The sequence below is a fragment of the Lepeophtheirus salmonis genome, chromosome 10 (assembly GCF_016086655.4).
Source record: "Lepeophtheirus salmonis chromosome 10, UVic_Lsal_1.4, whole genome shotgun sequence".
Taxonomy (NCBI): domain Eukaryota; kingdom Metazoa; phylum Arthropoda; class Copepoda; order Siphonostomatoida; family Caligidae; genus Lepeophtheirus; species Lepeophtheirus salmonis.
The window spans coordinates 3051834-3123922 of record NC_052140.2 but is presented as its reverse complement, the minus strand read 5'-3'; the positions used below and the strand labels follow the sequence as shown (position 1 = coordinate 3123922).

Sequence of the window (72089 nt, the reverse complement as noted above, 5' to 3'; positions counted from 1 at the left end):
TATTTATTTGAGTAGTGGCAAATGCCTATAAGTCTGTTTGACCTCTTATAGATATTTGAAACCAAAAGAGAAGTTTCCAGCCTTTATCTTAACCCTTGTTGTCCTTGGGAACAGGTGCAGGGACATTGGGCTGGCATATTTACTGCGAAAATGGTAAACGTCCAGGCGTTTTTCTTGACTGACCCCCTCCTACATATATTTGAAACCGAAGAGACAAGACTTATTTATCAATGTGTCTTTTTCAAGTACTTCAAAAAATATAGGTGAGAAAGATGGAACTTTAAAGAAGAAATATAAAAAAAAACACAACTTATTTTTCATCAATTGTTTTTTTAAGCCTCTCGGTTTTTATATTTTATTTTGGTAGAAGTGGTTTTTTTTAGTAGTTATTATTAATTATACATATATAATTAAAATATGGTGAATCAATATTCCATCTTAATCCTTTTAATTCTACCGCATAAAAGTATGCATATATGTGTATATGAAATTACATATAAACTTTATAAATAAATAAAAATAGCTGTTCTCGAAACCGAAAAGTTCTTAAGAAGGTGGGGGGGAGGGGGAGAAGTAAAGAAAGGAGATGGAGGAATAAGAGGAAAAGCACTTAATTAAAAAGCCCCTGAAATTATAATATTAGGTACATATTATTTTTTTCTTCTATCAAACGCTACTCCCTATATTTTCCATTCATATTGAGGCTTTAGAATAAATAAATAGACATGCGTGCACAAAAACGTGTTAAAGCCGTGTTTCCCGAGTTTATAATTACATACACTTATATCTACAATGTGTGCAAGCAAAATTGTTACACTTGACCAAAGAAATCTTGGAAAGCAGAGAATTTGAGAAAAATAAGTCTGACAATACTAATACCTTTTTTAAATTTGTTAACCAAACTATTATCTATATTTTCTATTCAAATGTGATCCTTCAGGAGCAGCCATAGCCTTTAGATGAGGGCTGAAAGCCTTGCAAACATTGACAACCATGATATTGAGGCATGGGGCAGCACTTTGTATAATTGGAATCAGTCGAGGGCTTCACTATGTTCCACATGCGTCCATGTACTCCTTAGTCTCGATCCTCAAACCCTTTGGGAACAAAACGGGAGGCATCATCTTCCCTTCTGATGCAACCACCCCAAGTAACATGGCGCCTGCTGAAAACTTGGTTCTTTGGGCTGGAGGCACATCCTTCAGCTGCAATGCCAATCATTCTGCCTGTTCCTGGCCTGATCTACATAGTGTTTGAGCAAGGTGATGATCTTCAAATCAATCTTGGTGAGGACTCATCGACGGCCAACCTGATGATAGAGTCTGACAGCCTTCTATCCCTTGCCAGCTTTCTCTTGGACTTTATCCGATTCCCCTATATCAACTTGTTCGACAGTTACTTCCTCATCAATATTGAACAAGATCATGTGCACTGTCTTCCTGCGCAACACCAAAATCTCTGCAATCATATTTTTGCGCACTTGGGTGTGGGAAAGATACGCTATCCTTTGCCTTTTGCCCTCCTCCATCCTGTCCACAGTCCGATTTTCAAAAAATGTGTATTGAGAAGTTACGCAACACAGCTTTTTGGTTAAAATAACAAATTTAGTTGAACAACTTATCTATCCACAATATTATAATAAATTTTTATGACAATTCTCTATTTACGTTTCCACACGATTTCCACGATTTGTCGCTTTCCGCCTAACGGTTAGTTCATTTGCGTATCAAAGACAAACAATTACACTGAAAACTATCAACATTTGCAAGTACTTATATTGTTTACTAATATAAACAAAAAAGTTCCAATTTTGATGACCTATACATGAGTTACCTTTTTATTACCTGTACTCTAAACAATTAAACATTACTGTCTATTCTTTGGATTTTTGTTGAACCTATAGCTGTAAAATTAATAAAATAGTTTGAGAAATATATGTTAAATATAAAATAAAAAAAGTTTACAAGTATTAATTTAGTAGGAGACACACTTATGTAAAAATGAATTCCAAGGTCATTTGAGGCCAAGAGACTTGACGGGTTAAATATTATAAAGGTATCATTTTACTCTCGACCAAAATCCAGCAGAGTTTATAAATAAAATAAATTCCTTAATTGTATTTTCTGAGTCCGAATAACTATTTCCAAGTACTCGTATATCGTATTGATAGAATAAAACAAGATAATAAAGTTCGTTCTTTGTAGTTGATATTAACTATGTATTAATTCGTACATTTTCATGCTGAAAACCATTAAGTATCAAAGCCTATTGTAGTAATTCTTTGGATTTTTGTTGTATAGTCTATTTTCATGTTGTAAAATTTCTACCCTGACAAATTTGGCGTGATCTGAAACTCAATTATATCTGTTTACTGACATATTCACTGAATTCACTTGTAACAAGTTGATTTCCTTGCGTTGTCCTTGCTTTTGAAGATCTCTTTGATATTGATGCTTTTACTAAAATGTCCGTATTTCTGGAAGACAAATATTTTTTACTAATTCAACGAGAGAAAATGAGATTTAAACTGTGGCTGGATTCGATCGAAAGAACAAAAAGATTTCTGCAAAATAAGGAAGGTGCAACAAAAAATCTAAAAGGATGATTGAAAGAAATGAGAAAATGATAGCCAAATTGCATGAACATAAGGAAAGTGCATCATTTAACACTCCGTTGATCTCTACTGAGTCTAAAAGTACTAAAGAGATTAATTATACTGAATACTGCCGAGCCTTCATCCGGATTGGGATGGTAAAATAATTCCTAGGTGAGACTCAAGCTAATTCTGTAACCGAAACAATTCAAGACTGGCCCATAGGTGACAGTATTAAAGACAAAATTTATCCGGAGCACATTGTCCATTGAGTTACGGCGCTACATTAATGCATATTAAATACATATGTTTAAAATATAACCGACATCGAATTTTGACTAAAGGTTTTGTACCATTTGAAAATAGTGGCCAATGTTATTATATCAATAGTGTTGTGTTGGTCCTTGTTTTTTTGTACAGGTAAGTCCAGGCTTAAAGACAGTCTTTTTAACTGTCAATAAAAAAACTAATTAAACCAAGAAGAAATGAGATAGAGTGACGTCATCAAGTTATAAGTTTTTTAGGACTGATATGCAATACTGAACTGGACCGGATCTCGACTAAACTGGCAGTTACTGCAGTCTTCAGTCCTAAATCAGGACAGACTCAACACTCGTCAGCAACAATTTTCAGTTTTTACTGAAAATTTGCCAGCAATGGCGTCATGTTGGGAACCAAATTCATGAGATAACCATAGAGATTAAGAGTTGTGTTATTTATGTTCAATTTCTGAATATAATGCAATATTGAATAAAAGATAACGAGGACACATTTTATTATTTTTGAGATGCAAAAAGGTAACTTTATTGTTAAATAAAATCCGCAGTAAAGTTGAATTTATAAAGCATTGTTTATTCTATTTTGTATTAATATTTTAAATTAATTATATTAGGCATTGTTCAAGTTCAAACTTTTACTAAATATATCAAATCTTAGGAGGCAGGGTTGCCCTACCCAATTTAGCCAAATAATCTACATGTAATATTAAATATGACTGAAAAATTAATTGTAATTTAAGAATAAAATGTAAAGTACTATTTAAGAGGAGAACCTCTTACTGAGGCTTAAAGAAATCAATTTCAAATAACTTCAATAATCCTTGAACCAACTTTATGTTATACGATTCATTGGTAAACTGTTTTTTGGTCCATGTATGAATAACTTTAAGACCTCCCATGACACTGAAATAAATCATTTAGAAGAAATAATCCCACTCCAAAACATTATTCAGCGACTATTAAAATATAAACTAGTTTATATTAAGGAATGAGTGAACCCCAAAGTGTACTTCATCTGTGAAGTAGTCCCTATTGACTCAAGACATGAAACTATTATGGAAAAAATATAAGTCATTTAAATATGTAAATTAGTTATCATTATTTTTAATGAGACAATATACAAAATATGCCAATTATGAGCTCTAAATCAAAAGCTCATTTTCCTTCAATTTAGAATTCGATCCCCAAAAATGATACTATAAACGTTTTAAATTAGCGGTTGGAATAAAAATTTATAAGATAATTGAGTATTTATAGAGGGATAATAAAAAGATAGAAGGCTTAATTAAAGGAATCAAATACAAGTATATTCATTTACCTCTGACTTCAAAGATCATATGATATCAAAGAAAGAAGATATTTTGCAAGAGAATTGTAGCAAGAAGTAACAACATCAAATTAGAAAAAATATGTAGTTATATTTATCTAATTATGTTTGGGAAAATACTCTAATATCACTTATCAATCCGAAAAGATAATTATGTATCATAATCAATTAAGTATTTAATATTAAGTTATTTATAAAGTGATATAATTATGAAGTTGGATATAATTAAATGTATGTAATGTTCAGCATGTTTGGTCCCTTTTTAACAACAATTTTTACGCTCTATGTATTAAATTTATCCTGACAAGGCTTCTGAATGACGTCACAAGAAAGAAAGAGAGTTACTTAATAAATCTGTTATTTTGTCTTGCAAAATTCTTGTTGTCCAATCTTGTTCTAATAGCACTGATCGTGACGAAACAAGTCAAATCTAAGGTAAAACATCCTTTGTTTTTGTTTTCGATTTGGGCACATTCAAAAGCGCAAAAGTGGGATTTATATAGTTGTTGTTTTTTGTCACAGTTCCAAAAAATTTCATCGACTATGTGCTATATCTACGAGGGTCGTTTGAACAGTCCGTGCAAAGTCGGAGGGATTACATTACTGGCGCGTATCGAGGTTATTTTTAGTTAGTAACATCTCTTGGAAGAGCAACCACCAATTTTCAGCTAAATCGGTCTATTTCTTTATGTTTGGCATTTGTTTAAATCGAGGAATCGGCCGGAAAGATTGTGGTGACTATTTTTGGATTCCCAAGGAATAATCCTCATCGACTATCTGAAAAAAGGTTAAACTATTACAAGTGTATATTATTCACAGTTATTGGACCATTTGAAAACAGAGCCCACAAAAAAAGTCCTTTTCCATCACGACAATGACCTCAGCAGTTGTGGTCCCAAAATTAATGGAAATGGGGTCCAACTCGAGATGCCTACAGCACTAGCAATCTCACGCAGCTTCACTCTTTTGTCATCCATACCATATCATGGATTTATCAATGATTTCTGAGGAATTAACCTCAACATTGCGTCCAGAACGTTCAGCGTCACTTCCAAAAATTTTGAAACCACTTATAAACTGTTCTAATCGAAGGTGCAGAGTCTCAATAATGTTTAACAAGCTGAGGCGTTTTGTCTTTCATAAAGTATCGTGACAGGACTTTCATTCACCGTCTTTTTATTCCGTATAATTTAATTCCCAGTAAATTTATTCCCTGTAAAGTTCATACCCGGACATTTTATTCCCACTTTGAAGAGAATATTTAGTGACGTTATACGGTTTATGTTTCTACAATAATTTGTAGTTTTTGTGTAGGGTTGTAGAGGGAGGCCTGGGCAATGGCAATTGCCACTAGTGATGAGTGATGACTAGTGATTGATAGGAGACGGATATGAACGAATAAGGTGTTTATAGTTTAGAAATGACGTCATGATAAATCTTGATAGTGACTTAGAATGGAATCCCGATCCGTGGATAATATTTATCCATTGGCAAATAGAAGTAAATCCCGGGAATACACTTACTGGTCTTCTATTTCCTAAAGTATACACACCATAACTTATTCATATCCGTCTCCCATCCATCACGTGTAATCGATGACTCATCACTCATCCCCAGTGTCGAATACCGACTCCCAGGCCTCTCTCTACAGCCCTACGGGAAAAACCCTAATTAGTTTAGAAATATAATCCGTATGACGTCACTAAATATCCCTCTTCAAAGTAGGAATGAATTTACTGGGAATGAAAGCACCCATTTTTGTAAAATCCCTCCACTTTCTCCATTCAAATGTACCAAACAGAAGGAAATAGACCGGTAGTGCCATTTCTCAGACTTTGCAAGGACTTTTCAAACGAGTCTGTTATGTATGAATCCCCCTAATGTACACATCAATGGATCTTGTAAAAATACATATATTATGTAAATATATAATCAATATCATTTGTATCCAACAGATAAACAAATAACGTAGAACAACAAAATATTCCTTTAAGTAGTCCATTAATACTTACTTTTTCCCCTTCTTCGTCTTAAAGAAAGACAGACATGTACGTTTTAAGATGTTCTATTATCATTTATTACAGAGATTTACAACTATCATACATATGTTTGTAAGTACATATTATATCCGTTTAAATCCGCTCTTGTATTTGCACTTTCGAAGAAAAAGCCCTTTTATGATAATGATGTGTGTATTCCTTTTTCACGAGGAGAGAGGGGTGTTTCAATATATCACACATTCCCATGTCCTATTGTCCTTTGTTTTTATTTAAATCTTTAAGTATGTAGATCTCTAGAATGAGGTTCATTCTAGAGATGTACAAGGGCCGTCCGCAGGAGATGGGCAGTAAGCCCCCTCCTCCCAAATTAAGGAAGTCGTACTGTTTAGTACAAACTTTTTTGGTGAGGATAAAAAAAAAATATGGAATTTTTTTTTCAAATATTTAATATTTGAAATTTAATAGTTGTTTTTTTTTTAAATCATTTTTTGGTGAGTAACTATGGACTTTTGAAAAAAAAATTCAAAAAATTTTTCAAAAAAATTAATTTTTTTGTGAATTGCTATGAATTTTATTAAATTTAAAAAAAATATAATATTTAAAATTGAATTGGAAAGTTTTTTTTTCTATTTTGTTTTTTGTTTGTTTTGTGAATTGCTATGGATATTATTAATTTTTTATAATTTTTAAACTTTTTTTGGAAACAGCACTGATTTTTTTTTTTTTTTTTTTTTTCCAAAAATGTAACATTTGAAATTTTTTTCTAAAAAATACAATTTTTTGTGAACAGCTGTGGATTTTTGAACTTTTTTTTCTAAAATTTAATTTTTGAAATTGTTTTGGGAATAGCTATGGATTTTTTACATTTTTTCAAAAAAAAATTCCAAAAGGCTAAAAAGCGGACGACCCTGGTAATTGATATCAAAAGGTATTCAATTATTTACTTTTTAAATGTTTGACTTTTATTACTAGACAAAGAAAGCCACAAATACTTTAATATACAATCTAAAGAGGGATCCGATGTTCCTGTCCAACTTGGAGAAGGACATCAAATAGGACTCCTACGAATCCGCTCAAAGTTAGTTTACAAAGACCCTCAGGAGGGATGTAAAGGACAACATGAGATTGTTGGCAAGGGGATTCATCATTTGGCGGGGTCTTCCTTGACCTTCTTCTCCAAGCAGGAGAGGAACTCCGGATATCTCTTTAAATTGTTCCCTCCACTTCCTACTTTCCTGGAGATGTCTTCTCCATCATTCTCCATCTTTGCAACCTTCAAGAACAGGCTCCTGTAGTACTTCTTAATGTCCATAATCCCCGCCACATCAACTTCAGCATCTGGAAGATGTGAAAGGCACTGCCTTGGCTCTTTGCTCACTCATAATAACAAGATAACGAAATGTTTATTATAATATGTTTATGCATAAAGAATGGCTCAACCCGAATATCTAAAAATAATCACTAAACCATCCTATATAAATAAGAAAATAAACATTCATTAACAGTTCATGTTATGCAGGCCAACCCAATATGCTCAGAATGATCTTCACAATTCTCCCATCCCATCAATAATACCTTCAAATGTGTAGGTATGTATAAGCATTTCTCCATGAGGATTTCCATTACTCAACTCCTCTCTAGGAAGTATACTCGTACATATAGGAAAATGTTATTTTAACTGATTTAATCAGTGTACTTGAGTTGATTATTCAATGTTTATTTTATTTCTCTTTTTTTTTTTTTTTATATATATCTCACTTCCCCTGGATTTGCAAAATGACACGAACACAAACAATCCTAGTGGGTTCGATAGTCATGCTCCTATTTGGTTTATACAGCCAAGAACCATTCAAAAAAAAAATGTGGATTTAATGATTGTATGGGGATAGGTTGAGAGGGTTTTTTATTATTGTTGTTTGAGGGTCTCATTTGAATATGAATATGTCTGGGAAAAAATAATACTGGGATGCAAATCTTGTTCCTTTTTTTTTTCGAGATAAAATAACACTTATCTCGAGAAACAAAAAAAAAATCCTTGGATTGAAAAACAATCTATGTATTCAAATTCTTACACTCCTCAAAGTAATTTATCATTGATCAAATACTAGTTAATCTAGTGATTTTTAGGGCCATTTACATAACGTGAATTATTGGATTGCAACTAAAAATCCTTGATCACGTGTGAAAATGGAAAAATCAGGGATTTGTACATGAGTAAGTAGTGTTGTAAATCCTAAACATTTACAAGCATATAACTTTTTTTTTTTGTTCTTGACAATCTAAACAGGGTTTTTTGTTAATCTTATTAATTTAGAGGTTTTCAACCTTTTGCAACTGTAGACTTGTGATTCTCAAAGCATTTCTCAGGCACACCGTCCTAAATCAATGAGGAAATAACTAAAGATCGAGAAATGATCTAGGAGGAAGTTTACTAACTACCCTTGAGTAGAGTTTGACCTAAAATTGATAAAAAGATTGTTATTACCATATCGACAAGATCAGAATCAGGGCTTCCACTAAAATCCTTTACATTTCCCTACCCTCATAATCATCATACATTATCTCATAAATGTGTTTCTTATCATTGAGATAAATAAAAAAACCTAGGCCTACATTTAATTTTAGTTGGAATTTTCATTGAGAAGGTCGAGTAAGGATATTGAAAGTTATGGGATTTATTCTTCAATAAAATGTTTTGTTCCTAATTTTCATCCACATGCTTAGTATTTGAGAGTTTGCTTACTCCACTTTCAGCAATTCGACTTCCTCTATGAAATGTCAGATTCCCTGCGATACTATTCTACTTTGAAGAAGATCGTCCGGCAGTATGTTTAATCTTTTTTTTTCTTTTCTTTTTATAAAGTCATAAATGGAAGAGTTTTACTCCAGTATTACGCTAAATTATCATTGTTCACCTTTAATTAGTTAATTATTTTTGATACTTTTATTGTTGTTAGGTCTAAACAAACTTTAACATATTCATACAACAAATAATGAACTCTACTCTACAAATGATTTGTGCCACTAAAAGATCTAAGGACTAAAAGGCTCTAAGACTTGCCTCGGAGGAATAATGAGATCACGCAGAGTAGCATTTAAATGTGCTCTCAATTTGTTCTTTGGCTTTGATTTTTGATCAATTTTTTTCAACTATGGTTACACCCAATAGGTTTTGTCTCTGTAGCAGCTGGGATCTTACCTCCTTGAGGCTTTACCTGTTCACTTTGATAAATAATAAACATATAAATAGTTTAGTACGTCTCCCTTTGTGGCATACTGGTTGAGAACCCCTCTCTTCAGCTGTCGTCATTATTCTTTCATTCTTGAAGAGAGAACATATACGTATAAAGTGTGACCAGGAGTCTTTCTGCACATGAATAACGCGAGAGTAACGTCGGGGAGTTAAAAGTTTTAGCCCTTGTTGGACTCGGTGTATAATTGATGATCTAAAACTAATGATTATTGTTCATGTCCTTGCTGCGAGTGCAACGTGTGGAGTGGGACGTGAGGGAGTATTTTCTTCATCTCACAACTTCTCACAGCTGATTTAATGAAACGTCATGATAGCTAAGCTGCTCTTCTTCGTCGAGTTGGACCGGCATGTGAGTACTTATTGATTGCATAGGTACTAAAAATTAGCCAGAAAACCGTTGGAACAATATAGATTGGATAATCATAAAGATGATAATTTTATTGTAGTGATGGGAAGATTCCTCAAAAAAAAAAAAAAAAAAAAAAAAAAAAAAAAAAAAAAAATCATAATACAGATTCCGATGCGATTCTAGTAAAAATTAGCGATTTCGATTTCTTAATATTTTAATTAGTAGTTAAAATATAACATTTTACTGTCAAAGGAGTCCAAAGGATTATATTTTGGGAGGCTTGGATTCAAATATAAAAATTTTGGGGGAAAAAAAAAATCAATGGTGTATATATAAAATACAAAATGTTCATTTTTTTTTTAAAAAAAAAAAAAATTAATAAAATTCACAGTTGTTCACAAAAAAAACTTCCTTTTCCTTAGAAAAAAAACTTCCAAAATTAAATTTCAAATATTATATTTTTTGCAAATTTAATCAAATATATATTTGTTTAAAAAAAGTTCAAAAATCCACAGTTGTTCTCAAAAAATTAAATATTTTCGAAAAAAAATTCAAATTTTAAAACAGTTTGATATTAACAATTTTATCCAAATTCACAATCGTTCGCAAAAATTTAATTTATTTTTGGAAAAAAATTTCAAAACCCCATAGCTAGTCTCAAAAAAAGATATTTTTTAGAGAAAAATCTCCAAAAATTCACAATTTTTCACAAAAGTAAAAATTTTTGGAGAAAACTTCAAAAATTAAGTTTTACTCTATCATGTTTTGTAAAAAACTAAGAAAAATTATTAAAAAAAAAAAAGATGGAAAAATTAAATTAAAATTGCAAATATTAAAAATTCAAATATTCAATTTTCTTTTAAAAAAGCAAATATTCCTTTATTATTATTATTTTTATGTTATGTTTTTGAAGAGCACCTAATTTTCCTATTCCGATTGATGATCCCATCACTATTTTATTGTCAAAAAAATTATCATAACTTTTTAGCCCGCCCATTATCTACGATTGTAGGATTTTGTTTATTTTTGTTCAAGTTGGATTTTCTGCTGAGATGCTGTATGATCCAAGATCTATAAAGACCAAATGTAAGTTGAATGTCCTCTTTTCCTTGAAATCAATGATTTTTGATCCCTTTATTCATGAATAACTGGATGATGGATTCCTTAATCAAGTATGAACTTTCAAATAACAATAAAAAGCTTTACTTGTCATTTTTTTTAAAGGTTGAGAAAGTAGATTTGTTCGTAGATTCCTTAAATACTCGGATATAAACTTAGGTAGATATATTATTATAATAGAATTCAATCGAAATATAGCAGAATTTGTCTCTAAATACGGTCTATGTGTAACTTTTCTGTAACGTAATTTTTGATTGTATCACAGGGCTGCGTAGATACTTCCTCTAAGAAGTAAGAATATATATATTGTGCTTTATAAAAAAAAATGTGGAAATAAAGAAATTTCCACAAGTGTTTAAGTCCACTCATTTATTTTACAACTCTATATTATAAATGAAGAAGGGGCCTTTGTTTAGAGAAAAAAACACATTCACTACTAAATAGGTTGTCATGGTGCTATCTTCTTCGTTTGAAGCAGGGATTCTTGACCATCTGTTCCTATCAATTGTTTTAAAAATTGCTAATAAAATAAATAGATATGAATTTAAGTATTATGAAAATATTTTGCATAGACTAATGTTATCAGGATCGGCGTATATATGTTAACCCTTGTTTTTGATACATAAATCAAGATTGTTTTTTTTTACTGGAGTAAAATTGTTCTACTCAAATAATAAAAATTAACAAAAAAAACTAGATCCTACTAAGTGTCTTAGAAGCCGAGAAAATGCCATCTGAACGTGACCAACGAATTTCGGTCGTTCACTTTTGGACGCTGGCAAGAAAGAGGAGGAGGGGTCCAGACCAACTACCCAGACATGAACGTGGTATTCCATCAGGATGGTGCGCCTGCACACACTCACTTACGAAAAAGCCCAGAAGTAGTTAGAGAACAATTTGCGATTCTGGACAAATAAAATGTGCCCCCCACTTCACCAGATGCCAACCCATCGGGCTTCACTTTTTGAGTGCAGGTTGAGTCCCGCACCAAAACATCAAACACCTCGAGGACACCGTCAACCAGCAAGAGGATACCATGTCTGAGGACTACATCTGCAATGGGTGCAAGGCCTTCTGTGGCCACCTGGAAGCCATCATTGCTACCAAGGGGGGGGCTACATCGATGAAATACATCTTGATAAAGTTCTAGATTGAAAGTGTAAAGATTTTTACGCCATATACGGTATTTTAATTCTAGAAGGTTCTCCTCTTTATAGCTGTAATTTATTTTTTCCCTCAAAACCATAAAAATCAGGCAGTTAATATTAACCAGTATTGACTCAAGCGTTTCTCTTAATGACTAAGAGCACATGAAACGAACAATATATAATTATATAACCCACTGAAACTCTCTGCATTTGTAAGCGTACAATGATACAATTGTACATGTTTTAATAATTCATTAATACTTCAACTACTCAAAAATTAAGTATTAAAACTTTGTTTGCAGACGAGTAATTCTCTACAGCAGGGTAACTGTTTTTTCGGGTAATATGTGGGTATTTACTAGTGATGGGACGCTTTAAAAAAAATCCTGATACCGATGCAATTCTAGTAAATATTCCCGATGCTCATTTTAATTCTTCAATATTTTAAATAATAGCAAAAAATACCATTTTTCTATAAACTTCTAGGAATTACAATTGATTCAATAAATTACCTTCGTTTATTCAGTTGTAAATCATATTTACAACTGAATAAAGGAAGGCGGATTCCTCTGCCCAGCGAGCATTTTCCAAGGAAGGTAATCCCATGACAAACTTTCCATAGGCTAATTTTGCAAATGCGAGCCTTCCTAGATCCCTTTACAAAACTGATTCCCCTAAAACAAAGATGTCTAATATTGTGACCCACTTAATGTTTAAGTGGGTCCCACAGCTCATTCTCACTTCAAGTAGGGGAACAAAAATACAAGAAAACAGAAAAAATTGTTTCTAAGGATTTCTTTTCTCAAAAAGGTCATTTGATTAAATTATGCAGCAGAAATTTTTTTTTTTTTTTTTTTTCAAAAAAAAATCCTATAAATTCCTTTGAAAGCCCCGGAACAAGGTTGCTAAATTAGCTTTTAAAAAAAGCTAATTTAGCTTTGAAAAATTAGATTTGACCTAATTATGAAACAAATATGTATTTAATATTTTTGTTTTAAAAACCCTTTTTTATTCAATTTAATGTAATAAGTTATGTGGTCCATTGAAATATTTCATGTGACAATGCAGCCCATTACATAAAAAGTTTGGACATTCCTGTCCTAAAATAACAATATCTGCACCAACTGCTTGTATAAAATATGTATAAGAATATGAATATCAAATAAATATTATTTTCCCAATGCCGACTCCAGCAAAAACTCCCGAATCTCTGATTCCGATTATTCGTCCCATCACTAGTATTGACCTATTTGGGCGTTCAGGATAGGAGAATTCATCAGACCTATCCCTACTGCCCACTTACTTACGCACATATGTCAATAAGTAGCATTTTAAATAAGGATTACCCTTTATTATATCAAATAAATGATTTATGTGGAAGATAGAAGAAGCCAAAAGCTGTAATTTTGATTCATTATTTGAATATGAAACATCTGTTGTTCAAATACTGAATTCAATAGGTATCATTTGTATGAATTATAATCATATATCCTAGGCAAGTGCGTGCCTTAATAAATAGTATATTGATGAAATTTAGGGTTTTTTAAATCACGGATATTTTAAAGAAATCTTCAAATGTTTTTCAAGCTCCAAGTATTTAAGGAAGCGCCTTTTTAATGTTGCCTTATCCCTTATCATTGATGGATGCGAAATGGCGGTTTTTTAAAATATTTATTTTGCCTACTAGATACTTGCAGCTAATTTAATGAAACATAATGACATCTATGTTCCTTTCCTCTCAAAGATTCTTCAAATTGTCAGAGGGACTACAGAGTGAGGACTAAAAAATTAGAGTCCTTGTCAAGGCCGTATAGCCTCAGTTCTAAAAGTCTGACAATTGTGTGCTTGTATCCATTCAAAAGAATTAACAAAAAGCTACAATTTGATGTTGTTGTTTTGTTTTTGTACGATCCATAATGACCCACCAACAAGGAAAAAGTCAGAGGGTGTGCAATCTCCTCTGCACATAAGTGGATCTCTGACAAGAAGATCTTCATAGTGGACGCTGTTCTGAACAGGATAAATGATCATTTCTTTGCTGAATCATGAGCTCAGGTAAAGGGAACCTTCAGGAACAAACATCCAGCTCAGATTATTGTCCTCGGCGTCGTGGTGTCAGATTAGAGTATGGTAACGTAGGAGATGGATTTATTTGATACCTGGTGTCAAAAGTGACCTCTCCACCTTCACAAGGCTCTTTGTACCCACTTTTTTAATATCTTTTTGGGAAATCTGATCTGAAACTTTGAGATATATTGCATTGGTCCCCGTGGTCTTGAGGGGATTGGCCTGGGCTGGTTTATTTAACTCATCCAGATCCAGTTTGGCTTTTTTTGCTCTCAAATGTTTTGGACTTGTTGACTGTGGTCTAGAAGACAGCCCACGGCTAGGAGTGCGTGAATGCGTGAAAATTCGTAGATCACGTCCAAGTGTCATTTTCTGGACTTGTACGTATACTAAAGAGCTCAGATTTGTTTTATATTGTAACTAACTGTTTATTCTTTAATATATGTAAATATAAATTAATTTCAATCACTCAACCTTCATTAATTATTGAATTAGTTAGTGTTTGGATTTTAATGGACCACTCGGTATTTAGCTGTATTTTATTTGAGATTATGTTATGAATAATTTGTGTAACAAATGTTAGTATTCTGTTACTTTGGGAGATTTTATTTGCCTGTCTACGAATGTCCTATTTTGTATAGTGTCATCATGTATGTTGAAATTAAATGAATGCCACAAATAAAGGCCAGGAAAAAAAAAACCTTCTTTGGCGGAGGAAATGAAAAGACATGGAATGAATGTACAAGGAATCTAATCCACGGTCACAATAAGAGCCATAGTCTGTCATACATAGTTTGTAGCATCATCATATTCATTGATCCTTAATAATTGTTCTTTACCTACTGTAGAAGAAATAATTTGTATCTGTTATTTTGGTTAATCCATCATATGATATGCTACAAGGAATAACGACAATGTACATTGTAAAGATGATAATTTCAAGAGTTAGGTAGAGATAAGAACAAAATTGTTATTTTTCCAAGATAATTTATTTGTTTGCACGTTATAAGGATTAGTAGAGTTTTTGCGTTGTGATGCGAAGGAAAGAGTCTCCCCACAGACTTCAACATTTATATACATCAAAAAAATTGATGCTCAAGATACTCGTTAATGTATAGAAATGTGAAAAATGTTGAAGTGCTGGAGGCCTACAAACTATTACTCCATCATTAAATTCCCCTTCTAAATTCAAAAATATATGCAAACGAGAGCACTATCCATATTTTAATAAAGCAAAGTTTAGCTGTATGAATGTCTGAATATATGAAAACAAGTCAATGGGTAAACCGGAAGGTTTAATAAAAATACAAGGTTATATGACCTATGTGTGACTCCCACCCACCACGCTTTTTAATAGTGACGTCAAAGACTATGAGTGTGTGCTTGTTTTGACAAAATCTGTATTTCTTTTTCATCAGACGCTACGATACATCAAATTGAAAGTTCTTGCAAGCCGGATTACATGATGGTCTAACCTTGTATTTATATTAGCCTTGGGTGTATTGTATATATTACCTACGAGGGTCCTTTGAAAAGTCCCTGCAAAGTCCAAGAGCCATCACTACTGGCGCGTATCGGGGTTATGTTTAGTTAGTAACTCTCTTGGAAGAACACACACTAACTTTCAGCCTGATCGGTCCATTTCTTTCTGTTCTGTATTCGCAATTAGGCCTGCCCGTCACGCCTTGGACATCCATTGTCAGCTAGAGCTCTCCATGCACGTTATACTGTCTATTTCATTCTCGAAGTTCGAGACAGTGACTGTCAGAACTTGAAATTCAATTATTGCAACCTTTTAATACTAAGGTAAAAACTTCGCTCGGTGAGGCAAAGCGATGCATCGCGAAGCGAAGAGTATATTATTTGTGTAATATTCAAACAATTAACACTTTGGAGGATCATGAGTAGTCTTGTGTCCAGTCCAGTCTTAGAACAAGTCCTATCGGTCCTTCGGACTGTCAATCAGGGGGACTGGTCCTTAGAACTGTCAGTCCTAATAATTTTTTTTTTTCATAATAATCCAATATAATACGAACACAATAGTATATTGTTACTTAGCTATATAATTTATTCTATTTCATAACGGAATAATTTAAAAGAGGAAAAAGACACTCACTGACGTCGCAAGGGATCGAACTTACCTTCTTTAAAGACCAAATAGTTGGACTAGATCAGACTGCAGTCTTTCGTCTTAGATAAGTATTGACGCAACACTAATCATGAGTAATTTCTACACCATTTGTAGCCTTCACTCAGAGGTTCCGAGTATGATATGTTCTGATCTTCCCAAGAGATAAGTACTTGAAATTTAAATAAATAATTTTGTACATTGACAAAGGATAAAAAATATATAGACTCATGTTATTTATTGGAGTTAGATCCGATCAAATACTTTTTTGTTGTAAGAAAGCACCTTTGTGACATCAAGAGGTAGTTGACCCTCTCTGTGTTAGAAATCAAAATATCTGATTCCACAATCACGTCTCTCTATTTGTTCAATGTATTTATTTGGATTGTAAAACAACTCATAAAGTAATTAGACTTCTCTTTGGAATCATATATGTACTATTCATATTGATGGTGGGTTGTCAATCTGTTAATGAAGTGTTAAATTAAATTCAATAGTTTTATAAATATTAAGTGTGTTAAACTTTTTTTTTAAATTTTGTATTCTAGTAATAGCAAATAAACTCAAAAATAATTAATTTAGAAATAAATTGAAGATATTTATTTAAAAAAGATGTCAAAAGTTGTGGGTAATATCCTCGTGAAGCAATATGATATTGAGTACTTCCATTGCAAGGCAATAGTATCGTCTGCAATTTCGTTGCAATTTATATTATCATCATCAAAGAACCCTCGTAATATCCCCAAACCCACCCCAGTCTCCAGATATAATTATATTTATATTATTTTTTTTTAACTCCAAAGTAATCCGATTATAGACTCTGGGCTCACACTTGTCTTTAAAAATTGTTTAATGTATCAATGTTTTTTTTGTAGGACTACCAAACAGTTTACAATGTTTTCCTTTGTTTTTATTAAAACGTTAAACATGAAGATATCAAACGGATTTGGCCTTGGACAAGCCGTGGACCAGAGTGCATTAAAGGAAATTAAGAGGAATTTGGTGCTTAGAAACGCGGCGGCGGGGGAGTTTAAACAAGGGTTCCTTGATGATGATAATATAAATTGTACACGATCATATTGTCTTGCAATGATATTACTCACGATGATATTACCGGCAAACTTTTTGTCTCACAAAAATGTACATAACGATATAACCAAGCAATGATATTTCCCCACCGTTTTTGTCTCCAACCTTTCTACCACAATCCTTTTACAAAGAGCCTAAATTATTTACAATGGGGTTCCCAAAAAAGGAACAAAATATCCCGGGATCTCACTTAACGATAATTTCCCTGAAAATGAGAAACACTATTTCCTATAAATTATACTTTATATATTCAAATTGTCTGGATGTCTTTTTATTCTTTAAATAGACTCTGATTGAATAATAATCAAATGGTTTTCTACACCATTTGTAGCCTTCACTCCCAGGTTCCTTGTATGACATGTTCTGGTCTTTCCAAGAGATAAGTACTTGAAATTTAAATAAATAACTTTGTACATTGACAAAGGATAAAAAATATATAGACTCATGTTATTTATTGGATTTAGATCCGATCAAATACTTTTTTTGTCGTAAGAAAGCAGCTTTGTGCCATCAAGAGGTCCTCCCTGTGTTAGAAATCAAAATATATAATTCCACAATCACGTCTCTCTATTTGTTAAATGTATATACTTGGATTGTAAAAGAACTAAAAAAAAAGGCACATATCTAGGAAATATATATATATATATTTAATTCATTTTAAAAGTTGTGGATAATTAATATGACAATGATTCATTAAAAAATAAATAGCAGTTGGTATGATTGACTTATTTGGCTAATTACCAGATGATTTCGGGCCTTTTATGTTTCTTTTTGAAGGAAAGGTTGGTTGATGTAATAAAGGTAACGACGTTTTATAAAATGAAATAAAATAACCAAGTAACTATGTAATATGTTCGTATTAAATTTAAAAAAATAACGATATATGTACTTAATACACATCTTATTTGCTTAATAAATAATCGACATTCTTATGAAATATTCCAAGGACCGTACAATGTACGTACAACAGTAAAGGACCGTCCTAAGGAAGTACAGTTCTAATTAACGATAGAATCTGTCCTCAGACTTGACTGAACCAAATAAATAAGGACCTTCACAACGGTCTTAAATAAAATTATCGTCTAGATCAGGGACTTTTTAGTTGAAGTGTCAAAAAACTCTTCTTTTTTTTTTTTCGCATGTCAAATCTAAATGCCAATAATTTTAGTATGTATTATTTTCAATTAGGGCGACATCCTCAATTAATATGACATGATGATTAATCATTATTAATCAAAGTGTTATCAAGTTTAGGATGAGCTCTATCACATTTAAGGATTCGACAAATCCTTCACAAGCCTTTTCTATACTGTCCCAGGGAAGTTCGTATGCTTTTATTTTGAGGGGCTTATTTTTTAACAGAGGTATTTTTTTTTTTTTTTTTTTTGTCGAGTTTCATTTTAACAACTGATCTTTTTTTTTATCTGATTTGCCATGAAACCTTTTTCTACAAGGCAATAAATTTCTCGATTTGGAGGAAGGCTAAAGCCTACCCCTTACGAACACACATAAATCCAGAGTAGATTAACAATCCATGATAAAAAAATTATTATCAGCAATTCCTCAGTTTGTCAGAGACAATCCCTCATCGTGTCTCTAGTGACGGGCGTACCATAGGTTTGCCATCACTAGTCTAGATATATCTCATATTTAAATTTTGTCTGGATCCGTTTTACAAAATATCAATCCCATACACAAATACAGTATATACCAATTCTACAGATTTAGATAAATTGTTGTTGACGTCACTTGTGTTTCATAATTGTAAGCATTGAAACAAAGATGTAGCTTAATGGACAATCCGCTTGAGATAAATTATTCTTATGAACTCAATGTGCCTAGGTTCTCACCCCGGTTGTTCCTAGAGAAGGAAATATACTTAATGTCTATGGACTTCAAAGCCAACTCCTAGTTTTAATGGAGTAAATCTAATACTATAATAAATATTTACTTACACTTCATATTGCAACTCCATCTGACCAATTAAAGGAACATTTAAAAAAACAAAAACAATAATGTCATATGAAGTCGCATAAATCTTATTTGTATAACTTATCAATCTGGATAGGAAAGGCAATCAGTCCATAGGTTGGGATCGAGAAAAAAGGTCTATATATTGCAACATAAATAATTGATCCAGGATTTGAAAACGATTAAATTTCGGTCAAAATTGTTTGGAGAAAAAATTAATCTAGACCGAACCGAAAATAAAATTCGGGTTTTTAAATGGTCTCAACACCAGTAATTTTATTTCATATTTGAAAAGAAAAAATTATAATGGAAATAAAATCAAATATCAATCAATCATAATGAATAAATTTTGATGATACGTAGTTTTATAGAATTAAAAAATTAGTGCGTAGATGAGAAGGATTTTGCGTTTTGATTACACTTTCCACGTCAAACGTGTATGTTTGTTCCTAATTATGATAATTATATTTTTTCTTAAACTGTTTTTATTATTGATTGAGGAAGAAACTACACATTATCAGGAGGTTTATTGATAATTCTTCATCGTCCATGAAAGATAAAAGAAAAAAGGAATCTGAAAAAGTAAACGATGAATGACACAAAATACTCTTTTAAATCATTCATAGTAAAATTATATTAGGCTCCTTTTTTGTTCATTATCTACTGTAATTAACTGTTTATTCATTTTTCATGAAGTTCTTTGATTTCCCTCGATAAATATATTTCCACGCGGTTCAACTTTATCGGTCTTGGTTCCGGTCTCGGTTCTTTTTTATACAAGCTCAGTTTGGTAGGAGGCACTTAAAACAAGGGGCGTCAAAGGAAAATTGGGACCCAGGAAGTAATATTAGATACAAACCGGGCCGCAGCTACCTTATACGCAGAGTGCGTAGTGTTCCAAGCCCCTTGCAGGGGTTCAAAGACTAAGGTTGCTTAAGACAATGGTTTTTGAATTGGAACCATGATGGGAGGCTAGGGGGGCGGGTAGTTCAGGAAGATGGTTGACTTATTTGGCTAACTCCAAGAGGATTCCAGGCTTTTTTCAAGTTTATTTTTGGAGGAAAGGTTGCATGTTATAATAAAGGTAACGAGGTGTTTCATTAACATAAAATTATGCAGATGGAATATTAAAAGCTTATAAATATACCAAAAAATACAACAAACGAAAATAAGGACAGAACCGAGACCGATAAACGATATATAGCGGTATTGATTTGACTTTGTTGGTTTCGGTTCTAGCAGTTAAAGAACCGATCCATTTGAACTGTAAGAACTGCTATACCGATAAAGGAACAACCTTGTTAGTATATTCATGACTTTATTTGCAAAATTGGGAATGCGTAATTACACGTCTCCGTATTTTGATCATTTGTATATTGAACGGATCTAGATAAATGACGTGTTTGAATAAAAAAAAGAATGAGGATGTCAAAATAAATGAATGACCCAATTCAGTATCTTCTCTCACATCTATCCCACAATTGTCTGCATATTCCCTAGAGTCTGTCTTTAAGAATCTTGAGAACACGTAGCAATTAAAATGGGCGAGAAAATCGTTTTCAAGGACTGGAAGCAATGCTGATAGCACGTGATTATCAACCAAGGGTATTGAGGCTTTAATTGAGAAAGCAAAGCAAATTTCATCCGTACTTCACCATATTTGGAGAGCATGAAAAAATAAAATCTCAGGGATCTCTTTTGTCGTCCAAAAGTGTTTCCAGAGACTCCAAGTAGGTCATCACAAAGTGTCAATGAAGTGGAGTTGAAAAGGAATGTAGATCCTGTTCATATGGTCAACCAGGTTTGGTGATCAAATCATCAGCATCTGGTGCTACTCAGAAACTGTCTCATTTGATTACATACAATTCCACACATTTGGTTTATTTGATTGGTTGTACGACCAAACCAAAAGAAGATTAAAAGATCGGATAAGTGATCACATGAGATATGTCGATAAATGTTTGGAAGCTACTGGAGAACACTTCAATTTGAGAGGACATAAGAAATCATATGTTTTTAGTTCAAGAAAAATAGTTGACGAACCATTTTCAGTCAGAAGCACTCTTTGGAATGAATAGACATTAAATTGGACGTTCGTTTTTTTTTAAAATCCTTTTTTTTTTGTAATCTAATTATGAATGTACATATATGAGGTTAAGACCCTTTATATAGTTTTATTGTGTTGGCTGAGTCAAGCCCTTCTTTTTTAAAGAAAAAATATTATTGCGAAAGTACAGAGAAAATTGCTTTACGTGGACATTCAGGGAGGAAGGAGTAAAATTATCAATTCTAAGCTTATTTCTTTCATAAAAAAAGCTTACTGAGGTTAGAAGAGACGCAAGATTAATAGGTTAATGTTTTTCTCATTGAGTGAGAGAATTTCCTCGATTTATTACCTAAAAAACCTAAAAATCATCTCTAGATGTATTAATAGATATTATAACTTTCTCGATTTTCCATGATTGTGTTTTATTTTTCTGAAATCTCTCTCTAGATCTGTTATTAAAATATTCAGATTTCTGATAGCCCTAAATAATAAATTAATCCTATTATTAAAATACTTAAGCGAAAAAGAAAATAATTTCCTTCTAACTCTCCTTCTAAATTTCATTAACTGCTCCTTGAATCGTTTCTTGTTCGTGTTCAATATTTTCATGATTATTCCGAGGCTTGTTCCTATATTTGGAGGATTTTGTAAAAGTTGCCCCTCTGGATGTACAATTATAGGGCACAAAAGTATGCATGTTCAACCTGGGACTACATATACCGGTAGTTGCATAAATACACGGACTATTTGTGGCAAATAATTAAATGTGTAATAAAATTCGTATGACGTATTTTTTTGAGAATTATATAATAGCGAATTTATTCTGGTATAAAATTCAATATAATTACTGAATATAACCACCATTAGCTGCTATGACACCCTCCAGGCGCCCGCGGAAGGCCTTTCACACATTGATGATGTAATGGTCTTCCATGGGTGACTATTGCTCATTGACGCTGGCCTTCAATGAGTCCAAATTCAGATGGCAGGTAGCATCTTTTCAATTTGCCACTACACAGTGTAGTCAAGGGGATTCAAATCAGGTTATTGAGGTGGCCAAATGTTTTTGTTCCAAAAGAGCATGTTGGCAGCGAGACAATCCTGAGTCATTCCAGAGGTATGGGCAGGTGCCCCATCCTGCTGGAAGATAGAGGGCCCCTATTAGAGATCTTGAGGGCCTATGGAAGGACCTCGTCCTTCAAAATCTCCAAGTAGACAGACCTACCGGCATGGAGGAGAGTGGCAACCATATGACGTTTGGCCTCGTCATTCATCGTAAACGACTTTGTTTGATGCGAGTTAGAAAAACAAAAACAAAGCCAAAAGATTTACCGAGTTACTTGTGCTGGAATTTTTTATTTCTGGTCACGAAACCTCGAGATATAAGGGTTTAAAAATTAGTCCGCGTATTTATGCAACTACCGGTATATATATATTATATTTAAATAACATGTAGTAATGGTTTGATGTAATGACTATATGATATGCAAATGATGCCAGTAATCTGAAAAAAACAAAAATGTTGGATCTGAGGATAGTGGGAAAGACTATATTTCTGAATGTTTTGGTCAACAGTCAATATTGTCTTGTCTGCTCTCGCGGCTATTTTGACTTGAAACTTTTGAAAAAAAGCTTGGCCTTATCTCAAATTGACAACTTGAAGACAACATTATCAAATAAAAAACTGGTTACCAAATAGGAAAGCTATTCTTGTCAGCTGACGATACGTAGTTCAGTTAGCATCATGCCGTCATCAAACCCCATTTTGGGAGCTAAAAGTTTATGTTTTTAAACATAAAGGGACAAATTTCTTGATTAATTCCATTAAATAGTTTTATGCAGGCTTGTGAATAGAACGCCATCGTCACTCAATTTATTTTATCTCTATGATTCAACCAAGTAGTGCAACAAGGTTCCACGTGATCAATAGCTGAAAAAGCTCATGTAAAAAATTGGTTGACTGTAAAATGATAATGGTAAAAAAGGTTGCGGACACAAAAGTTGTGGTAATATCAAGGTAAGCAATATGATTTTGGCTAATTTCATAGCAAGGTTATATTATTGTGTCCAATTTCGATGCAATTATATTACAATCAGACAATAAAACTATTGAATGAGGAAAAAACATGCCAGGATAGAACCATTCAAATATGTCTTAATACCCCCTGGTCCACGGGTTGTGTAATTCAACTGCCAATCCATCTTACTAGACACCGGAAAATTTAGTTCTTTTTGGTCAACTATAGGTAGTATTGTGTTATTATTTCAAGGGCTGAAAGGTCTGTACCACCCCTCCCCCCGCCCGCAAAAAAAATAAAGGAATTTTTGCTATTACTATAAAATTTAATATTTGAACTTTTTTGTTAAAATTTGTTTTAAATTTAATTTAGTTTTTCAAAAAGAAATTCCATAAATTAATTTTTCAAAAAAATTAATCTTTATGTGAATAGCTAATATTTGAAATATACTTTTCAAAAAAAAATTAATTTTAAAAATTTTTTAATTGAAATATTTATTCCAGAAAAATTAATTTCTCAAAATTTTTTCTAAAAAATTAAATTTTCTTTGAAAAGTTTTTTTTTTTTTTTTCAAAAAATTTAATTTTTTTGGAAGAGCTATGAATTTTATACATTTTTTTTTTGCAAAAATTTCAATATTTGAAATTTAATTGTTCAATTTTTTTTCCCAAAAATTTAATCTTCTATGAATAACTAGAGACTTTTTATTTTTTTTCCAAAAAATCTAATATTAGAAATTTAAATTGTCCATTTTTTTTCCTAAAAATGTAATAACTATAGATTTTCGAAAAAAAAAAAATCAAAAAATTTAATTTATATGAATAGCATGGATTTTTTATATTTTTTCAAAAAATTCAATTTTTGAAAAAACAAGGATTGATGGACTTTTTAAATTTGTTTCCAAACAAATCTAATTTTTTAAATTTAAAAATTCACCAAAAAATTTAATTTATGTGAAAAACTATGGATTTTTATATTTTTTTTGTCAAAAATTTAATTTTTGAAATATAAAATGTTTGAAATTTTTTCCTATAAAACTATGGACTTTTTAAATTTGTTTCCAAACAAATCTAATTTTTTAAATTTAAAATTTTACCAAAAAATTTAATTTGTGGTGAATAGGATTTTTTAATTTTTTTGAAGATTTTTTTTTTTTTTTAAACATGCCCCCAGCAAAAATATAAACTTGCGGCCGCCCCTGTATTTCTACCTTTAAAAGAATTAGAACTCTAGCAAGAAACTAGAATGTATATACATATTCTAATCAAAAATTGACCTTCTATTTTTCTCTTGGGTTTAAGTTAGAAGTAAAAACAAAACTCGGGTATACATATGTACAAATAAAGTGTAATTTGTGTTTGTTGATTTAGTCTCAGCTCCTTCCTTTTGATAAATAAATTGTATAACATTTATTCACATCTTTTTGTTATTATGAAGAAGGAAAAAAAAAAAAAAAAAAAACTTTTTATTTATGTTCATCCTTATTATTTTGTGTTCTATAGTCATCATCATACGCCTCTTTCTTTTCCTCTCGCTCCTTCCTTCTCCTTTTGACCATCCATGCACAAAAATAAATAGAAAAAGACTTTTATATTTTACTTTTTACTCTAATAACGTTTGTTGACCAATTCCTATATGTATTATTATACATATTATAAACGTCTCCTTCTTCTCCCCCTTTGTACCTACATATATATGTAGAGAGAAGGAGATTGGAAAGGAAAGACCATGAAAGTTCATAAAAGGAGGTAAGGGGGAGTCCATAGATTATAATTGGGGGGGGAGGTGGCTTTGTTTTTGGAATTTTTGTTTCAAAAAAAATTCCAAAAGGCCAAAGTTGTTCCCAAAAAATTTAATTTTTGGGAAAAAAAATATCAAGAATCCATAGTTATTCACAAAAAAACGAATTTTTTGGAGGAAAAATTCAAAAAAATACGGCTGTTCACAAAAAATTTATTTTTTTTGAAAAAAAAAAATTCAAAAATTACATTTGAAATATTAAATTTGTTTTTTAAAAAAAATCCAAAAACCAGAGTTATTCACAAAATAATAAATTTTGCAGAAAAAAAATATCAAAAATCCATAGTAAATAAGAAAAAATTGAATTTTTGGAAAAAATTGAATTTTTTGGAAAAAAAATTAAAAAATATACAGCTGTTGACAAAAAACATGAAAACTGAAGAACAGTAATTCATAATATTGACTAGAAGTAGGCAAATTATAAAAAAAAGAATATTTCTTAGTGTATCGCAGGTTCTGAAAATAGTGGATTGCTTTCAGTCTACATATACACAGTACACATGTTTCGTATAAAGGGGGTTTCAGCTAAAAAAGTTTTAGTGTAGGGGGGCTTTGCCAAAGTAAAGTTTGGGAAGCACTGGCTTAAGAAATATTATAGTTTTCATATTATAGGGGCCCGTCAAGCTTAGTAGACGACCTGGATCCATAATCTACACCATACCTTCCCTCTTTTATTTACAGCGTCTGGTACCTAAAACCACTTTTCCATATCCATAAGAAGCCCGTAGCTATTTGGAATCCAGATACTACGTTATTAACCTAGTATGTAAAAAAAAAACATTGGAAAACGCTGCAATTACATATAAAAAAACCCGCATAAAATTGAAATATGGATTAGAGCTGATATATAGTATTTTCTTTATATTCTATATGGCAGGGATCAGCAACCTATGCCACGCGTGCCACTGCTAGCACGCGGAGACATATTCACTAGCACGCGCAAATTAGAACATATTCCCAAAGTTTGTGTTGTTGTTTTTTTACCATTATTGTTGATTGAGGCACACTCATTGATTAGAAATGTTGAAGTTGACACTCCATGTCTCAAAGGTTGTCTAAACCTGCTATATAGGAACAAAGGTACAAGAACAGGGACCGATAAGCATTCTATTGTGGTCTTGGTTCAAGCAATTCAAGAATCGGAACCGCTAGAACTATTAGACCACTAAAGGCATAGCCTTCATCATTTACTGTATCAATATACAATAATGATTGAGAATCTGCCGATAACTCTTATTTATTTATTTTAGAATTATTTATTTCTAAGGTGAGATATTAAGGGGTCAATGCTTATCAGAATATATCGAATTTATTCCTTAAAGGTGTTAATTCTTGACGATTTTCTCGAGGGATTAAGTCTATAATACCAAAAACTCTCAAATATGCACAGGGTTTTTTAAAATTTTATAGTCTTCATTAATGATGTATCTAATTAACATCAGTCAGTTTTTTTGTACACACTTATTCTTCTATACATTAGGTATATAAATAATTTTATGTATTTAAATCACAAAAATTTAAAAAACAAATAAATATAAGATTCACGAAAAATTGCTATAAAATAGTAACTTTTAACTAAGGCATTGACATATTTTTGATTTAAATTGTGTACAAAGTTCTGAAAGCCTTTCAACATTAAATCGATTATATTTTATAATAGGTATATTTCCATACTTATAATATACTCGCGAATTAAGTTATAAAAAACAATTTAACTGTTCAATAAATTGTTTTTAATACCTAAACAACCAAATATAGACACATTTTTATTAAATGTATGCAAAAAAAAAAAACCACAATTAAACAATATCAATATTTAGGGTGTTGGACATTTTTTCTGTTAAATCAAGCACTGTACACCACCTGGAAGCAATCATTGCACCTAAGGGTGGCTACATTAATGTTGAAGAGAGCTGAGACACACATCTATTTATAATGTGGATTTTATTGAAATTATATCGTTAGGTAATAAATTATATCTTGTTGAAGTTTATAATTCAAAGTGTACAGATTTTAATCGACCACTCGGTATTGTAACATACGACATCATCAAATATATATATATTTTTTCAGCAATGTGCCCATAACTCAGAATTAACAATATGAGTTAAGCCTTGTGAAATAGGTAATTTCCCGTACACCCGCCTCATAACGCTGTATAAGAGGGAGATACTCTAAATATTCTCGGGGTTGTTCGTTCCTCTTGATTTTTGTTAATGTAATAACTTTTTTTGGGATGGGGGGTGATGTCTTTTCTAAGAAGAATAATACTTTATTTGAGCAAATTAAGCAACAGAGTAACACAATTCTAAAAAAAAAACAAAAAAAAATCGTAAGAGCCGATCTAAAAAATAAGAGCCGGTTCTCTAAAAAGAGCAAGAATTCTCATGAGTAGAGTACTTCATGTTGAGATTGGAAACTTTTCAAACGAGCCTCTTAGATAATGAAATACAACATGAATCATCATCAAGCATATATATTATATTTTCAGCAAAGTGGTCGTTCGACAAAGTGTCCTAGAACTCAGAATTAACAAGAAGAGGTAAGCCATGAGATAAAGGTAATTTTCCGTACATCCACCAGACAACACTGCTCAAGATGTAGATACTCTTCAGCGGGACGTCCGTAAGATTATATTTGGGGTGGGGGGTGTTTTTGGAATTTTTTGAAAAAAAAAAATCAAGCAATGAAATTTTTTTCAAAATTAGTTTCAAATATTAAATCCTTTTGTTAAGAATATATTTCAAAAAATCACAGCTGTTCACAATAAATTTCAAAAATTAAATTTCAAATATTAATTATTTTTGAAAAAAATCTCAAAAATTCACAACTGTTCACAAGCAATCTCAAAAATTAAATTTTTTTGAAAAAAAAAATTCAAAATCCACAGTTATTCACAAACCAATAAATTTTGAGGAAAAATTTAAAAAAATTTAATTTCAAATATTAAATTTTTTGTTAAAATAAATGTCAAAAATCCATAGCCATTCACGGAAAATTAAAATTTTTGGAATAAAATTGAAAGAATAAAACTTTTTGGAAAGAAAATTTTATAGTAGAAGCAAAACTTCCTTAATTTGTGCTAATTTTTTTTAATTCCAACCCACCATCTAATGACACCCCTGCTCTTAATATTCCCTGGGTTGTTTTTTGTTTAAATGTAGGTGAAAAAAGAGAAGACAAGAGGGGAATCATTCTGGAAAAGGAGAGAGGAAGAGAGAGGAAGAATGGATATTTATGATGGTTTATAACTCTGAAAGCTATTAGCTTAGGAGGAGAAGAAAAAAACATATATTTATGTATACATATACAGTATGTACAGCATCTGTAGATAATAATGAAATAACATGGAAATAATGAAAAGGCGGATGGTCAGTATCTCACAAAATTCAAAGTTCCTTTTTTTTCTTTTCTATTCTTTTCTCTTTTTCTTTCTTTCTCTCTTCCTTTTTAATATACATACATACATACAAATGTATTTGATGAAAAATATTGTACACATGTTACATACAATAGTATTTGTCCGTCTCGACATGATATCGACTATTTCAAAGCCTTTACATTAGGGCGGTTTGTGTTTCAACTTTTTTGACTTTTTGATTACGCCTACTTTGGAAAATTAGGCGTATAGTAAGGACATCCCCTATGCAAAATTTGATTTTCCTACGATGTCACCTTTAAGTGGCACTTCCCCTTCAAATTTTGAAAGGGGACAAAAGTTCTTTACTTCGTCAATAAAGATTAAAAAAGAGCATGAATCCTTATTTTACATTAATTAATCATGCTAGACATTATTCTAACCTATAAAAAGTATAAATATAGTTTATTTCTAAAGCAAACCCTATGTAGCATAGGAAAAATTGGATTTTTCCTAAATGAATATTTCAAATATAGATGCGCACTATACGCAGATCATCAACACTTTTCTCTATTTTTGCTCAATAAGATAATTTTATAGAAAAAAAAAACAACTTTATCAATACTTTTTATAAGTTAGAAAAATGTCTATCAAAACTATATTTAACAAAATAACTAAAAAATGTATGCTTATGATGGCACGATTAATCGGAGTCTGTCGTTTTTTCTTGAATGAGAATCCGCATTGGGAAATAATGTTTCATTTGTGATTCGTATACTGATGTATTATAATTCACTACTGGTATTTAACTCTTTATTACTTTTCTAAGTTATGACAAAAAAATTACACAAAATGACCAGGTGAATTAATTGCTTGAGTCTTATAATTTAATAAATATTGTCAAAAAATAATTTATGATTAAAAATGCTCCAAAACTAAGAAGAGACAAACTAAACGTGGAAACAAGTGTTCTAAATTGATACGGTGAGTGCAGATATTGTTATCTTATCGGAATAAGTTTTGTATTAGGGATCTTGGAAAGCTCGTATCTGCAAAATTTGCCAATGGAAAGTTTGCCGTGGGATTACTCGCCATTGGAAAAAGCTAGCCGTGCAGAAGAATCCCCCTCCCTTTAATTTATCAATTGTAATTCTTAGACAATTATAGCAAAATATTATTTTTTTTAAAAAATAAGGATTCAGAAACGGGATTGGGAATTTTTACTAGAATCGCATCGGCATCCGGATTCTTTTATTTTTTAAAAGTCCCATCATTAATCTATTTTCACTAAGTAAAGAGCTTTTTTTCATAATTTGATCGAGATGTTGGACCACAAGATGACCTCGTATGACAATGCTATTCTGCATAGGTAGTCATGAGACAAATTTTCCGCACTCCCCGTAATCGAAATTCGGAAAAAACTGATAATCATAGCCTTGCTTCCATCTCTTTGCAGCACAAAATTTATAGGCCCTAGCTACTTTTGCCTCAATAAATAAATAATGAGTTTGATATCTCGTTATTGTTTATTTTGGGTAGAAGTTGATATTTCCTTTGAATTTCTTCTTCCAAAAATTGAATGCGTATTACTATAAAATACATCATTTTCCCTTGGAAAATGATGGAACTATGACACAAAATTTCAAATCATGCACCAACAAAATATGGAATGAATTTGAACCAAAGACAAAATTAGTCTCATAACAAAACAATACAAGCAAATCCGGCAACGATTTATATAGTGAAGAGATAATCATTTCTCCATGATTAATTATCATTGGCAAAAGATAGGACGGATCCACATTTTCTCAGATCCGGGTCTTTTGATATAAATATAATTTTTCCTACGTTTCTCGTCCCTAAACTATCAAAAAAAAAAAAACATTCTACAAATTTAAACATATTTAGTAGATACACTACTTTAATTTTATTTTATTACGCGTATTTATAATTGGCATCAAGTAGTATTCAATGCAGGTGTTTAGTATTTTTTTATTGTTAAAGACATTTGATGGAGTTTGATGAATATGTATTTTTTTAAGTGTATTTAATTTCGACAAAACGATTATAATTTAATACATTATTTTTATATTTTAAATTTCAAAGACTCCTAGGTAAGAATATATAAGAAAGAAACAACTTGTAGAACAACACAACATTTAGCTAGCACGTGTGTGTAAAATAAGCTATATAAAATTAAGCAGACAATAACATGAAGCGAATTGCATCAAAGAAGGGTCATCATGTTAATATAATTTTCCAATGAATTAACTTACGACAGCTACGGCTCAGTTTAAGTTCATAGATTGTTAGTAGATGTAAGTTAGAGGGGTGTCGGTAGGGGTGGGCTGGAGTTTTTTTTCCCCAAAAACTTTAATTTTTTATACAAAGTTGTGGTTTTTTAATTTTTTTGTCTGAAAAATTTAATTTTTTGTGAAGAGTTGTGGATTTTTGAAATTTTTATTGAGAAAGTTTAATTTTTTTAGAGAGAATATTTTTTTTAAAAAATTCCAAAATCCAATTTGTTAAAAAAATTCGGATTTCGGATTTTTTACAAAAAAAAAAAAAAAAAAAAAAAACCTGTGAATAATTTTTTTTGGGGAAATTTTGACACGCATTTTTTAAGATCCTTCTTCTATCCAATGTCAAAATTTCCAAAAAATAATTACGGCATTTTAATTTTTTTTTGTTTTTTTTCGACAAAATGCTACGGAATTTTAATTTTTTTTTTCACCTGTCTATTTTTGAAATGCTTTTCCAAAACATTTTATTTCTTTTGAATAGCTGTGAATTTAAAAAAAAAATTGGATTTTTGTTGAGAAAATTCCAAAAACCAAGGCCGCCCCCCTCGAAATCTAATCTTGCGTACGCCCCTGTGTTATTTTGCATTTCAGCTTCATATTTCCCTCCACTCCCGTGTTCATCATTATAAAGCAGCCGCTCTCCGAGATCATCACTCCAAAAATGCAGAAACCTAAACCTTCTGCTGCCTCACGGAGAGGGGCCACCCTGGGGCAACTATCGAATATAGGGCGAGAGGACTCAACTTTGTTTTTACAAAAGCTACAATATTTCTCCAGGGGATTCGAGGTCGTACTATTTGTAAATTAGAAACCTGCAGCTAATTTATAACCCTTTTAGTTCCAAGTTTGTAAAATAATTTTGAAGAATACATATAGCCTTATTTTGAATAGGGTGATCCGGATCAATGTCGGCAGGAGTGTAGGGTCCCAATTTGTAGGTAGTCCGGATGTGTTTCTCAGCAAGAAGTTTTGGGAAATCAATGAGGGCTTCCTCAACCCTGACTAAAGTCTTGTTTGTCTACGTCTTCTGTCATTTTTTTTAGTCACAATATTAAAAATAATAATAGAAGTTTTTAATGACGTCATCAAATTCCATCATAATTGAAGTAGATTGTGTATTGAGCAAAGTTGATGTTTATACAACATAAAATACACAAATTTCCAATAAATCTTGATTAAACTCCATCAAATGACTTTATGAATCAAAAATACTTAGCAAATGCATTGAATACTATTTGATGTAGAATTCAAGAGTGAACTTTGAATTAAAGCAAAGTACTGAAGATTCCTATGGAAAGTCTAAATATGTACAATTATTATTCTTTTTGGATAATACTGAAAACAAATTAGGATCATTACAAAAAGAAGTATAATTATTTTCATTGTAGTAATATGCTAGTTTTTAATCTATATACAGAGAAATAAGATTGAATAACTCTGTAATACTAAAAATATATTTTTTATACATTTTAGGGCTAAAATGGTTAGTAAGGCTAAGCAATAGAGGGATTCATTTTTGATCAACAGTATCCCTTATTGGTTCTGGCTCTTGAACCACTAGAACCGAAACCTACAAAGTGAAATAGAGACCCCCATATTTTGCTTATCGGTCTTGATTCTTGTGCTTATATTCGTTTGTTGTATTGTATCGTATATTTATAACCTTTTTATATTCCACCTACATATTTTTATGTAAATGAGACACGTCATTACCTTTATTGTATCACGCAATCTTTCCTTCAAAAAGTAACCATTTAAGACCCAAAATGATCTGGTAGTTAGCCAAATCAGTAAATCAACTTCCTGCTATTTTTTCCTTAAATACTACGAGACTGTTATTGTTATATTATTTAAAATGAATTCAGAATTACACACATATATATATACAGGGTTCGGAAGCAAAACGTGGACTGAATGACTGATTTAAGAAAAATGTGAATAATTTTATTTTTTGAAAAATAATTTCAAAAAATTTTTTAACAAAACTTTGAGACACGACCTTTGTAACCATGTTCACTCAATATGGCTGCCTCAGCAGCAATCACAGCCTCCGAACGGTGGCGGAAAGTCTTGCAGGATTTGATGATGAAATTCTCGGACAAGTTGTTCCACTCCTTCACAACGGCGGCCTTCAGGGAGTCCACGTTCGGTTGAAATGTCCAGTTTGTCTCCTTCTCCAAAGTACTCCACACAGCAAAGTCCAACTTTAAAAAATATATATTTAAAACAAGCCTTCCCCTTTGCGGACGCTTTTGAAAGTTCAAGTCCGTATTTGGCTCAGACTAGAATTGAGGATCGAGATTCAGCCTATATTATGTCTTTGCTATATAAAGAGTGGGATTTATGTTGATTTCCTTACTCTCACGGATGCTAACAGCTGATCTAATACGACGTTATGACAGCTAAACTGCCCTCCTTCCAAATATTAATCAAATTGTCAAGATTACCCTTTCCATTTTTGGTGACTTTTATTTTTAAAAACTGTCAGATTATATTTTATACAGCTCTATTAATACAATTATTGAAACTAGGGGTGTGTCAGTCCTTATTTATTCGGTCTAGTCCGGAACAGTCTTAAGTACAAGTACTGATTTAAAAAAGAATAAATAAAGGAGAGTGACGTCATCAACAACCAAACTTTTTAGGACGGATATTCAGGACTGAGCTGCAATGGACCGAGTGTGAACTGGACGGAACTGACGCTTTAAGTCCTAAATAAGGACCAATAAAACACTAGTTGAGACTACAAGGGCTTTCACAGAATTATATATATATATATATTTTTGGGCTGAGGGCTTGGTTTTTGGAATTTTTTGATAAAAAAAAATCCAAAAATCAATTAAATATTTTGGGAAAAAGAATCAAAATTAAATTTTTTGCTCTGCTTCATAATCTGCTCGAATAACGGTAACTTTTTATTGTAAAAAGCAAAAATTTCCTAATTCGGGGGGGAGGCTTACAGAACCCTCAAGCCTCCCCCTCCCCTGTTGACGCCTCTGGACTATAAGATAATGCATATATGGAACTGTACGGATTTGAGAGGGATTGATGTTTGGCCTTTCACTCCCTTTCAATGTCATTCATTTATGTCAAGCCTTCTATGTGTGTTAGTAACTTCATTTCTTTCATTTGCATTGCTTGTTTTTCCATAGAATGAACAACAAGCTCAAAGGTCAAATTCCAAAGACGCTCTCGATTTCCCCACTAGGTCGTTTTAAATATATATATGTATGTTATTTAATTGAGAGTTGAAGTACTACGTGGAAGTATTAGACGTATGAGATGAACGTATTCTAGGGCGACAACTCCACTGGTGTACGAATATTCATATGTAAGTCCATACAAGGATTAAAATGTAATTTATAGACGCTTCCTTCAAATCACCTTGATTGATAACACTGTTCTACAGAAAAAATGGTACAAAAAAATATTTACTTAACTTGATAGAATTTAATCCCTTGATTCCAAATATGGCCTTATGAACTAAGGCTAAATATTTTTGTTATTTTTTCCTATTTTGTAGATTTAAAGCTTTTTTAAGGTCTTTCTGTTAAAGATCAGACTAAATTATCTGAATATATTTTAATGCTTAATGTTAAAAGCTTATAAAACCATTTTTATAATTTATGTACCATGCTTATAACTCGAGTTATCTACGTTTTAAATGGAAAAAATGTTCTTTTTATTCAGAGGCTCATAACTTCTAGACGAATATATTTGGAAAGTGTCTTATTTGAGTGGTGAAAGTCTAAACTTTAACTTTTTTTTAAAAGAGCCTCCTCAAACAATATTTTAATGTTTGTCATTTTAAAATAAGACCACGACACTATTTCAAGGATAAAACTCATTTTTGAATTGATCTCATTCGTAAGAAAAGTCCATATATTTGCATGCCATAGCTATTAATAATGTATCCCTATCTTCAACAACACCAAGGCCTATGAAAAGCTCTCAACATTAAAATACCAACAAATTACAAAAAAAAAAAAAAAAAAAAAAAAAAGGTTGTTGTCTGAAGGATCTGAGCCTAACAAGGAACTAATAAGGACATATTTGGAGATCAAACTCTACCAAGAAGAGTATATGCTGTTCTAGTGCTTCAAAAAAGTAGTGCTTTAGTTGGATAGTGTAATTATAAAGGGTACATATTTTGAGAATTCTACCTGAAAAATTTCATCTTCATCTGTTTCATATATAAGCGTCTCGTTTTGTGATTTTTATCTGTCTGTTCCCGTTTATACTTGTATGTATCTACATGTGTTGAGATATCAGTCCCCACTAATTAATAGCCAATCTATGTAACATCAAATGTCTCATGTTATTTTATTTTTTTTTATCTTAAGGTTTTAATGACCTGTCTATATTTGCTTTTGGAGAAGAAAAACACGATTTTTTTTAGATAAAAACCCTGATTTTCTGGCCTACGGGTTGCTAAATATCGAAACCTCGAATAATAAAAGATTGTGATGAATCCCAAGTTTATTTAGAACTTCAGTATATCATTTTTATCTATTCAAACTGGTCGAGACGCTAAAAAGGAAGGTGACTATACTCGTAAATGATGTCACTAAAGAACGATACATAGTGGCATGTGCATTGCAGAGCTCTAACAGAAGAGTTGCGACAACACGATTTTATTTTAAGTTGATCTGATAATCAACTTAATTTTTTTTAAACTGGACATTTTATGAACTTATAAAAAGTCGCCAGACGCTCTGGACAGTGTACAGGGTGTAAAAAGAGACCATTTCATGTCAAAAGAAGAAAAGATATTCATGAATCATAACTACTTTAATTTGGAATCCAAGTTCCAGTTTAATTATAGAATTTAGGAGTACGAATCCCTCCACTCTGGGTCATACCCAGTAATTTTTTTAAATTATGATTCATACTTAACTTTTTTTACATATGCTCGATTAATCCGGACTCATTATTTGCTCTAAAATGATTCATTTGTACAAATAATTATACTATACATTAAGCATATATTATTAAGCCTTGAATCACACGCCACTTACTTCTGTTCCCAGTTGGAAAGATTTAAACCAGGCCTACGGACTCGGTACAGGACTCCGACACACAATTTTTTAATAATATATTTTATAGCCTATATTAGTACTATTGAGTCATTTTAGTCTGGAGACTATAAATATAGATTGTATTTATAGCTATAGGTAGTTATTAGTTAGATGTAGGAAATATTATTGCCAGATATACAAAATAAAATATTTGACATAACAGATATTTAACGGGATGAACAACAAATGAAATGGATCAAAATCAAAAGTTCATTCATAAGTTTCTGAATATCATTTATGTACTAGGAACCACCAAGGAGCGGCAATGCATACAACCTCTCATTCCAACGTTACACATTACTCTAATGATATTGAACTACACTAAGAAATGAACTAGCGCAGCTAGTGGCCATACTCTACACAACATAATAATAATATAGAATTGAATAATGTTTGGGAATTATAATTTTATAGACTATGGAACATGATTGAAATTTGTAAAGTAAACTTATAAATAGCTTAACTTTCAAGTTTCATAAATGAATAGTACTTCACACCTATAGTTTATAGTCATTTAGAAAAAACAACAAACTTTAGCAACACTCAATGTAAGCCTTAGATTATAAATAAGATTTATTTACATGAATTATAATAATTGTTGTAGTCCGTACAAATTTTCAACTCCACCAAAAAGGTAACGAACTCTACTCTGCAGCCCTGATTTGAACCCTTATACACTCAAAGTGGATGCCCCTTGATCGTAGATACTAGTCAGGCTAAAAATATAACTTATATACTATAACAACTCCAGCTAGAATGGACAATCTGTAGAGAACAAAACCTCCACCTGAAATCAATTTGAGTTATGTATCTCAATTTGTTACAAAGTTATCGTGGTTTATGTTTTTTTTCTCTACATTTTGAGTTACCTTGACCTTTGACCGTAGCCTCTCAAACACGGATCTACGAATTTCTATTCGCACACCCCAAACAATTGAGTGTCTCCAGGACCACCGTATACGCCGTCAGCATGTTCGAAACGTTGGAAAGGAAGAAGGGCTCTGTCAAAAAGGCCAAACTGGACAAAAAGGTCTTAAAGAAAACAGCACAGACCAATCCCCTCAAGTCTATAGGGCCCAGTCCAGAGATCTCGGGATTTCACACCAAACTGTCCAGAGAGTGATCAAAAAAGTGGGTGGAAAGAGGTGTCAAAAGTGGCCTTTCCACCCTATCTAGGGATAGGGTGGAGAGGCCACTTTTGACACCAGCAATGAAAGAAACCCATCCTCTTCGTTGTAAAACTCTTTTGAATGAGTCTTTTGAACTCTTTTTGACACTTTTGCCAACCCCTTCGACTACACCTGTTTGTGTGATTGTCGAGTGGAAGACCTGTAGTGTCCATTATTCAACCACTGAGGCCCTCAAATCCACCGTCAGCCAGCACTGGGACGCCATGGCAGAGGGTGCCAGGCCTTTCGCCATCATTGCCACTAAGGGCGGCTAAATTAAAGAAAGCCCAGACACACATCTATTTAAAGTATTACTTTTGTTGAAAACCTTTTATTAATTAATAAAAGTTATATCTTGTTGACGTTTAAAACGATATATTTTATTTACAAATGTATACTACTTACATCAATAAAACTCACTTTTCTAATTGAGGACCCATGGAGGAGGAAATCACGGAAATCGAAGAATGAAGGATTGAGAGGTTAGTTTTCCAATCCGAGGGAGGGGGGTCAAAAATGGTAATTTTTTTGGGTCGTTATAAATACGACTAAATACGCAATTTGTAAAACACGCGTATATAGAAAACTAACTTTCATAAATCAAACCCTAAAAAAAAAAATTACTATTTTGCTCTTTGGAACAAGCCTCCATTAAAAAAAATTAAAGAGGAAAAAATAGTAACTATCTCATAAAGGAAAAAACTATTTGCAAATTTGATTTCTTTTTCTTAAGGGAAAATACGCAGAATCCATTGATTTTATGACGTATTTAATAACTATGACGACGCACAAATTCCCTGAGAGTAATGAACTATTTATTTGCCTTTATGTAGGTATGGTCTAACCCTATAAGCCTGTACAACAATTGTTATGTAATACTCATCATTTAATCGAGGCATGTAGGCAATGATGTTATTAATTCAGTTAGTTCCCCTAACATGACATCTAATTAGAGTTGGACTCGAGTATTACTCGAACTCGTCCAAAAAATCTTTTCAAAACCCCGACATAGTTTGAATTCAAACCTCGGAAACTCAAAGCATTTAGAGTATATGAGTATCTAGTTATTTATTTTCAATATCAATGAATATCTAATAATTATTCCCTACGAAATACAAATTTATAAATAAATATTCCAAATAAAGGATACTGATAGCGCCAAAATAATTTTCCATAACAAAGGATAGGACTGGGGCCATTAGCTACAGATTATAACAATTATACAAGTTATAGCTAGTTCTAAGGACCTCTTCCAGTTTATAGCTGACAGTTTTAACTGTCCATACCAAGGGCCACAGAGTATGTTTATGTTATAAACGTTATGTTTAATTTAAGAATCAATATTTAGAATGTCCCTGTATCAATAAGTCAAATGACCCGCTAAAGTGGTGGAACACAGAAAGAAAATACGCAATTTCTAACCTATGTAAATTAGCCATTACATATTTATCAGGATTGTGAACGAATGCAAAATAGAACGGCGTTCCATGGAACGTGCGTTCAAGGAACGAAACAGAATATTTTTCTAGCATTGAACGCTAAAAATGAGATTTTAGTGTTCGTTTCCAATAGAACTTACAACAAATTCCAGAAATCAAAGTTTATATATATTTTTAAGCTCTTAAATATGAATTAAAGGGCTGATAAAGCAAAGACGAACACTTGGGGACCTATTTTGTGGTAGTGCCATAGGAGGGCCAAGTGTGCACTTTTTGAAGGTTCTTATCGATCATGGAATTTTCAAGAACTCTACCTTAATTTGTAGATATAAACTTGAACAGTTCAATATTTCTGAATCAGTGAGCCGAGGCTCAGCATTTGGCCGTGAATATAATCAAACTGGCCACTAAAAATAATAAATTCTGCCCGTTTGTGTTGCGAGGGCTACAGTGAAGTCCTGCTGAAAACACACAGTTTCCCTCTAGGTAGTTGGACTTCACCCAGGGCAAGAATACCTCCTGAACGACGTTCTGGTACTTGAAGGCCCCAATTTTCAGACCTTTCGGGAACCAATACGGGGGGGTCCTCTTTCTGTGTGATGCCCTGATTCCGAGCATAATTGCCGAGGCTGGGAACTTAGTCTGGTTAACCGGCGGAACCTCATCAACCTCATAGAAGAGTTAGTTGTTGTTCCTGGAGTTTCTCGTCTAGTTTGTCTTGTCTTCTTGCTGTGCTGGATGCGAATCAAATCCCCTTTACTTTGTTTTTGGCCTCATCTCGACAATGAATTAACAGATTTTTTTTTAGCTCATTTGAACACTAAAATTCACTGGACTATTGTATTAAATAATCTTGAAACTTAGTTCTTAAATATGTACTCCCTGACACTATCAAAGTAGAAGTCGCAATTTGCAGCCGTACAGTGTATATAGTACTGCCTTATGATTAGAACGTGTAACAGAACGTAAATTATGGGTGAACAAAGTTTTTTTTTTTTGAACGGAACGCTTAGAAGCCTGATATTTATCAATAACTACAACTTCAGTTCCCAGCGAGAGGCTCTTCTCATTTACTGGAGAAATAGTTTATAAGAAGAGAAAGAGGATTATCTTCAGTCAGCCATATCAATCCAAAAAACTTATAATGGTCGGTCCTTGAAAACGTTACTCACCTTTATTTCTCCATTTTTTTTTTTAGATCAGTTCTAGTACTAACAGTCTGAAAGACCAATTTATAGGACCAGTACTAGGAATGGACTGGACCAAATAAATGCGGACTGACACAACACTACTCATTACCAAGGTTGTGCCCAGTTCGGCTTCAGCGGTTCTATCTGTTCCAGTCTCGGTTCTTTCATTTCAAGGGTTTCAGTCTCTGTTCTTTTTTTATACAGCCTCAGTTTGGTAACAGGTACTTAAAACACGAGCCATCACTAGAAAATTCGGGCTCAGGAAATGATATTAGATCCAAACAGGGCCGCAGTTACCTTGTACGCAGAGTGCATTGTGTCCCAAGTTCCAGCAGGGGCTCCGAAAAATAAAGTTTCTTAAGACAATGGTTTTCAAAGTGAGTCCGTGAGGGGAGCCTAGGCGGGGGGATAGAGCAGGAAGATGGAGAATTGAGGATTGCTTTTAGTCTACGCATACATAGTACCCATGTTTCGTATAAAGGGGGCCTCAGCTAAAAATGTATTGGTATAGAGAGGCCTTGCCGTAGTAAAGTTTGGGAAACCCTGGCTTAAGAAATATTATAGGGCCCCGACATGCTTAGTAACGGAACTGGATCCATAATCGATTCCATCCTTTCCCTCTTTTATTTACAACGTCTGCTGCCTGAAATCCCTCTTCCAGTCCCATTAGAAGCCCTAAGCTATTTGGCAGATACAACTGTATCATTCTAGTGAAGTAAAAAAAAAACATGGGAAAACATCTACTCCATCCCTTCCATCTTTTATTTGCACCGTCTAGTGCCTAAAACCACTTTTCTACTAGAAGCATTTATCTAATTGGAACTCAGATACAAATGTATCATTCCAGTGAGGAAAAAAAAAACCCAAAAAAAACAAAATTGGAAAACGCTGAAATTAAACAATAAAAAGTCAGAAAAGAAATTTTCTTATAATAATTATTGTATTTTCTTGATATATTAAACAAAAGCAAAGAACAGCGACTTTGAACTAGTAGAACTGGAACCACTAGACCGATAAAGGCACAACCTTGTATATATCTCATTAATAAGCAACCTAATTTATGTAACTTCTTCATAGCAAACTCGAAGTAAAGTATGAATATCCTTGAAGTAGATAATTTTAACTCCTATATCTAATGATTAAAATCCCAAATGAACGATTGACTCATACCTCTCTATATAACGTCAAAGTACATGGATGCATTAGCTTTAATTCTGTTACAAAATTCTACAGATTATTTAATAGCAATTTCCTAAGATATTTCCCAAGTTATCTGATTATATAATCATGATAATATTAAATGTTACTTCAACGAGTTATTACATAAAATCATCGGACTCTGTACGAATCATCATCACCTTCATATCTACAAACATGCATACACAAGATCTAATTTCAATTTGTATTTCCAAGAAACAAAATAAAAAATTGCTTACTACGAATTAAAGATAGGACATGTCCTCGGATCCGGGTCGGTTCGAACCATTAGACGTAAATATTTGAGTTAAATTTTTATGTAACCGAACTTTCTGCTCCTAAATCGAAACTAAAATTAGGCGGATACTTTTTATTAGTGATGGAAAGATTCTAAAATAAAAAACTTTGATTCCGATTCTTTAAAATTTTAAATAATAGATACAATTTTGCTATTTGCTAAAAAAATTCAAATACACCATTTGATATTTATATTTTTTTTTAAATCCACATCTATTCACAAAAAAACTCTTGGTTATTCTCAAAAAATTCAATTTTGTGGAACAAAAAAAATTTCATAAATACAAGAGCTATTCTCTACAAAATTAAATTTTGTAGGGATAAATTTTCGAAATCCACAGCTATTAACAAAAAATTACATTTTCGAAAAAGTTATAAAAATCTCCCGCTCTTCTCAAAAAAATAATTGGGGGGAGGGGGAATAATTAAATAGCAACAATAAATCAGAATCGGAATCTCAAATTAAACATTATTTTCCGGATGCCGATCCCGATTCCAGAAAAAACACCCGATTTCCCATTCCGATTAATCGTCCCATCACTATCTATGCCAAAACAATAAATAACCTAATTTTATGACTATTAGAACATAATTATTAGAATTATTGTTTTAATATAATTGAACAAGCCATTACCTTTAATGTGTCTCCCAACTTCTCCTTCGAAAAAAAAAAAAAGGCCCAAAATCATTTCGTAGTTGTTTCATTCTCCAAAATATGGAATTTGGTACTCAATAATAGTTGATAACTGTTCAAAAACTCTTATCCAACCAATGTGTCTTAAGAACACTAATTAGAGGAGAAAAAGAAGATTGCACCTTGACAGCTGAAAACCAAATACAGTGTCAGGGGCGCCCACAAGAATATATATATGTATTTTTTGGGTGGGGCTTGGTTTTTCGATACAAAAATTGAAAAATGTTTTTTTTTTTTTGTAATAAAATTTCAAATATTAAATATTTTGGGAGACAAATTCAAAAATCTACAGGTATCTATAAAAATAAACTTTTTAGAAAAAAGATTTCCCAATTTTTTGGGACAAAGATTCAAAAATAATAAGTATTCGCAAAAAATAAAACTTTTGAAAATAAAATTTCCAAAAATTAAACTGCAAAAATTAATTTTTTTGGAAGAAATATTTCAAAAATCCACACCTATTCACAAAAGAATAAAAATTTCAGAAATCCAGATCCAAGAACCGTTCTATTTCTACTACGAATCGAATTTCATTCATATTCTGACCTGGATAATGTTTAGCACCCCCTCCCCCCCCCAAAAAAAAAAAAGATAGCTATGAATATCTAAACTACATTCAGACTCAGTATTCCATGCTAGGAAGAGTTGTGTTTCCTTAACGATCAAACGTATTACAGTTCAAGGTTTCTCATTAATTTAATTTAAAAAAATAAAAACAATATTACAATAAGTATCATTTCCAGACAGTTGTTTTTATAATATATTACAACTCATTATAGTGACTGTTACATTCGGCAAAAAAAGTTGAACGGGGTTAAGTTTTTTTTTGCCACTGTTTGTGCGTTTGTCTGTTAGTCACCAGGATTACAGCAAAAGTTACTAAACAATTTTGATCGAACTTCATACGAAGGTTAATAGAAATACAAGGTTATACCATAAAGGCTTTTTCAGACGGATGTTTGACTTCCACCACGCTTTTTAATAGTGACGTAAAAAAGTATATACTATTAATTATATAATTTCTAGTATTATACGGTGTGAATATACTATTGTTATTCTGTATGACGTCAAAATGTGTCTGTCTTGGCCAGCAGTTGGTACGGTACATCAAATTGAAAATTCTTCCAAGCCGGATTACATGATGGTCTAACCCAAGGTTAATAGAAATAAAAGGTTATGCCATAACACGTGTACGACTGATGTTTGACTTCCACAACGCTTTTTAATAGTGACGTCATAGAATATGAATGGCTGCATGCATGTCCAACAGTCAGTACGATACCTCAAATTGAAAATTCTAGAAATGTAGGCGTCATAGAATATGATTCGTTGCGTGTGTTGTCAAAATCTGCCTGTCTTGTCCAGACTAGTCGGTACGATACATTAAATTGAAAACTGTAGCAAGCTCGATTACATGAAGCTCTAACCTTGTAATTCTATTAACCTTGCTTAGTACAAAGATCATATCTGGTTAGAGTAAGATGCCATTAAATTTTGAGAGGTCAAGGTTGTACCAAACGTTAAAAATACGTAATAGACCGCAAGTTTATAATACATTCAAGTACAACCCTGAAATTGGTGTCTTGATTTAGGTTTAATAAAGATGCTTCCTACTTCATGCGTTTTGCATTCTACCCAGTCCCCATTCTAGTTATCTAACAAAATGAACCTTCTATAAAAGTCGTAACCATAGAGATGAGGGGTGATACACTTTATCAGTCTGCACCCATGTCTCATTATGTGGAAGAATTCGTAAGTATTCGAGGGAGGGAGTCGGAGTCGATCCGTGGATCGCATCTAATTATATAATGATAATTGAAATTCAACTTTCCGTTGTCGCTGTATCCAATTTTGAGATAGAAAGATAAAGTATGACGTGTGGGTAAACTTATACAGGATACCCAAGATGGCAAAGGGATTTCTAGTGGCTGTTTGAAATACTACAGACTACTTCACACAAAAATATAACCTTATTTTCCTTGTCAACTATAAATGTTTCTCCTTCTTTTCTCCAAATCAGTGTTCTGAACGTGAATTGGTTGAATTAATTATGTTTAGGCTGTCATTATTATTGGGTTATAATTTCATAGGCAGGAAGATTTGCTCTATACGCCCCCCCTACCCCCTGTACAGACACCCCTGGCTATACATCCATATGCATGAATCTATAAAGAATATTAAAAAAAACATTTTCCTTCAAAATCAAAATAAATTGATCGTCAAAGAAAAAAAAAATAATATGATTAGCTCTTCACTTTGACTTAAGGTCATTTCTATATTTCCAAATATACAAATCTCTACTTGTGTATGTAGTCATCTTACTAATTTATTTGCATATATATTTTTTATATGTGGTGTGTCAACACAAAATCAATCTTAAACAAAAAACAAGAGAATCCAAATTTACCAATTTACTGCAGTCCAATTAGTACGGTCCTAATCGGTCTGTTATAGTTACTACAACGTAGTTAGAAACTACGTCATTTCGGTTGCTGAAGTTTTATTATAACCTCTTTCAAAGGGATCAGATACCTGAAGTTTAAATTACGAGGTATGTGGCTAGAACGTATATACTCAAATATTAAACGTGGTGTAGTATCAGTCCATATTTATTCGATCCAGTCCAGTACTTTAGACTGTCCGTACTGCAACTGATTAAAAAAAAATAACCTTGAGTGATGTCATCAAGGTCCGATCTTTATATATAAGTTTCAGGATTGGAACGTACCGAAACCTAACTGAAGGAGTAAAAAAAAAAGAAGATTTGGGAGGAGACTGATTAGGAAATCAGTTATTGGACCGATTCAATATTATCCATCCGACAAACTTCAGACGTCAATTATGGACTAAACATTCAAATTTCTGGGATGGCTTGAGATATTCATGAAGTTAGATATAGTTTGAGGTATATGGGAACTTATGATACTTTACTTTTGGTTTCGATGGTGCCATTGAAATAGAAAATCCTATTAATTTTCTTTAATTATGACCTGGCGAGCCTTCAAAGGGTTTATTAGAATAATTTATTAATGTAAATGGAAGATAACTATCCTTGGTTGTCGAAAAATACAAATGGAATTAATCCAGACAAGTTTTTGAAGGGAAAAGTGTCTCCTTCGTTGCGTATAGTGAACATATCGTTTGGTCAAGCCCAGAGTGTTCTCAGTGCATTTTGGTCATTTTGTGATCTTCTTGCTCTAACAAAAAATATTTAAAAAATCTTTTGAACATTATATTTTTTGCTGGTCTCAAGTTTTTGAAAATAAATGTACCTGGTAACTTTGTTTGCCTTTGACACACCAGTATAGATTAATCGCCTCCTTCGACTTCCAGACTACCTTTCACTGGGTCAGAAAGAAATGAGCATTGTAATGGATAGTAAAGATACATATTTCTATGTTCATTGTGTTATAACAAATTAAAACTCAGTTTGTTAGAGCGAGTCTAAAGTTCATGATTGTTATGTTTATTGCACATGTAAAAAAAAAAAAAACGAGGAAGGAACGGAGATTTATATATATACAATAATATATGTTACAAGTAGTCTTGATTGATAATGTTTGTCTTCTAATTTCAAGAAAACACAAACTTGTTTTTTTTTTTAAATCTCTTTGATAGATAGATATATATAGATAGATTTATGTAGTATGTAAGAAACACTGTATTATAAAATCCTAACTTTTCTTCTTCCACGATTTGAAATCTTTTTTGTTATATAAAAACCATTGAAAAGTTATGAGTCCAAATATTCACAATTAATACTTTAAAATAACTCGTAAATTAAGTACGTATGCTTTGAGGTGGGTGGTAAGGGAGGGGGTGAGGGCAGGGATGAGTTACACAAAGAGAGGTCCGAAAATAAATATGGCACACACACACACACACGAAAAAAAAGGTTCCAAATCAAGCTCATTGTTTTTGCCTAAAAAAAACTCCCTCGGAATTTGGTTAGTAAGAATTTAGCGTGACTTGTGCTAAATTATTAGAATTGTTGTTGTTACTCGATGGATTTCCTGAAGGATTTTTCTCTGGAGATGAGGAGAAATAGGCAAGTGAAAATCCTTGGATATAGGAATTATCCGTCGTGGGTCCTCCCCCGAAGAAACCACTCTCACCAAAAGACTTAAATTGCTCAGAATAAAGAGGTATCTCAGATGAAGGTCCAAGTGGGAGTCCCTGACTGGATTGTTCTTCGTGTGAGGAAAAAGTGTCCATCATTTCTGAGGGCCCTCCCCCAGTACTTGTGTCTCCATAATATGAAGAGCTGGAGGAACATGATGTGTGGAGTATTCCTCCTTCCTCAATCTTGGGCTGTGGAATAAATGAACATGAATAAGTTGGCATCCCCGGCGGAGACGAGGGCGTTGACGTAGACATGGATGAGCCCCGACTATTGGAGTCTCTTTGCTCCAGTATCTAAAATGAAAATAGAAAATTTGTACGTAAATTCATATATGTTGGACATGCAAGCATTCTTACCTTGATTTTTTGCTGTGTAGTGCTTGGAAGAGCCTCGGATTTAACAATATCGTCCGATGCTGGGGAAAGAAAGCTATCTAGGAGCTTGGTAGTTTCATAGTCCAAATTAAGATCATTCAACTTGATGTTTTCAAGATTATCCCCTGATTGCTCTGAAGAAGCGTCATCCATGGAATCTTGGAGATTGAGTTTCTCCACCACATTGAAAAGAGTGGGGGATAAGCTACTCCCATTATTATTACTTCTGCTACCCCAAGGTCCTAGTGGATGATTTGTAGAGGAAATGAGCCCACCGGAATTGAGGATATCCCCACTTGAAGAATTGTGCCTTGGACTACTTGAGAGTCCACATGAGGAGGCACTGGAGGATGCACGGGGTCGGAATTGATCAGAATGATCTGAATAGTCGTAGGGTGGAAGAGAGCCAGAAGAGAGGGTTCGCTCTAGCGCACTCGCCGTATTGGAAGAAGAGGAATTGTTGGTGGAATGATGAAGATGATGGAAATGATGATCACCAGAAATATTGCGTCTTTTGGATCTCGCAGCTCCAAGATTGTTTTTACGTTGACGTGCAGAAGACGTTTCCATGGACATAGCTCGACGGCGAGAAGGCTTGACTCCAGGTTTGACGTCCGGATTGATGATCCACCAAGAGGATTTCCCTGTTCCTTCATTTTGAACGCGAACAAACTTGGGATGGAGAGAGAGGTTATGTCGAATGGAGTTCTATTTATGGAGAGAACAAATGGAGAAGGAGGATGGTCATTAAGACTTCTAAATCAATATATATTTAATCAAATAAGTGTTTTAAATATACATACATACGGCTAATGATAATCATAATTTAAAATAATAATAAAACAAAACCCGTATTAAGTTAAGCATCCTTGTTTAAAAATAATAATCTCTTGTTACTAAGTGAACATGGAATTCAGAAATAATTTCAAAGTCGTGATTAGGAGGATATCAATAAGTAGATTTTCGATTTTAATATCTATATAAATATTAAATGAAGATATGTAGAAGCAGTTTATCTTCAATTTTTATACTTTTACGTATCAAACAATATGTAAAGATCTTGAGATAGCAATGCAGGGGGTTCCTCCTCTTGTGTGTAACTAACGAGTACAAAGCATAAAATAAGAGGTAAAGGTTTCGTGTCCCCAAGAGAATTCTTATAAATGTACCGTGCGTTTACAAATTTTAAAATCCATTGAATGGGTCTCTGCTCATCAGCTACATCATAGCTCCTAACCCTTGGCTTTAATGACTCATTAATATACCCTTACAGACATCATGTAGGGGTTATACTGTCTCTAGAGGTATATATGCGTTTATACTTGACCTCTTCAACTCTATCTCCCTTCCACTAGACAATTAAATATTATTCATAATAAACGATCAATGCACTTTAACTTATGATCTAGTTAGCTGCCTATTATTATAAAAGATTGAAGAAACAAATCTAATTACGTTATAATTAGATTTAACCAATAGATGGCGCTTATGATTATGTTTAGAAAGCAAAGAACACCATTGTCCCCCTCATTTATGCTTATAATTATGAAGAAAGACTCATGAAATGGACATCCGTGTCTGGGTTGACAATTCTTCAAACACATATTATGTGTGTAGACAACGCAGTCCTTCTAGATAATCAATTCACGTTATAAAGAGTTTATGAAGTCTTATCTTGAGGTAAGATAAAGAATATGTAATGTTTAATCTTTTATTTAGAGGAGTTAAATACTCCATGGATCCCTGGATAATAGGTAGATATCTTTCTACATTTCCTTTACACGTTGGATTCCCTTGAAACTTCCTCCCTATCATCATCGTCATAACGAACATGTCAATAAACTTACTTTACATTGGTCATTGAAAACATAGACGCATGGACTCTTCCTCTTATACATATGAAGGAATGAACTATTGAGCACTTTTCAAACAAGATAGTATAAAAACATCTTTTTGTGCAGTGACTAATTGATACTGCAAATATCTTAGTGACAACTGATGCAATTTTCTTATGGGTTCAAAAGCTCTAATTTTGTCTAAAAATATATATGACTGTTTTGCACAAATATGTGCAGATATTCATGGATGAATATGCAAACCTCACATAATATCTTTACTGCACTCTACATTTAGAAGGAAATCCTATCCACAAATTTTACCTTGATTTGCCCATTTTCGAACATTTAAAATAGGATGAAACTGCATTTCAAATCCGGTTCTACTCATTTTCCCCTTGTATACATAAAAAAGGGCTTCTTTTTACGAACCGCAATAAAATGCAATCCAAGGATGAGAAAGACTACACAAGGACCCTGCAGTTGGGTTATGTACATATGTATGTAGAGCCAATGGCTGGCAAAAATTTAGCCCACATCATTTTGAATGAAATGCAATAAAATGAGCAGACGGGTTTCTATATCAGTTATATATTCATGAATACATTGTATTACTTCTAAAAAAATAAAACTCAAATGGTCAAAGCTAGACAGAACCGGATTCTTTCTTTCCTACGTTCATATTCATTCGCTATGAAATGCAAAAAATAAGTTGAGTGGTGAGACAAATTCATCGAATACAATGTTTTGTTTAGAACTATGTAGGACTTGCAAAATACATAAATAAATGCACCCATTTAAAAAAAAAATTGAAAGTAGATTGTTTTATAATAATAATATATTTATATGAAATGTTTTGCATTTTGGCTTTTATGGAATCATATTATACACATTAAATACTGCAGCCACAGATCGTCTCGTATGTTATTGAACTATGTGTCTACAACTTTTAAAAGTTGCAACAATACTCACATCTTGTATTTTCATAAGCAAAATGAGTCTTCCTCCATATTGGAAAAAGTGAGCTTCATCACATTGAAAAATGAAACATAAATCTATTAATACTCATTTGTTTTTCGAAAGAAAATAAAACAAGTTTCAAACAGTATACTGAGATATACATATTTTAACAACTTGTAAGAGGCAGCTTAGCTTCACATCTATCCATACTAGCGTACATATGTGAGGAACAAGAAGCTTTGTCACATATTTCCCACCGAGGGATTCTTTCTTGAGATTTTTCAATTTTTGTTAGAGGCATTTTTCGATAAAAACCCATTTTTATCATCCCAATATATATTTATAGAATTGAAGTACATTGAGGAAAAATAATGTATAGTAACATCTAAAGCCAAGTTACGACATAGGCAGTACATTAGATTTGTAAGTAAGGGATTCAAAATAAAGATTTGGCCTAATTTAATATAATATAACTGAATTTTGGTATTTCAATTTTCCTCGCATTTTTTATAAAGTAAAAAATCATATATCTTTTATTATTTCGTGAAGTAGAAGAAGGGATTTTTCTGTTTAATATCTGAATCTTTTTATTCAATTAATAGGGAAACGATTGATAAAAAAAAAACTGAATATGTATAAATGTATTACCTTCCATCCCGCAGAAGAATTAGAGTCACCTTTATCGGAGAAAAATGAAATGTTTTTGACTAGCCATTCGTAGATTTGTGATACAGTAAGTCTTTGGTCAGGAGAGCTTTGTATGGCTTGCGTAATAAGATCAGCATAGGAACAATTGCCCCAGGGATTTCTTCTCGTTGAAACAGTGGCAGAAGAGGAGGACGATGAAGAGGAATTAGAGGTTGCGTGATTATGTTGCTGTTGCTGTAGAGGTGAAAATTGTTGCGTAGAATAAGACATAGGGGAATTTTCGGGATTAGGAGGAGTTGTTGAAGGATGATTGTTGTTATTGCCATTTTGATTATTAAGTTCGTTGTTGTTGCTATTGTTTGACGGAGAGTTATCTGAGGCGGTGTTGGGAAGAGGATTACTATTGGCGTCTACAAGAGGGATCTCTGAAAGCTCATCCGTTTCTTCTGATACTAGAGGAAGAAGTGTTCCTCCTCCCCAGGATTCTTCTGAGGGATTTGAAATGTCAGAGTCTGTTGTGAGTCCACGCACTAATTTGGGCCAAGTGTTACATCGGCTACGATAGGGAGGTGATGAATCATTCGACTCATTGGAGCCTCCCAAAAATACGTCTGATGAATCCTTCATGAGTCCCCGGTTCATATCTTCATTTGTACAGAATAACTGCATCATTGTTTATTGATAAAGCTTTTGTAGGGATATATGGATACGATGGTCCAAGTTTTCTTAAAAAGTCTTGATACTTCACTCACAAAAAAATACTTTATTTTTATTCTTTGAACAAGGGATTAAAGAGTCTCACTGAGAAAAGAAGATTCTCTAAATAGTAACATGGAGTTGTTGATGGTACAAGTCAATTTTTTTTTAGAGGTGAGAAGAAACTATTTTGCTGCTGATGATGACGGCTGGGAATGATAATTCTGACATATTGAGTCAGAGACTTATAGTTGAATAATATTAAAAATCAAATATTCAGTGTAAATTATTAAATGACTTTTGACAAAAAAAAATGGATTTCTTCAAAAAGTACGCGCGCCCCTCGTTACCAGGTGACTAAAAGTTGATTAAATCTGATTTTTTTTTCTTGTGAAGAATGCGAGAATCTTACACGCACACTCTTCCTTGCTCACCATCGCATATGTAGACTGTAGTGAGGAGGATTGATAAATATTGTGTGTGTGTATTTAATCAGAGTAGGCATAGGCAGCAAGCAAGCTAGCTAGTGAGCAGTAAGTACTAAGTACATATAACGCCCGTAGTCTATTGATATACGTATATTATTATAATGTGTGAGGAACAAACATTAACAAAATTATAAACGAAACAGGAGAAAAATGGATTTTGATATTTCTATGGAGGAAGATTGAATTATCAAAATTCAGCTCTATTTAATCCAATTTGAAGAAAAAAACCTCAAGATATGATGAATTAAAGTCCTTACTTACTAATATAATGCTCTGCCTAGGTCGCTTTTTACCTTTAAATGTGACAATGAATTTATTCTTATTTATTGATTGGGATATTTTCATCGGTGTCCAGAATAGGTCAATTAAGAAATGGCTCCAATGAGTTGAAGAGCTGGGAACTCTAAGGCATGTACATAATATTTATAAAATGACTTATTTTATCATCATCAAGTATGTGAAAATTGTCTACGAAAAGAAAAGTATATATTCACAACTTTGTTAGACGACATATCTGCTGTCAGGGATCAATATTAGTGCTCCTTGCTCCCTTATACATTTGAATTTTCAAAATAAGGATACATAATTATTAGACGCACTAAAATTTCTTGCAGATATATATGTAAATACTTTTTTTTTGTTTTACAGAGGATTTCGACAAATTTCACATCCCTAATACTCAGTGCTGAAATAACAAGTTATATTCGAGAGCGAGGAGAATTATATCAATTCGTCTCCATGCTTAACTTATCTCAGTAATAGAGCATGGAACTCAGAAGTACATCATCATTCATAATAATGAGAAAACTCCACCTCCAGTTCTCCTCTACTGTCCGCTCTCCTTATCTATCATGAACCGGAGGAGTTGCGTGGCGAAGTTAGTTAATAATGTGAATCGTGCTTGTAGCAGGAGTAGACACACATACTCAAGTCATCATAGTTACTACGGCCCAGAAGAAGAAGAAGAATTTGACGCTTTTCACCCAAAGCATGTACACACAACACTATTTCATTTAAAAATGCGTCCAGAGGCAGCATGGGGGATTACGTAATCCACTCTTTGACGTCAACATTATCCATGTAAAATAGATACATCGTTTTTAAATGATAACCCCGATATTTTTTTCTTCTTTTTTCATACTCTACATCCATAATTATGCCTACTCACTATTCAGTAACCCTGTTTTAGGGCCCCTTATGTACATATGAAGTGGGAAGGAAGCGTGTTCATTTCCCTTTCTCTTTATATCACTCTCTCTTTATCTCTCACTCTCTTTGTATGTTTTATAGTAATTTGTAAATATGTATTCGTCAATCCGTTTGACAAATTAAATTTATATTTATGAAAACAAGCTATCGGGATTTTCTGTATGTCAAATTTGATAATACATTTTAGTTTTGTAGTGAAAGTATGGGTGTAAGTCCGGAGGAAACACTTTACTTTCCCCCTCTTTTTTCTTCCTTCGAGGCTACTTTATTTCAAAATATAAAATGTCCGTGAAAAAAAATAATTTTGGCAAGTGTAGATGGAATTAACCTAATTTTGTCTTATATATTATGTCAATATAACTCTAACATTACAAATAATGAAATACTTATTTATTTTTCGGTAAAATGTGTGGACCTACACATGATAGAAATAAGTACGAATCAAGGTTTCGTGAGTTGAAATGTTCTATACATACTTGCAATGGAAATAGACCACTATTCATAAATGATTCCCTAACAATAAAAAAAAAAGGATTTCACTCGGATTTGAATGGTTTAAACATGTATCTAACTATGTCTGTTGAAATGATATAATTCAGCATCATTAATAATATATGTAATAAAACCAGAATGGGCACTCACAAGAGAACCCTCCCTCCCGCAATAAATTCCTATTTATTATAATATAAGTTATGTATCTCAAAGTTATGGTAGATTATGCGTTTTTAGCCTTGACCTCTCAAAATTTAATGGCCCCCTTACTATTTAACGTACATTATGTCAAAAAAGTACAAAGCATTGTTAATTTAAATTGCAAACGCTGAAGAGATTTAAAAACATTATTTTTTTTCTAGGTCCAGAGCACTGTTTTTCATTATGATACCAAGTTTGAGCAGCACGATTTGTAGACCGGTTTTCTTGCAACAGCTGGAATAGTCAGTCTACCTCACTAATTCTTCACGATTTTTACAATGAATTATTTTTTTTTGTTCCCAAATTTAAATTACCTCTCCGTGGATCCCGTTTTGAGTCTATTGATTCCATAAAACAAAATTCATGGCAACAGCTAAAAAGAACTTATATAGAAAAATGTTTGTAGGACTGGAAAAGCGTTCAAATATGTGCATTGTATCCAATGGAGATTACTTTGAAGGCCCCAAAATAAATGTTCATATTTAAATGTGAAATTTGTGTTTTATTAAACTGGTAAAACTCTGTCTACAAAGTTTTACTTAAATCTGTTCGTATTTTTTTTTCGTAATCCTGCTTACAAATAGACAAACAAGGACCCTTCAACTTCCTTGGCGGAGGTAATTAACTATGTATATATTTTTGTAAACTGGATATGATATGAGGATAATTAGAAAAGAAAGGATTTAAATAGTCCTATGTAATTTGGAAAATTTAAGTAGTTTGTGAATTTTACTTGGAGGAATAGTTTATCAAAGCTGTTATTTTTAGGATTGCGAGTTAAGTCTCATGTCTTTCCGCTCGAATCTAATTCGATTCTGTAGTCACAGTTCAATGATGTGAATTAAGTAGTAGGATTTGAGTCAGAGGAGTTGTGTGTAAAAGTCCTTTGATTCAGTCATCATTAATATGAATTAAAAATTCAATCATATAGATAGCCTAAATAGTATAATTTGAAATAAAGGATGTTTGTAATTCTCAAGACTGATTTTTTTTTTTTTTTTGCCTTGAGTCCTCCAAGACCATCATTGTCCTTGGAATCTTTCATGAAAATGTTGATGATTTATTAAGTCAAATAACATATGAGACATGTAACAAGAACATTGTACATATCTGGGAAAAAATATCATGTTTTCATTATAAAACAAAGTAATAGAAACACATTATATTTTTACATTGTTAGATAATTAATTTATTCTATTATATAACGGAATAATTAAGAAAGAAAAAAGTATGACTAGATGGGACCATGTTCCATGGTCCAAAATCAGGCCCATGTACAACACTACATACTACTATTGTCCGGTATATCGGTACTAATTTGATACTGGACTACAGATGTATTTAAAACGGCACTAAACTCAATTGTTATTCAAACTGGGACATGCAGCTCAAATAATTCTTTTAAAAGCTGGCCCAAAGATGATGTGATCACCCAAATATCTGAGCTAGCCAAACGAAAATCTTGCAGAAACCTCTGCAAGTGCATCCGAATTGACCTAAACAAGGGTGACCAGATTTAAGTTTGTAAAAAAAGAGGGCACTTTGTCACAAGGGGGTAGTGTATAGCATGCTCCATAATGACCAGTTAAGTTCTTTATATGGCCACATATTTACACAAGAAAATTAATACATTTTTCAGTCCTCCTAATGTGGTTGGCCATCTTTCTCTGAAGACTCAATCTTAACCAGGAGGTGTCGATTAACTATCAAGTAGATATGAAAGTCCAAACAACTGTACAATTTTGAGCAGACCTGAATAAAAATTTACATTTTCGGATTTTCCCCAAGAATTTGGTACATCTCTGGTGTGCTTGAAGTTCACTGAATTCTTTATCACTTTTACTTCTCTCAATGAATCCCTTAATATTGGTGACCTGATGGAATCACTTTGCATCACCAATTGCCACCCCCTTTTCTGCTAGGTACCTGATACATCCCTCAACATCATTGGATTCAGATATCTCACTCAAAGTGGAGAACTCCTCCAATTCTCTAAATAACCAGGACACACCTTTGACCAAATCCATTCTTTTGCTTTTGCGGCAGCATTACAGACTCTCTCTCTACAGTGGTGGAACTTAAGGGTTTAATTTTTCCATAAAATTAATTTTTTTAATTTTTTTCCCAAAAAATTATAAAAACAAGTTGTCTACATATGTTTCTCATTTAAAAATAAAAAAAACAACCAAAAAAGGTATTGAATGAAATAGTCTTTGAGTCGTAGATACCCATTAAAAAAATGGTTATTTTTATGGTTATTATATAATCAGGCAGTACAAAGCCTTAGATATGTATGTATATATATAATCTTTGTCCATTATATTAAATATGTAGAATGTTTGAAACAAAATACCCTCATAAAAATTGACATTTGCCCTTCTTTTTCAAGATATTTATTCGAGTCTAACCCGTCTGCATTGGGCCTGCCTCTCCCACCACTCCTCAAGATCTGAAATAACTTTAGTGGAGGCATCTTCATGAAGTCTCTCACACAGTTGGCAGTGCCTTTCTGCATGATCATCCACTGTGAGCACTCTCGCACTAAACCTATTCTTCCACCAAAAATACTCTGCATATTTAGCGTCACTTCTATCCAACTCTTTTAATTGTTTTGCAAGGACTCTTGGATTTTGAACAAATTTGGCACTAGTAGTAGCATCAATGTAAGAATTCTTTGGAAGGAAGGACGCGTAGTCTCCTCCTCCTAAAACAATGGGAACGATGCTGCGATTCAATGCGTTCCAAAGTTTCTCTGTGACGTAGTCTTTACAGATAGAGTTCTCAAAGGATAAGTAGAATTTATATTCAGATTCAATTTTTTTCCAACATGAGGCTTCTTGACTCTTTGGACAAAATTGTTTTCCACATTCCCCATATATGTCCACCTGAGGAAAAACATGGATTTTTTAGTTTCAATGTATATAATAATAGTATGTAGTAGTGATGGGTACCGGTCCGAAAATCCTAGACCGCTCTGAGACCCCTCGGATTTTTAGTGGACCACACTAACTTTTTCCTACAAAGAAGTTCAGTCTGGACCGTCTTAAAAAAAAACATTCTAGATCGGCTCGAAAGAAACATGTGGTATGAATCGCTCTAACAAAAAAATCAAAGTCTCATTTATGATTTGCTCAACTGATTCAATAGATGAATTGTAGATGACGTCAATTGTGTTTCAAAGTTGTCTACATTCACCTACAATGACGTTATATGAAGTTAAATGTGTTGCATAAATCATAATAATTGTACAACTCATAAATGACCATAGAGGAGGAAAATCGGTCAATAGATTGAGACCCCAAAAATAGATCAATATATTGATAGCCACAAAAAAAAATCTATCCATGATTTGTAAAAGATTAAATATTGATATATGGGCTGAAAACGTTGCAAAGACTGAAATATCGGTCCAAAAGGATCTATAAAAGATAACTTTTGACCAAACCCGAAAAAAAATCGGGTTTGAACCGAGTCTCAACACTAGTAGAAACGTTCTGATAATTATAAAAAAGAGAGGTTATTTTCGAGAGACGAGTCTAATGGCTACTTAACGACCTCATGTCATTATATAATGAGATACTATTAATCTATCAAATTTGATTGTCACTTTATGTAAAGAAGCATTACATTAACAGTTGCTTACTAACTATTTATGCACATATGCTAGCCTAATTATACAAATTCAGGTAGTCATTGTGATAGTTCAATCATAATCTTTAAAATGAACATAGTATATATTGTGTCTACAACACCTGTGTTGCTTTAGAATCAAAAATCAAACCCCCAATGTACCCACCTTGATTCCATGTTGCCTGAGAGCATTAACCAATAGCTCTCGTCGACTTTTTGTCAAACAATTCGAGACAAACCAGGCTGCAAATTTCTTTTTTCCTCTTGTGAATCGCTTTGCATTTAATAGACCGAAATGTTCTATTGAAGGATCATCAAGTGTGAGTTGAGAGTCACTTGTTTTTGAGACTAACTTTCCATGAAGTATTGGGAAGTCCGAGTCTAGGCGATATGTCATTGACCAATTGAAGAATCCGTTCCATTCTGATGTCTCCTATAAAAATATACGTGTCCTCTGTTTTAGTTTTACAATAAGGGAACCAGGGCTTGACAGACACGCTAGCCCGTGTCTAGTAAAAACCATTCGGGCTAGTGCAAGGTAACCTATATCTAGCCCGTTTGCCGAACCTAATGCTCTACCTTAAACACCGCATATACACAGGCAATCTTGGGTTGAAGATTATAAGTATTACCTTGTGTCAACCTCCCAAACGTCGAATAGACATTGAAAAAAATATATATAAGTATAACTTTTTTTTAAAGGACAAATTCCTCAATATTTCATTTCTTGTGAAGTTTGAAAATGTTTTTTTTAAACAAAAAGAACATTTCTATGGGGCTAAACACACTGCAAATTTCAATTCCAAAGGCTAACAGATCTGTTTAACATATTATGTAAAGTGATTTCTGTCCTTCTTTCTGATTGGACAAAATGGTATCGTATTTCCCTTCGAATTGAAACCAATCAAATATCTCTGTATATCCCATATACAAAGTACATGTGTAGTTTATACGGATATTTCAATGCATTCGCTCGTATTGGATAGTGGCTAATTTTAATGTCTGCTTTTAATCCTAACTTTTAAGTAGTTATGTAAATATATTGACTATCTTACCACATATAATTTGTTACTCGGCGACTCTAAAGCATAAAATATGTATCTTTGATGAGGAGATCTCTTGGAGGGAATATCATCTTTGGACAATGTTCGATGATTAAAAAGTATAGCATCAAAATCTGAGACTGCGGGTAAAAGACTTCGATTATTCGTGACAAAACAGTTTCTTTTAGGTCGGCAATTGAATTTGATATAGGGTTCTTTTCCACAGCAGAAACCATAGTCTAAGCTTCCATAGGCGGAGTTCCAATAGAGGATGTACTTGATAGTTTCTTCTTCATTTCCCTTGGGGAATGAGCAAAAAATGTAGAATAGTAGAAGAAGTGGACATAAAACGGGTAGAATACTACTACGTCTTTTCATGTACGTGTATAACCGCATGTCTCAAAAGGAATTTCATGATGCAATTGGGATTTTGTCCAATCCCACTTCTTCTTCTTATAGATACTGCTCCAGGTATGACCGTATGAACATTACACAGCATTTCTTATTAAAATTGAGTGAGGGCGGCTGTGATTAGTTAGTGATGGGACACTTCCAAAGGCAATCCAGATGCCAATTCCTATGAGATTCTAGTAAATAATTCCCGAAGCCGATTATAAAATCCACAGCTAATCCACAGCTTTTGGGAGTATGCCCAAAGACGCAAATAACTCCATAGATACTGATGCAAGTGAGTTTAAATTCTTCTAAACGGATCAGGTGTCATGCTAGAATTTGAAATTGATACAGTTTGTCCAATTTGGGTAATTGGAACCGGATTTAATACGGAAAAACAAACAATTTTAATACCTTTATGATTTGGGAAAAGGAATCGTGGACTCCTTGCTTCCCGGATCCGAAACCCGTGGACTATTATATGTGGGGAAGCTTGAACCTACGTAACTCTGTTGAGCCCTAGTGGGCTTCTATAGTCGAGGCAGGCCGAAATAGAATATGGTTTCTTCATTGAGGCTTGTACCAGGTTCAGTGGCGGGTTAGAGGACGTGGTTGAAGATGTAGGTGGTTGGTTTGAGTGATTGATTTCACTATAGACCCTGCACTGTAAGTGCATTAGATTTGTGAATCCCTGAATTAATTCTGGGAAATAAATCCTGATATACCCTTAAATTTTCAAGATTTAAAATCCCCGCCCTATAAACTTTTTTTAATATATTTATGCTCCCAACTATTTAGTCAATATTCATATCCCTATTTTATATATGAGTGGCTATTTGTCGATTGGATATTATATACCCTAAGCAACCATTATTACCATGGTGAATTAATCAATGTAAAAGATATTAAACATAGGAATGTTACAAAAAATTTAAATTCTATTTCCCCCCCCCCCTCTTAGTAAACCTGTTTAATCATATAAATAATGGTAAAAAAGACATTATGATACGAAAATCATGTCTCTAACTTCAATATTTATCCAAATTATGATCGATATTTATCGCCTTTATTTCGTGCTGTCTATTTTATAACCTACACCAAAATCTGTGATCTAATAAAATATGATATTTCAATATAACAGCACAACTTATGGAACTTGAACATCAATTAAAGTAAATGACATTTTCAGGAATTACAAAGTACAGTATTGTGCAAAAGATGAATTGTCTCATATGAAGTTCGAGGATATGAATATCTTCCCACGCTCTCCAGAGAATAGATGATAATTATTGGAAAAAAAGAGATTAAAAATTACGACAAAGTACTTTCAAATTGCACAGTAATAAAGATTGAAGGTGCTAATGTCGGATAAAAATTTATATACTTTTCATTGACAAATTAACTTAAAACTTTACAAAATAGTATATAAATAAGTTTTACAACCTCCATTATACTTTTTGTTTGATCCATTACACTAAATGTATGATTTTAAAGCCTATTTTGAAATACCTTATTTTTCAGTGGATGATAAGATGAAATATAGCAATGAATGAAAAATAAAATTAAAGTGGATAAAAGATCGAAAACTTATCTACATTAAATATTAATGACGTCAAATTGATTTTCTCAATATACGTAATAAACATCCAGCATTTTTACGGGGACCCCCGAAACACTTCTATATTTATGCAAGATTTTCTCTCTCATTAAATCGGCATTTTGTAGCATATCTATAAAATAGATGGCGCTGATACCTTTACTACGATATAAAAACTGGTTTTAGGGAGACTCAAGCGAAGATGAGAGAATAAAAAAAATGAGGCCCGGTCATTGTTAGTAATAATGATTCATACATTTTTGGTATTTGAAAATATGTAATATTTTTTTCCGTCTCTCTATGACATGATGAACTTACATTAGGGTGAGGCTGTTGCACAACAAACCCATTTATTTTAAGAGATAAGCTTTTTTTTTTTTTTTTTTCTAGCTACTGTGTATGGATCTAATGAACATATCTGTGCAATTTTATTGTGCTACTAGGGGTAGTAACCGGCATAGCCCGGAGTTATTAGGGGTCAATGAAGATACGAACTTTGCTTTAATAATATACAAGATTAGTGCCCAACTAATCCTTGGCAGGGGCGTCCGCAGGATTATATAAATAAATAAATATATATATATGTTTTTTTCTTGGTTTTTGGAATTTAAAAAAAATTAAAAATTAAAATTTTTGGAGAAAAATTTGAAAAATTTATTTTAAAATATTAAATTTTTTGGGAAAAAAAATTGAAAAATCCACAGCCATTCCTAAAGAATTTAATATTTCATAATTTTGGGATTTTTTTTTTTAATTCCAAAAACTAAGCCCCTATCCCCCCCCAAAAAAAAAAGTATACAATCCTGCGGACGCCCCTGCCAAAGATTAAAATATTAATTTTTTTGGAAAAAAAATTCAAAAATCTTTAATCATTCACAAAAAATTTCGAAAATCAACTGCTGTTCACAAAAAAAAAAAATTTTTGTAACAAAATTTATAATGTTACATTTTTTAGAAATTTTTTTCACTAATCCACGTTTGTCCCAAGAAAATAAAATGTCAACTATTCAATTTCTAATAAAAAGAAATAATTCCTTAATTCCCTACGGACGCCTGTGCTTGGTGTTCCATTTTTGTCACTTTTTCCAAAAGAAAAAATTCATGAGCTTAGTAGTCAAATAAATAATAATGAAACAGGACAGATGTGACATTTATCACCTACAACATGAGAACTACAAAAAGATCAAGCTTGTTTGTACAAAGTTCCAAATCCCCTCCACCCTAACCAATATATACGTTGTTCACCAACTTTAAGATCCCTCTAGCAACATGAATATCCGTGTAGCTACAACGGGATGAAAATGAGTTTAGATTGATTGATATTTCATGTAGTTATACTTTTCATATCATTTGGATAAAGTTCCTAGTCTTGTCTTGGGATGAATATTGTTCAACATTTTTAAGAAGTACATATACCTATACTTAAACCTAATTGTGTATTTATCTTTATAAAGTTCTAATATTACCGTGTGTACAGGTGGATTTCTCTTCCAAGATCTCGTTTTCCCGGGGCTTACGGGGAAACCCTGCATTTAATTATTTCGTAAATGGGGTGTTCGCAAGATTATATCAGGGGGTTGGGTTTTTTTATTAATTAATTAATTAATTTAGTGAACTTCCTTTCCCACTACATTCAAACCCATATGGAACATTCGTGTGCGCCAATAAAAGACTGTGAGTAACAATGGTGATATTTTACAGAGTGATAATTATAAGTCCTTGTTGGACTCAGAGTGGAATTGAGGATCGACATCTTATGTCCTTGATAATTTTTTTCTTCTCTCCTCCCTTGGCACAGCTGGCTGTGGCCGTTCTAATGAACGTTATGACAACTAAGTAAAATCTTTTTGGGGGCTTCTGCAGAAAGTGGGCTGAAGGGTATGTAGCCCTCCCACAAATTAAGGAATTTTGCTTTTTACTATAATATTTAAAATTAGATTTTTTTTAATAAAATTAAATATAATATCTCCAATTTTGTTTTCCAAAAAAATAAATTTTTCAAATTTTGCTTTGCAGGAAAAATAATTTTTCAAATTTTCAATATTTTGTTAGTGGCTATGGACTTTTGAAATTTTTCCAAACACTAAAATTTTTAAAAATAGCTCTGGCTTTTTTAAAAAACAAAATTCCGAAAAATATAATTTTTTGTGAATGGCTGCTGATTTTTAATTTTTTTCCCTAAAAAATTTAATATATAAAGTTTTTTCCCAGAAATATAAAATTTTTGTTACCAGCTTTGAAATTTGGTCCATAAATTAAATTTTTTGTGAATAACTGTGGCTTTTTGAAATTTTTTAACAAAAAATTTATTATTTGAAAATAAATTTTTGAATTTTTTTCCAAAAATTTTCATTTTTTAATTTTATCTCAAAAATTTTCAATGTAACACCCCGGAATATAATCCTATAAGCCCTGCTCTCTTTCAATAGATTCTTTAAATTGTCAGGGTTACCATGTTGATTTTCGTTTTCTTTTTTAAAAAGATGTCCAAAATACGCACGATTTACGTCACCACCGCACCACAATTTCCCGGGATCCTCCTCAAAGACTTACCGGATAGTGGAAACCCAAGTGTTGTATAGTATGTAGAGAGGTCCTATCTAATACTTATAAATAAACATATATATACATACCTTCAGAGGTGTTGGTGAATACATATTATATATACACTTCTTATCACTGATTAAAACAACTCTCTTCATCGACTGTTAGATACTGTAGTATAGAATTCATGTACCATGTAATACTTGTCGTTATTTTTACTGCATCACGCAACCTTTCGTACGAAACGAATATGGGGAAAAGGCACAAAATTAGGACCCAGCACCACTGTCCAGTCCATTTCCTACTTGTTGGTCCTTAAAGAAGGTAAAATTGATCCCTCGTGACGTCAGTGAGGGTGTTTTTACTCTTTTAATTCTTCTGTTACATAATAAAGTACATTTTATAACTAAGTAATAATATAATATGTTCGTATTATATTGTATTATCATGGAAAATATAATATTTTTTTGCAAGATAAGTGCAATAATCTTAATACTTATTTCAGATACCTTATCTACCTTATTAAACCATCGATATTTGTATGAAAAATTGCGAGGACTGACAGCTAAGGAACGGTTTTAAGGACCAACAGCCCTAAGGAACTGTTTCAAGGACCGACAGTCCTAAGGATCGGTCCCAAGGACTGAAAGTTCTAAGGACCGATGGGATCAGTCCTAAGTTTGGGCTGGACCAAATAAATAAGGACCGGCACAACAGTAACCAGGGGCATCCAAAGGGGGAAGGAGGATCTGTAGGTCCACTCCCCCAAATCAAAGAATTTTTTGTCGAGATTCGAGCAATTTATGGAGCAGAAGAAGAATTTTCCACCCCCAAAAAAGAAATATATATACTCCTACGGACGTCCTTAGTAGCAGTTAGCCAATTTATCTTCCCTTATTATACTAGCCGTAGTATCCAGAATGATTCTGTTAACATAGTCAAATACAAGCTGTCAGATTTGGCTAAATGCAATTTTTTTGGTGGATTTTTGAATCTAAATCCTTTGAAACACGATGAATCGATCTTTTTTTATGAAAAAAAATTAGAGTTTTGCGAAAAAACAAACTTACCTTCCATAGCCCAGGAATATGGTCCAACATGAATTAAATATAGCCTTAGGTACGTAACTCAGAATTCTGAACAGCTTTTATTTTATGTTATGGATTGTATCTGTCTCCGTTTGCGTTTTTATGAGCGGACAAACATACACGTACTATAATATTATATTATAGCACGTGTATGTCTCATGATAAAAACGCATAGTCTATTTAATTTAGAAAAGGAGATAGATACAGATTTTAAACATACAGTAAATGTTGTTCATAATTTGGATTTACGTACCTGAGGCTATGTGATTCTAATCAGTCCAGATTCATTGGCATTGGAGGGCAAGTTTGCTTTTTCACTCATATGTAAGTTGATTTTTTTTTCTTCATAAGACAAGATCTATTCCCCGTGGCTCAAAGTGTTTTGTTTTTTAAGGCTTGGGTTGTAGACTAAAAAATGCACATGCTCAATTATATTTTGCATTTTCAAGAGTGTCAAAAGTAGGCGCAGGTTTGATTATATTTACATCAAATGCACACAAAACAACAACAAATGTTGTATACAAGAAGGTTGTCCAATTTACTTATTACATATTTATAGTAGATCGTTTTAGCTTAGAATTTTATCATAAACAAACAAACTAGACATAAAATCTTCTTAATCTTTCATTGGCTATCTTTAAGATAGCGTGTTCGCACGACTATTTCATTAATACAAAGTTACATTGTTATCAAACTTAAATCAAATATATTTATATTATAGCCATATATACAGACAGAAAGACATAATTGACTTTATTAATATTGATAATTGATGAAATATGTTCACTTCTTCATAAAAGCTAATTATAATTCAACCAATCAACGTTTAGAGCACTGATTAGCATAAAAGAAGCGGAAAGATACACAGCTGACAACAATATATAATATAGTATATAATTTTTGTGTATGAGAGGTAACACCTTTAATGACATCCTTTAATTTCATGGATCATAAAAGTTTAATATTGATTCTTTTATCAGACATCTTGCCTCCAGAATCAATGATTTGTGGTATCTATGTAGAAAATTAATCTTGCATTTCAATGTAAACTAGGCATGGAAGGATATCAAAATATATTCCAGTACCATATTTTACAAATGATTAAAGGTGCCCGTATCCCTCAAAGCATTTATTTTGATTTGTCACGATGGTTTTTATTCGTTTGCCAAAAGATTCATATCCTAAGAATACGATATTTAAAAAAAATCATTTAAGAACCTCTTGCTCAGTCTTCTTGTTTTTACTCTTGTTCTTAAATCCTTTGCTTGATCGAAAAAGTGGACTCGTGAGAGATAATTTTATTTGAATACAAAATATTTGAGTTATTGAATTCTGCAATTACATTCTGCTATGAGTTAGTTGAATGGTAAAAAAGATCGGAGTGATAAAAAAAAATAAAACAAAGACTGATAGGGTGGGGAAAAAGGCGATCCGTCCTATGACTGATCCAACACTAATTGTACTCTTTTTATGGAGAACATTACGAATAACAGATGCATTAATTCATTTGTCTAAGTGCGTAGTAAGTATTCCTTTGTAACAATTTGTTTCCCCCATAACCTCCTTAGTCCTTTTTATGATTGCATCATATAACAGGGCTCCAAGGTTGTTTAAAATTACCCACTAGCCCTGTTGGCTAGTGGGTAATTTTTCTAACTAGCTCTGTGAATAATTTACTAGCACAGAATACCACAAATATTGGCTCAAACAAGTAGAGGAAGGGAATACAGATACTTTTGTATTAAAATAAGTTTAAGTATCTTGAGGTCTGGGGCTTGTACTTATCAAGAATTTATCCATATCTAATTATTTAAAGACTTAAAAATACAAGCGTATTTATTGAAATACCCATAGAAACTACCTATGTACTCGGTATACGAGGTATGTTCGAAAAGTAAGATTACTTTTTAAATTTCTCCGAGTAGGTACATTTGGAAGGTTCGATTTTTTTGTGTGTATACCCTCCCCATGAACAGATAATTACTATTTCAAGTATAATATAAGTTTAGTTTGTTTGTGAAACGCATAATTGTTAGAATTTCTAGGCATGTTGGGCGATTTTTTGCTTTTGAAAAACATGGATCAAAGAATTTGTATCAAATTTTGTGTGAGAAATGAAATTAAGTGCTCCAAAACACATGAAATGTTGACAATGGAATACGATGAAACTGTTCTAAGAAAAATAATAATGTATGTTTACAAGGGGTACAAGTTCTTCCAAGATGGCAGTGACGATGGCAATGACAAGCCTCGCTCTGGACGCCAAAGATGATGAAAATGTTGAAGCAGCGAAGAAAATTATTTTTGAAAAACCTTGAATCACTATCAGAATAGTTGCTGAGGATATTCAAATATCGATTAGCTTATGCCATATTTTTTTTCCAAACATTTTGGGCATGAGATGAGTGTCAGCTCACTATGTTCTGAAACTTCTAAATTTGGCCAAAGTACAAAAATAACATTGCAATCATGCCTCAACATCCATATTAACTGGATTTGGCCCCATGTGTCTTTTTCTTGTTTCCAAAACTGAAGGGACCTATGAGAGAACAGAAATTCGCAACGATTGAGGAGATAAAGACTGCATCGCTGGAAGAGCTCAAGGCCCAAGTAACTACTTATGTGGCCGTCAACATAAAAACAAGCAAGAATGTTTTTCCTCAAAATAGAGTCTGGATTACATTTACATTCTTCGACAAACTATCGTCAATTTATATCCAAAAAATGTTGTATTACACAAGGTATGTCCAACCTGTGGCCTACATTATAGCCCACCTAATGTTTAGGTTCGGCCCACTACTCATGCTCACTCTAGCAAAATTGTCCCAATATCATCAAAACACGTAGAACGGTCATAATACGTACCAACAATCTAAAATATTTGACGTATTTTCTGAGACTCTAACGGGGTTGCCAGATTGGCCTTGAAAAATTAGATTTGGCCACTTTATATATTTGTAATTACTAGTTATCTTTTATGTAGTCATTATCATAAAATTTAATTTTATAAGTTTTGCGGCCCGTTAAAATATTACAAGTGGCAATACGGCCCATTATATTAAATGGTTGGATATCCTTATATCAAGCCTTTGGCAGCGGCACCAATTACCCTTGATGTATTCAAATTTGATTATCATAATAAAATAATGAGAAATGAATAGATTTTATGTATTTGAAAGGAGGCATATCCTAGCCTTTAAAAGTAGTTTAAATGAAACAATGGTTCTAAACTATTGTTAATATTCTTAAACATATCAAATCATCCCATAAAATTGAATAATAGGACTATGATTGACCCAAATATATCTATGAAACATTGGGGTGTATGTATAACAATTGGGCTGAAATGTCCTCGGCTTCACACATGGATGGCCCTATTTCATTTTTAATTCATCTCATTTTCAGTTAGAACCAACTTTCAAAAAAAAAATCCCTCAAAATTTGATAAGAATCTTTTCTTCAGTTTGTGAGTTATTATCAATGATGAAAATCCACTGGACATCTTAAAAAAAGAAACAGAGCATCATCTACTTGGTAACCCTGACAATTTGAAAAATGTTTTGGAGGAGAGAAAGAATACTACTCATGACGTTTCATTAGATCAGCTGTGACAAGGGAGGAAGGAGAAAAGGATATAAACAAGGACAGTTTCTAGATTTACTACGATGTCGATCCCCAATTCTACTTTGAGTCCAACAAGGACTTACAATTATAACTCCACAACAAATCCCACGGGTTACTCTCTGTCCTTTATGAGCATACAATAACATTCAAACAGGCTTTGAACCTATTTAGGAAAGGATGTTCACCTCTCAGGAATTAAATAATAATAAAAACTGCTAAGCAAAAGAAAATTCCTTCTTTATATTATCAATTACAAATTAACGGGCCAGCTAAAAACACACTGGATTTACATCATGGGTTATTGTGTTTTTCTAAGTGACACGCTACTTTTGTTATTTCCAAAACAATGGATCAAAAACAATTTAGTGTTTTAATTCTACACTGCTTCTTGACGGAGAAAAAATACTTTTGAAGCTGAGCAATGCCTTAAAAAGTGTTGGAAGAGACTCGGCTCCATAAAGCAAATAAAAAATAACTAAAAAAAAGGGCAATTTTGAACGAGAAAAAAAACCCCCGGGTTTTCTTTGTTGAGTCCGGGACTTTTCAGCCCATGTGTCATGAAGTTACAAAATAAATTTGGATTGTTTTCTTTCTTGACATTTGCTCAATATTGTTTTTATGCTGACATACATTTTTTAATAATAAAAAAAAAGGATCATTTTTTTTTATCTTGGTTAGTTAGTCCAAAAGAACACGAAGCTATTTAATGGAATCTCCCCAAGTTATTAATTAAATTTATCACTTCTTTTATTCAAGGACAAATCAATCACTTGTCTCTGCCCTTACTAGTTACTACCTATGTTAATAAAGTGTTTTTTTTTTTTTAATTTGTTGTATTCTGACCTTCAATAATATATAAGTACAAATATTCATGATTATTGACGACTCTATGATATAATGAAACAATTATTCAATCTCTATCATTGATCAAATATGAATTTAATTTCTCACTCTTGACAATTGTTAGTCAATTACATCTACTTACTTATGAAATGGAAAATTGATGAAAAGTCTAGATAAAAGAAATAGCTCTGAATATATATATATAGTTGTAAAATATATGACATTCGACAAGCTTGAGTGTATTTTATTTTCCAAAGCTTTTATGATTAATGTTTTATTCATGAAGAGAGAACATCTATGGACAAAGTAATCACCAATGTGTGAAAGACAATGCGTAACACTGATCCCTTTTTGCAGAGTTATAATTCTGAGTCATTGTTGAACTTACCTAGAGTAGAATTGATGATAGACTTCGGGGCAAATCCTGCCTATACCATTGCTAGGCTCGGAGTGGGATTTGGGTGCATATAAATCAAAACATGTTAATCCAGCTAAATTTATAGGATAACATATTTACTGTTTCTCCTTTCAAATAAAAATGTCCATTTTTTTTAGATTAGATTGTTCAACAGATATAATGTTGCAAGAACGGAATGCTTAACTTAGTAAAGTGTGATCCCCTAATTCCAAATATTGCCTTATTTCTTCTTTGTTAGCCTCATGGCCTTCAGACAAAAGGCTATAATTGTTTTGTTATTTTTGGATTTTAAGGTTGAAAGCATTTTCAAGTACTTGGTGTTCAAGATGGGGATGAATTATATAAATATATTTCAAATAGTGATGTGTTGTTTACGAACATCACGGCTCTTTGAAGGGAACAAGAGGAGCCGGCTTCCCCCCAATCAGCAGACGAATCACCCCAAATTATGTATATTGCCTTTTTATTATAAAAATTTTTCGTCTAGAATAAACTTGAAAGCAAAAATAGGAGGACATCTATTCTTTTCTAAAATAAAAGGTCATTGGTGCAAATTATGCAGCATAGCAAATTTTTTGAAATGTTTTCTAAAAAAAAATCTGAAACCCCGGCTCTTTTTAGTGGGCCGAGTTGAAAGAGCCGGTTGTCTAAAGAGAGCCGGAACCCCATCACTAATTTCAAAGCCTAATTAAAAAAAAAAAAACTATAAACCATTTCTAAAGGCTGTATCATGCATATAACTCAAGTTATCGTTGTTTCAAGCTGAAAATATGGGGTTTTTGTTTAGAGGCTCATAGCTTCAATACGAATATATTCAGAATTTGGGATAGAACCACGATACTATTTCAAGCTTACCAAACACACTTTATTGAATTGATCTCATACAAAAAGTCTATACATTTGCATGTCCTAGCTAGTAAGAAAGGAGATAAATTTTTTCTTAGTATGCGCCATTTTTTGAAACATCTTGCAAACTATAATATATCTATTACAGTTTGATCATGGCCTCTTATGGATTGTTACACGTTTGTAGTAAGTGTACAATATGTTGTAGAATTTGAATAAACAGTTCTTCATGACAAAAACAAATAATAAATCAATTTGTTGACCATGTCTTCTTACCCCTAATGTTTCTATGTTAAACTATGTTTTTAAATACATAAGTCTCTACATCTTCCACAAAGACATTATCATAATAACATAATTATTAATGTGTATAAACATATGTAGCACAATCTTTTGAACAAAATATACTCTATAAACACCCGTTTCCAATTTCATCTCATTCCAGAGTTGGGGATGGTGATGAAAATCGTGCGTGTTTTGGGCGTGTTAAAAAGAAAAGTAAACGAAAATCAAAATGGACTCTCTAACAATTTGAAGAATGTCTTTGGAGGAGGGAAATAATATTGTACATGGTGTTTCATTGGATCAGCTGTGACAAGGGAGGAGGAAGAGAAGGAAATAAACAAGGTCAAGTATAACTCAGATGCTGATCCTCAATTCTACTCTGAGTCCAACAAGAACTTAGAATTATAACTCCGCAAGAGGATCTCAGGGTGACTCTCCTTATTTAATGAGTCAGCATGAATATTCAATCAGGGTTGGAATATAATTGAATGCAGTAGAAAAGGAAGTTCACACCTCAGGATTTAAATAACAATAACAAGAGCTGACGGCTAGAAAATTCATCCTTCAGATTATCAATTCCAAAAAAGCAGTATACAGTATTATAATTAAAGTTATACTGTATGACTTAAGGAAACGGATATTTTCTGGGATTTTGTCGCTTAAAAAATGGTTTCCTCGGATCCCTCTCATGGGTAATTTCCCTGAAAATGTGGAACTCCATTACTCATGTATGTACTTTAATAGAAAATTGAGTATTGGTGAATGGGTTAATCACTAAGGATTATCCTTCCTTGCTAAATGCACTAGTATGTAGCAAGGTATATAGAATAGAAGGTATGATCTTCAGAACATTTTTTGATTTGTTGTTGAGAGGAGCAGCTGACGATCGAATCGTTGGATCATTGAATCATACATTTTACAAAATTACAGGAGATAAATCTAAAAGAATTGGATATCCACACGTTTTCCTCTTCGAAAAATCTTCCGTAATTTTTCACTCGTAATAGAAGTGCGATTACTTGTGCGGTGGTAACCTGCTTTTCCTCTCACATTGATTCAAATCAGGAATATTCTTAACATCAATTTCCTAAAAAGGACGACATCCGTTGCAAATGGATTCAATCCTTCCACAGGCAAGATTCATTTAATTTTACAACCGCCATAATTTGTTCTTGACATTTTGAGAATGAGTGGTTTGAAAGAAATTTCAAGGCTGAACTAATGCCGAACTATGGAAGGAGTTCGTGCAACAAGGTTTGGAAAAGGTTAAACTCCAAAGCATTTTCCACCCTTTACTTAGTTCCCGAGAATCCTGTAAAAATAATTGAGGCTGATATCCCAAAATGAGAAGAAAAGAAAGGTAACCTTTCCAATTCAAATCGAGTAATAAAAAATTGTTTATTGTAATTAAATGTAAAACTCAAAAAAGAGCTATTTCTTTTCAAAAGAAAAATCTGTACCAGAAGGTATCAAAGAGACAGGAATCAGAAGCCTTAAAATATAAGTTACAGCAGCGATTGTCATCAATCCAAGTCAACGGATTAATGAACAAAAAGATGAATGCAAAGCCCAAAAACTGGACTGAAGAAGACATTCAAAGTTCTCTGATTTTGAGATCAATGGTTGGAGGAAATGCATAATTATCTTCAGAAGAAATGTCCCCTCCTTTTGCCAGCTTTATCAACTTTACGAAAATGGATTTCAAAATTTTAATGTGCCCCTGGGATTCAGCATAAACTTTTATATATTTTATGAAAAAATTGAAGAGTAAGTGTATCTAGAATTAGATAAAAATATTGTAAATTGTTTTCTCTTCTATAATTTTCTCCCAAGAATGATCCGTTTATGCATCTTGGAGTGCTGTCTTTTGATGAAATGGATTTAAAAAGAAGTTACGATTACTCTCCTTTCATATGATCAAGTCTTTGGCACAAACAAGAAGATCCAGATTGCAATAGTATTTGGACTTTGCGAATCTGGAAAATATCTGTTTACTTTGATTTCGACACTACCATGTCTATTGAAAATCTATTCAATATCATAAAAGAAATAGAAAAGAGAAGAATTTGTGTAGTGGCTATGGTCTCCAATATGGGCCCATTACATATACGTAACACATTAGGAATCATTGAGGATTCTCTGTATTTTTGGAATCCATCGGGCACATCAAAGAAGATTTACGTCTTTCATGATGTGCCTCACCTAATCAAACTCCTGAGAAGCCATCTTTTGGATAAAGGGTAACTGGTACCCTTTAATGTACCTCAGATCACAAAGAATGATTTTATTGAATTGATAGCAAGAGATTGTGCAGAGCTAAAAATCAAACACAAGATCAAGAATATACATCTGGAACGACAGTCTATTTTTCTGGACACACAATTGTTCAGCCATACAACAGCCTCAGCATTTGAATATATTTTTCGAGCAAGGAGTTACAAGCTGAGTTTATTAAAATGTAGATTCCTGGTTTTGATGTCTTCAATAGTAGGAAGCCCATATACATATATGTTAAAAAAAGTTCTTGAGGATTTGGCATCCGTTTGGATGAACAAAAAGAATTCCTCAATAAGATGAAGGAAACAATAAAGAATATCAGGGAAATTGGTAAAGATAAATCCCGTTTTCCTTTCCAGCATGGAATTTTGATTTCCATATCATCTTTGGAAAAAGGAATCGAAGATTTGAGGGAATCATCTGGAATAAAATACATCCTTACTTAGCGGTTGAATCAGGATTGCTTGGAAAACTTTTCTAACGTTTGAGAGCCCTTGAAGTCTCCAATAATCATTCAACTAGTGTTGATTGTATAAATCGATTCCGATTAGTTATCCTTGACC

At 32.6% G+C, this 72089-nt stretch overlaps 2 protein-coding genes and 2 long non-coding RNA genes across 4 annotated transcripts in view; 2 read left to right on the top strand and 2 right to left on the bottom strand.

Annotated features, from left to right (window-relative positions):
* Positions 1–45357: 45357 nt before the first annotated feature.
* On the bottom strand, positions 45358–52615 carry LOC121125681 (uncharacterized). Its single transcript, XM_040720883.2, has 3 exons — positions 49853–52615; positions 46392–47117; positions 45358–46328 (listed from the first exon to the last, which is right to left on the bottom strand). Exons 1-3 carry the CDS (start codon positions 50522–50524, stop codon positions 45861–45863), a joined length of 1866 nt encoding a protein of 621 aa, XP_040576817.1. The 5' UTR covers positions 50525–52615; the 3' UTR covers positions 45358–45860.
* Positions 51303–53432, top strand: LOC121125682 (uncharacterized). Its single transcript, XR_011782019.1, has 3 exons — positions 51303–51444; positions 51685–52798; positions 53100–53432. It is a non-coding gene; the product is annotated as an uncharacterized lncRNA (long non-coding RNA).
* A 1724-nt stretch (positions 53433–55156) lies between these two features.
* On the bottom strand, positions 55157–59545 carry LOC121125683 (alpha-(1,3)-fucosyltransferase C). Its single transcript, XM_040720884.2, has 4 exons — positions 58419–59545; positions 57624–58336; positions 56735–57001; positions 55157–55823 (listed from the first exon to the last, which is right to left on the bottom strand). The coding sequence occupies exons 2-4, from the start codon at positions 58005–58007 to the stop codon at positions 55332–55334; spliced, it is 1143 nt and encodes a 380-aa protein (XP_040576818.1). The 5' UTR covers positions 58008–58336; positions 58419–59545; the 3' UTR covers positions 55157–55331.
* Positions 59546–70664: 11119 nt separating this feature from the next.
* LOC139906475 (uncharacterized) overlaps positions 70665–72089 on the top strand; it is a 2095-nt gene continuing 670 nt past the window's right edge. Inside the window, exons 1-2 of the long non-coding RNA XR_011782018.1 lie at positions 70665–71016; positions 71083–72089. The exon at positions 71083–72089 is cut by the window's right edge and continues 670 nt beyond it. This is a non-coding gene — a long non-coding RNA (uncharacterized lncRNA). The remainder of the gene's footprint in view (positions 71017–71082) is intronic.

Bases quoted from the DNA above. Each gene is read 5' to 3' on its own strand.
- LOC121125681 (XM_040720883.2), bottom strand. From the start codon at position 50,524: ATGATGCAGTTATTCTGTACAAATGAAGATATGAACCGGGGACTCATG. The intron at 47,118-49,852 runs GTAATACATTTA...CTCCATAAATAG, and splicing joins ATTCTTCTGCGGGATGGAAG to AACTCCATTCGACATAACCT. The intron at 46,329-46,391 runs GTAAGAATGCTT...TTTTCATTTTAG, and splicing joins CTACACAGCAAAAAATCAAG to ATACTGGAGCAAAGAGACTC.
- LOC121125683 (XM_040720884.2), bottom strand. From the start codon at position 58,007: ATGCGGTTATACACGTACATGAAAAGACGTAGTAGTATTCTACCCGTT. The intron at 57,002-57,623 runs GTAAGATAGTCA...ATATTTTTATAG, and splicing joins CGAGTAACAAATTATATGTG to GAGACATCAGAATGGAACGG. The intron at 55,824-56,734 runs GTGGGTACATTG...GTTTTTCCTCAG, and splicing joins TCAGGCAACATGGAATCAAG to GTGGACATATATGGGGAATG.